The sequence below is a fragment of the Eretmochelys imbricata genome, chromosome 24, assembly GCF_965152235.1.
Source record: "Eretmochelys imbricata isolate rEreImb1 chromosome 24, rEreImb1.hap1, whole genome shotgun sequence".
Lineage (NCBI taxonomy): Eukaryota > Metazoa > Chordata > Testudines > Cheloniidae > Eretmochelys > Eretmochelys imbricata.
In genome coordinates, this window is record NC_135595.1 from 10,477,712 (window position 1) to 10,546,195 (window position 68,484).

Sequence of the window (68,484 nt, forward strand, 5' to 3'; positions counted from 1 at the left end):
TAATGGGATAGAAGTCCTGCTAGGCGCATGTACACTATATGGCTCAGCTTTGTCTCTTCAGGTGATTTGTACTGGATTTCCTTTCAGAAGTCCAAGTTCACCAAATATTCCATTGAATTCTTCCACCTTTCTCACTAGACACCATCATGGCTGCCACACTGCGACTCAGAACGTTGTTGGTCTGTGATCCTTTGATCACATACACTCTGAATGCATAGCTTTTGCTTTTGTAAGTTGTTTCTGTGGTGAACTGGCCCATGAAGTTCAGAATCCCTTCAGGGCTAGTCCGGGCTAGACTTCAGCTCTGGGAGGGGTTGAAGGTGATTGTAAGGCCCTTCTGAGGTGACTGTGATGTCAGCTCCTGAGTCAATTTTAAAGTCAATAGTCTTGCGAGGAATATTCAGTTTCACTTTCCAGGCAGGCTCTGTGTCATCATAAGTGTTAGATCCCGGAAACAATGGCTCTTGATGGTCTGTAATATGAATCAAATCCCTGACTAGTTTGGTGCAGCAAAGAGGGGCAAAATGTCCATATTTCATGCATTTATTACACCATGCATCTCTGGCGGGACATGCATCATCTCTTGGGATATGACTTTTTCTACACCTTGTGCGTGTAGGCTGGAATTCGTCCCTCTTGGTCTGGGAGTTCTCTCTCCTTGCTTCAGGTCTTATAGGAATGACTTAGCACTCATACTGCATTTATTAACAGCTTCTAAGCTAATTTCTTGTTTTTCAGGTTTGGCAAGTTGCTCTTGGTTTGCTGTGTCACCTGCTCAGACAGCTTTGCTATTTGAATAGCTGTGGCTAGAGTAAAATCTCTCTTCAGCTGTAGCTGCCGAGAAAGGTTTTTATCTGTTAACCCAATAACCAACCTGTCTCTAATATTTTCATGTTTTGCATTCTCAGAATGACAGCCAATGTCTGCAGAGCTCTTATAAAACATTCAACATCTCCCCCTGGCCCTTGAATTCTCTGGTGAAAACATGTTCTTTCATAAACCACATTTTTCTGAGGTGTAAAGTATGCATCAAAAATAGCCAGAGCCCTTTCATTTGTGACTGCCTTCATTACAGTCAAAGGCATAAATTACAGATGATACCTGCATGTCTCCAGTTTCTTATACAGCTTTGTAGCAATGCAAAATCTTGTCAAGTACGGCTTCCAGTCTGTCCATAGTGAAGGTTTGTCAAAGCTGAAGTTCTCTGGGGCACTGAAGAGCGGCGTGTTGATGAGATCCTGCAACCTTTGTTGATGTTTTCCTTCTGGTTTTTTCATAGTTTACTCCTGACATCATGTCATGTTCCTCTGTACCAGATCTGGCCTGGCTACAGAGCTTGCTTATCCACCCCAGATGTATTCATCATAAGATCCCTTAATGCTCTGCCCAGTCTGGCTGAGGTCTGGTTAAATAAGGTGCCACCTCACCTCTGAACAGTCTATACAGCGTAGCATTCCACTGCATGGGGGCCACCGTCTCCCCTCCCCAGAGCATCAGGGCAGGAGGCACCTCCTACCATGGGCTGCTCATGGACATCTCTGGCTGTGAGGCGGGGGCTGTGTATAATACTCTCCTGGCAATGTGGGGGGGGAGCACATCTGCAGTGGGCCAGCCCTGCCATTCACATGCCATTGGCCCCCTGCCTATTGCATTCTACCAGCCCCACCCATCACATGCCTTTAGGCCCCTGCCAAGGGCCTGGGCTGGGCTCTTGGTAGGTGTTCAGCAATCACTGGAGGGATGGGGGGTAAACATGAGGGGGATTGGGCAGGAGGACTGGGGGGCAGGGGTTTGGAAGGGCGGAGGAGGAAGAAGTTGTGGAATGGAAGATGTGGGAGGGACGGGCAAGGTGAGGGAGGCAAAGGCAGTTCAGAGAGAAGGCGGATGCTGGATGGGGATGGGGTGTTGGGACTGACCGGTGGGGCTGGTAGGTAGATTGGGGATAGGAGCAGGTGGGTGGGGTGAAGGCTGGCAAGAATGGGGGAGAGGTATGGTGGGGGATGGGGGTGAGGGCTGGCAGGGAAGTGGAGGGTAGAAGTAAGGGTGAGGACTCGTGGGGGATGGGGTAGGGGTAGGGGTGAGGGTTGGTGGGGGATGTGGGGGATGTGGGTGATGGGGTAGGGGTGGTGGATGACGGGGGGGGGCTCTCCCTGCCAAAGTGTTGTTCTTGAGCCCTTCTGCTCCCATTCTCTCCCTCCAGCACCTCCTCCCCTGAGAGCAGCCCCGCCCCTGCCCCTGCCATAAAGTGCAAACGCTGGGGGCTGTGTGCCCATCAGGCTCTGCAATGCAGCTCCCACTCTTCGCCCCATGGCTCCAGCAGCATGGATCCCACCCTGGCAATGGCGCCCCCCATTGGCCAGCAGGTGATGCCGCTGCCCGAGCACTCGTGCTGGTAAGAGGAGCTGGGCTGTCGATGTAAAAATAAGCCTCTGGGTCAGCAGAAAGAGCCGAAACCCCTCGCGCCCGCTGCCAGGGCCCAGGCATTTCGCACTGATTAAAATAAGAGCAGCTGTTGGGCTATAAATAGAGCCAGGGCATAGCTTGCCTTAAAGACCAGCGCTCCCAACAGCGAGAGGTTCGCGACCTGCCCCACGCCACCTGTCCACAGGCAGTCACAGTGGGGCACCTGACATTCCCTTCCCCCGACTCACGTTGCCCCAGAGCCCTGGGGGGGTTCGAGGCTCCTGCGGGGTCTGCAAAGCCAGAAGTACTGCACATGGGTGCTAAATCGTGCCAGTGGCTGAGATCAATTTACACATTGCAAAGCCATGGCCAGTGCATGGAAGGATTCACTTAGGCCAATAACAGGGCCCTCTCAGAGAGAAATCCACCCTTTGCCAGGCTCGCCTTTCTGCCCGCAGAGGGGCTGGTCTCACCAGAGCAGCCCAGAAGTTCTCACGGTTTGCGTCATGGCCCCAATGAGGATGGGGGCCCCGTTGTGCTGGGCGCTGCGCACACACAAGGAAAACTTGTGCTCTGCCCCAGAGAGCTTCCAAAGCAAGGATGAGACAAGAGGCCACAGGGCAGTTTGTTTATGGCACTTTCTACCTCTTTGTTTTTTTGACACCACAAACTGTTCCCGCCACGTCGCATGTGCCTCGTAGGGGAAAGATGTGCGGGTTGAAGACGCCCACGTTCTCGCCGCAGATGCTTGGGGTCCAGAAACAGCCCCACAGCAAGCCACAGACGTCACCCTCCTACACCGAAGGCCTCGTGCTAATGTTGGCATCGCAGACTGAGCGGTGGAGGGGGCTTGTGGCGAAGGCACCAGGCTGGCACCCAGGAGATCAGGGTTCAATTGCTGGCTCTGCCATAGATTCTCTGTGTGATCTTCCCACTGGAGCTAAGCGTGTGGCCTCTGCCTTTGCCGAGGGCTGTGGTCATCCCTGTTGGGAGGGGGCAGCTGTAGGAACCGAAGTGCCTCATTAGACTGGAGGGAATTGAGCTGGGAAAGCAGCATGAGCAATAGCCCCAAAGCGAGTGCGAGGAAGCAGAGTTGCTGCGTTACCCTTACAGTGACCCTTCGGAATAGCAGCGTTATCTCCTTTAACCCAGGGGGGATTAGATCCACCTTGGTCCCATTGTCACTTTGATCCCAGTGCTCCAGGATGTGAGAGCCCTGGCGGAACAGCTCCACCAGGAGAGCTCAAGAGCCCAGCCCCCAGATGTCCCATAGTGAGGGCTGTCCTCTGGGAGAGCCAAGTTCAGTCTTGGCTCTTCCATCTTCACATGAGGCAAAGGGGGGATTTGAACTGCTCCCAATCCTGGCTGGGTGCTTCATGCACTGAACTAAAGGATATAAGATCAGGGCGGGGAGCGGGGGCAGGTGTCATCTCCACTTGTGGCTCTTCTGTGGGGTTTCAACGTGCTCAGAGCATGTCTAGTAGATCCCCCCATGGGCTGCCTAGTTTGTGAATCCCACTGGGGCTCGAAAGCGAGTTAGGTGCTTGCGGGGGGGGAGGGGGTGTCAGGATCTCTATGTTGGTCCAACCACCCAAATTTAGGTGCCTCAGGGACTTTAACGGTGGAAATTCAGGCGCCGAGGAACTTTCGGCCCCTATAGGGTCAGGAAGCAGCTGAGCAGGGAGTTGTCAATGCCAGTGGTGCCTAAATGTTGGAATGAAGCATTAGGCGCCTACATCCCCCTTGCGAATCCCACCCCTCGGCGCTTTACAAACTCCCATGAGGCGCCCATCTGCATCTGTAGGCACCTAAACCCCTCTGACATCTAGCCAGAGTTACCAGTTCTGAGTGATTTATTTTCTTGAATATCCTTAAAGGCAACACAAGCAACATGAAGCTGGGAAATTAAAAGCAGAGTCCCCTCATCTCTGTGTGCAGGGAAGAAAAAATTGGCGATCGTCTTTAATGGACCCCAATTTCCCGGGATGACTTAGGCTCTTTGATTACTGTTGGCCTTTTCACACAATGACAGGCCGGTCAGTTTCATTCCCTGGTTCTCAGCCAAAGGCTGTTGTGTTTGGGTCCTTGAAAATCCACACTAAATTTCCTCTCCACATTTTGGCTTTATACCTCCCCCTGCCCCCTTCACAAATAAAAACCTGACCGTTTGGCAGGCTTGCACCTAAATGATCATTTAACCCTTTCAGTGCTTTTAAAAAGAGCACGGGAAAATGGTTGGGCATGCAAGCTGCAGTGGAAAGAATCCCTGGGCCCTTTGAAATCTGCCAGAAACACCTACCCTTTTCCGCTCCCCATGAGGACAGTAATAACACATTGCATTTCTATTGCAGCTTCGGCCTTAGTGGAGTCCAAATCAGTCACTTCTCTGATCACTGAAATGCAGCCACCTTTGGGGTGGGAACGCAACAGTGCTGCACATCATCTTAGGACAGGGAGGGAAGAAGAAACCACCTGTATCCAGCTGAAACTGCAGGGGGCGCTAGGGAGACAGAATGGAATTATTCCAGGTAGATTTGGAGTCAATGCCACAGCTCTTGGGAAAAGTGCTTTGAGATCTCTAGAGACCACAACAGATTGGAACAACCAGACACAGCCCTCAATCTGCTCCCTGCAGCACAGCACCCCATAGTGCGGCACTGGGACATTGGAGTCACTGCTGACTGTGAGGGGAGAGCTCCCCCTACTGACCTTCCTGCCCCCTGGGTCATTGGGTCAGCACTGACTGAGAGTGGATAGTTCTCTGAAGACGTCCATGCAGTGTGCAGCAGCAGTCAAAAAAGCAAACGGGATGTTAGGAATCATTAAAAAAGAGATAGAAAATATGATGGAGAATATCTTATTGCCCTTATATAAATCCATGGTACACCCACATCCTGAATACTGGGTACAGATGTGGTCCCCTCAACTCAAAAAAGATATACTGGCATTAGAAAAGGTTCAGAAAAGGGCAACTAAAATGATTAGGGGTTTGGAACAGGTCCCATATGAGAAGAGATTAAAGAGGCTAGGACTTTTCAGCTTGGAAAAGAGGAGACTAAGGGGGGATATGATAGAGGTCTATAAAATCATGAGTGGTGTGGAGAAATTGAATAAGGAAAAGTTATTTACTTGTTCCCATAATATAAGAACTAGGGGCCACCAAATGAAATTAATGGGCAGCAGGTTTAAAACAAATAAAAGGAAGTTCTTCTGCACTCAGTGCAGTCAAACTGTGGAACTCCTTGCCTGAGGAGGTTGTGAAGGCTAGGACTATAACAGGGTTTAAAAGAGAACTGGATAAATTCATGGAGGTTAAGTCCATTAATGGCTATTAGCCAGGATAGGTAAGGAATGGTGTCCCTAGCCTCTGTTTGTCAGAGGGTGGAGATGGATGGCAGGAGAGAGATCACTTGATCATTACCTGTTAGGTTCACTCCCTCTGGGGCATCTGGCATTGGCCACTGTCGGTAGACAGGATGCTGGGCTGGATGGACCTTTGGTCTGACCTAGTATGGCCATTCTTATGTTCTTAGGGGAGAAAACCTCCTCCTGAGCCCTTACCCCATGCCTTGCAGCACAGCGTCCCCTAGCACCTTACTGGGGCATTGGGCCCAGGCCTGACTCAGAAGGGATACAGCATTGCCAACCCCAAAAGTTCAAAAGGTATGAATCTGACTTCAAAAAGTAGAGATTGGCCCCGAAAACATGAGTTTAAAAAAGATTAAATTGTGAGTATTGGTCTGTTCTCTGACCCTGAACTTTCCCTAATTCTAACCCCCAAGAGCCGCATAGCAATTCTGTGCCCCACATCAATTAATTTTGTGCCTCAGGCTCATCTCTCTGCCCCTTGCCCCTGTTCCTACTGCAGCTGTGAGGCTCTTTGCTGTGGGGAAGGGGGCAGCTCCAGCAGGGGATGCTATCGCCCCGGTAGGGGGGCAGGGCTGAGCTTCTGAGCTCTTTTGGCTCCTTCTGGCCCCTTCTCCACTCATATTTTTATATCAGTCCGTGGGGTGGGAGAGCTCCAGCTGCCTTCAGCAGCAGCTGTTTGGTGTGTGTATGTGATCTATGTTCTATTAAATGTCAAAAAATGTTGTGAACACAGAGTTAAGGTTGCCTGGGAGTAGCTCATGCCCTTCCAGACTGGCAAGATCAGCAAAACTCAAACTTCAGAAAGCCAGGATTTGGAAATATAGTGCGAAGGTAACAGCCATATCACCTTAACTCTGCCCCTTGGAGCTGGCAAAAATTAGCTGCACACACTCCAGCTGCAATCAGTGAGTCAGGGGCAGCTGTACTGAATGGTGGAGGAATAAACTGGAGCAGCATGGAAGGACTGTGACTGTGAAATGAGAAGATGGGGGGGTTAGTTTGAGGAGCGGCACAGAGCTGTGACTGTGTCAAAGGAAAGAGATGTGTGTGTACCTTCAGGTTCCAGTCTGCATCATTCAGTACAGAATTATGTAGGTTGCATCAGTAGCAGCTACTTCTTTTAAAAAAATAATTAGATAAGTTCCTGGAGGCTAGGCCCATCGATGGCTATTAACCAAGATGGTCGGGGTGCAACACCAGGCTCTGGGTGTCCCTAAGCCTCTGACTGCCAGAAGCTGGGAGTGGACAAGAGGGGATGGATCACTTGATGATCACCTGTTGTGTTAATTTCCTCTGAAGCACCTAGCATTGACCACGGTCGGAAGAGAGGATATTGGGCTAGATGGACCATTGGTCTGACCCAGTACAGCCATTCTTATATTCTTAGCAGGGCAGTAGGCTGTCGGTATCAGTAGTGATGTGCAATATGAGGGTGTCTGTGGATTAAATGATGGGCAGGGGAAGGTAGAGGTGTAGGTGGTATACTGTATGCTTGTGTGAAGGGGTTGTAAAAGAGGATGAAGAGGTTGTTAAATGCTACAAGGGTGGAGCTCTGTCAGGGGAATAGGCTCAGTGTTCAATTGCAGGGCATGTACAGGTAGCAGCTGCCCATTACAGTGACAAGGAGAGGGGGAATATGTGCTATGGGTGTATTTGAGCTTCTTTCAAAGAGGGAACAGTTACAGTTATGTGGGCTTTTACCTTCATGCTGTATTTCCTGATTCTTGGGAGTCTGAGTTTTGCTGCATGTGCCATTCAGGAAGGCCACGAGCTATCTCCAGGAACCCTTAACTCTGCGTTAACAAAGTTTATGACATTTAATTCCCTACTTCTTTAAACAGAAAAAGAAATGTTTGTTGCAGGAGTTAGTGTCATTTCAACAGTTGTAGTTCTCATCCGGGTTTGCAGTTCATATGGCTTCTGTGGCTAGGTAATAATCAAAATACCTGGCTTTTATACAGTGCTTTTCATCAGTAGAAGAAATTCGCAAAGAATTTTATATCTCTATCCCCATTTTGCAGGTTGGAATCTGAGGCACAGAGAGGTGAAGAGACTTGCCCAAGATCACCCAGCCAACCAGTGGCAGAGCAAGGAATAGTCCCAGTCCCAGTTGTCTTTCCACTAGGCCACACAGTTGCTCTGTGATTCCTCAGGGCTCTCGCCACATATAACTTGTTAGAGTGGACTAAGCATAGTGGCCATGTTTTGAAATGTTTGCAGTACACAGCTGCTAACAGGGCTGATGAGAGAAATCTCATCCATGAGCCATGTCCCAAAACCTCAACAGTTTTATTACATGGTGGTTACAGTAACTTTAAGCGTGTGAGAGAAGCCTGGTTGTCTACCTCCTTCTGCACCTCCTGCCCCACCGTTCCCTGCAACATGTAGGCCCCCTCCAACATTTCCAACTCCCCCTCCCCTTCCTGTCCCGTTAAGCCATTAGCTGGCCTTGTAGAAGCCGGTAGCATGTAAGATGTTGCTCCTAACTGTCCCCAACCCCCTGCGGCTATGCACATGTCTTAAAGGCAGCAGCTTGCTGGAAGGTCGCATGCTGCTTTGGTTAATAGCCAGAGCTGCCCACTGAGCTTGGCCTCCCACTCCCATTACCCACCCTCAGCTGGAACTGCTGCCCTGCTTCAGCCAGGCTTCCCCAGCCACCCCCGAGGTCTACCCAGTCAGCTCCTCCTCCAAACCGGGCTCTTCCCCCACACTCTGGCCAGTCCCCACACCCCACAGGGATGACGTGGATCTTTGCTATTCATTTGCTGGATTTCAGTTGTTTAAATGTGCTTTACCTTTGTTCCCTCCACCCCAGATCCCAGCTCACATGGGGATCAGGGAGAGGGGCTCAGACACTCACAAGGAGCTGATCATCCCTAACTGTTCACAGTTCATCCTCAGATTCCTGCCCAATTTCACAATTGCTAGAATCTGTGAACTTAACAAAGAATGTAATGAAATGTGGTTCCCCCCACAATCATAGTGGGGGAGGCTGTAACTTAAGAACCTCCTGCCTGACAGACCCCACATTTGGATCTTGACACTAACTCCAGCCTATACTCCCATCTGGCATAGAAAAATTCAAGACAATCTATATAAGCAAGCAGATTTTAGAGCACAAAGGATACATCTACACTGCAATACAACACCCACAGAGCCCAGGCTCAGAGCCCGTGTCCATTGGCTCAGCCTTGCAGGGCTCAGGCTTTGGGGCTAATAATAACAGTGCAGACATTAGGGCTCAGCCTGAGACTTTCTGGGAGGCGTTTTGGCTTCAATTATTGTCCCCTTTCCGGTCTCCCCAATAACCTGCTATTAATGTAACAAAGCACAGTCATCCAGTGATGCCCGGGACAGCAACCAGACAGACATGGAAACGATCACAGAGCAGCCCCACGTGCTGCACAGCTGTGATTGGCTGCTCTTCCCCAGGAGGCCAGAAAGAGTTGCTGGACTGGCCTGGAAATTGATAATGACCCTTACTTAGCCCCACCCACCTACCTCCTGCAGTCAGCACCCCCTAGTGAGCCCCCACCCCTCTACCTGCTGCACAGTGCCCCCTGCTGAGCCTCCACTCCTCTACCTACAGCACAGCACCCCCTAGTGAGCCCCCACCCCTCTACCTACAGCACAGCACCCCCTACTAAGTCCCCAGCCCTCTACCTACAGCACAGAGCCCCCTGCTGAGTCCCCAGCCTGCCCCCTACAGCACAGCACCCCCGCTGAGCCCCTGCTCCGCCTCTTGAGAGCAATGCTCCCTAGCATGCCACCACCTTGCCCCCTGCACCACTGTGCTCCCTACCAAGCCTCCACCCCTCTTCCTGCATTGCAGAGACCCCTGCTGAGCTCCTACCCTGCTCCCAGCAGTACAGTGCCCCCTACAGAGCCCCATCCCTCTCCCTGCAACACAGCACCCCCTACTGAGCCCCCACCCCACTCCTTGGAGCACAGCACCCCCTGCTGAGCCCCAGCCCCACTCCCCACAGCACAGCGCCTCCTGCTGAATTCTCACCTACTCCCTGCAGTATAGCACCCCCTACTGAGCCCACAGCACCACTCCCTGCAGCACAGCACTCCTACCATATACCCACCCTGCCCCCTGTGGCACAGTACTACTGAACCCCAGCAGTACCACGCCCCCTCCAGCATTCCCACCCTGCACAGCACCCCCTGCTGAACCACCCGCACCACTCCTTGCTGCACACGGCTTCCCGATGAGTTCCCACCCCACTCCCTGCCACACAGCACCCCCTATTCCTCCCTGCCCCACAGCACATCCTCGCACCATGCTGGGGCATGTGGGGTCAGTACTGACTGTGAGGGGAAAGCACCCCCTTCTGGTTCACACACTGCCTGCATCACCCAGACGCTCCTTGGGGGCCCGAATCTGTTTGTCCCAGGTGGTCAGAGAGGATCCCAGCGCAGGGCAACCCAGCCCCAGAATCAGTGAGGTGGGGACCCCAGAGATCACAGCTGTGACTCCCACTTGAACCTGACCTGTGGCCATGGGGGATGGAGGTGGGCCGACACACTCAGTCCCAGCTGATGTTTCCTGGCCACGGAGCCACCTGGGATGACTCCACCTGGCAGCCAACTGGCTCCTTTGCATAGAGCTGAGCGGTGAGTGAGCTCAGAGCTGCCATACATGACCTGCGACCAGCCAGCAGGGGGGGAGGGGGTCTGAGTTTGGGTGGGGGCTGCACCCTCCTTCATCAGTCACCTAACAGACCAGGGGTGAAGGCAAATGGCAGAGCCACCCACCTGGCTGGTGGGGGTAGGGGGCTGGGCAGGGGATCAGGATTATAACTCCCCGTGGGGGTGGGAGGAAGAGGCAGATGCCACCAGCTCCCCTCCCTGCTGCACATCTCCTTCCCTACTAAGTATATATGTGTGTGTGGTGATGGTGGTGGGGGGGGGGGTCATGGCAAAATAACTGGGGGCCTTTAGGAGTGAGATCATGCCTGGCTCAGGAGAAACAGCTGTGTCTAATGGTTATTGCAGAGGGCCGGGAGCCAGGATGCTTGGGTTCTGTTTCTGGCTCTGGGTGTGAAGTGAGGTCTTCGGGGGCGGGGGGGTGTTGGAAGCTGGGAGTCAGGGCTCCTGGATTCTATTTCCAGGCTGTGAGGGGCCTGACAAGTTGCTCACAGACCCTCTGGCTTCTGCCTCCAGCTGGGATTGAGGGCTGCACAGTGAAGGAAATTCTCTCGCTTGGGGGGAGCTATGCAACCCCCCTGCAGTAGACAGGTTGCTTGGTTCTGGTTCCTTCCCCTCCCAGCATTCCAGCTGCGCAGACTGGGGGTGCTGACTCCAGCAAACCCAAAATAGAGAGTCGGAGAGAGAGGGAGGCGGGGGAGGGCCTCCTAAGGAGGCTGAGAGATTTTGGGCACTGCTCGGGTTTCACTTGCAGGGGAGGGGAGGTGGTTAAATATCCACCATGGTTTAAAAATAAGGAGGCCCAGGCTCAGGGTCATTCGAAACTGGGGCCAGCACCTCAGAGCTGGGCGGTGGGGTGGGGGTGCTGCCAGGGGCCTGGGAGGAAGGAGAGAGATGTTAAGGAGCAGCTGCCAGGCTGGAAGGAGCAAGAGGGGCACACCCCATCCCTCTCTCTGGGGGACCCCGTCTGGCTTCAACGCATTAAATGCTCATCCCCAAACAGACTTCTTCCACTCCCGATGCGCCCCACCCCCACCCCAATTCCTTGTGACTCTCCCCATCCAGCACACCAACCCTCCCCCAATCGCCTGTGGCTCCCCACATCCCTCCTGATTCCTCTGGCCACCTCCAAAACAAAGTTCATTTGTCACACATGTGGTTCTGGCCATGCGTGGCCTTGGTGTGGACCACAGGTGATTTTTACAGCTTGGCTCACACAATCTCAGAGCAACATGTGCTGACTGCATGCATCCCAACGTCATGCATGTAATCGCATGCAATGGCATGTAAATGACGTGAGGCACCGATGAACCACATGCAACCCTTGCTGAGGTCACGTATCCCATCAACGGCACAAACATGCGTCAAGAGCCATGTACGTGAATCCACATGAGACACATCAGTGCCACATTTCAGAACTGTCACTGACCCATCAGACATGTCCCAACTGCAGGAAGCTCACATATGGCACATCATTGCCATGCATCGGGCACATGAACCACACGTGAATCCCGGAGGAGCCACACCAAGGCAGGCTGACCCATGGGGTCCAAATGTTAAACAACAAGGTGGCTGCAAAACACGTCCAAGCAACACTGAGGTCATACATGTGACGTCAGGAGCCTCATCTTCATCGCTTCACAGAGGCTAAAGCAGAAGGGACATTAGATCATCCAGCCTGGCCTCCTGCATCACACAGGCCAGAAAACCTCAGGTATGTCTGGAAGGAACCCAGTAAACTCTGTCTGGCTACAGCATCTCCCAGAACAGCCTCCAGGTGGGACAGGAAGCCATCAAGCCATGGGGATCCACCACTTACTTCCTGGGGGCATCTGTTGCTGTGGTTACCCACCTTCACCGTTCTATATTTGGGCCTAATTTCCAACTGGAATTTGTCCAGCTTCAGCTTCCAGCTATTGGGTTCTGTTCTTCTGCCTTTCTCCATTCAAAGAGCCCCTCAGGACCCGCTGGTTTCTCCCCATAAGGATGCCTTATATACGGCGATCAAGTCCCCCCTCAATCTGCTGTTGGATGGGCCAGTGCTTCTCAACCAGCAGTACGTGTAACTTTGGGGGTACACAGAGGTCTTCCAGGGGTGCAGCAACTCCTCTCGCTTTTACAACAGGATGCATAAAAAGCTCTCGCGAGGTCAGGACAAACCACAGTTTCATACAGACAAAATGAGAACGTCAGCAATTGTTCAGTAACCGTGCGGCTGTGACACTTGTGTACTTTCATGTCTGATTTTGAAAGCAAGCCATTTTAAGTGATCTGAAACTTGGGGGTACGCGAGACAAATCAGCGTCCTGAAAGGGGTACAGTAGTCTGGAAAGGTGGAGAGCCACTGAGCTTGACCAGTGATACTCAGACCTCAGTGGTTCAGGAGCCAAATTAACGATCAGCATTACCCAACAGAGCCACAGGAGTGTGAATTCATGGTTTCCTTTAATATATATATTTTAAAAGCATCCTGATTGGTTAATAACTTAGACTGGTTAATAGTCACATCACAGAGAGTTTTTATATCCTGTGCTGGAAAGAGCCGTAGGAGCCGCATGAAAGAGCCACGTGTGGCTCATGACCCTCCAGCCAAGTCCCACGGATCTGTACGGATGGAGTCCCCCGAGATGGGGAGAAGGGCAGGAGCCCTGGGCAGTTCTGTGCCCTGGGATCTCAGGTCGCCCGACCACCTCAGGCCGTCTTCCTCTTCCTGGGAAAGAGATTAGACTGGGGAGCTTCCAGAGGGGGAAACCCAGAGCAGGCTGGGGTGGCCAGCAGGAGCTGCGGGAGCCAGGGCAGGCAGGGGTTAAAGTAAGGGGCTGCAGGGGGGATGCAGCTGAGAGAGGGCGAGGCGGGGTGGGAAAGCAGCCCATTCACCCTCCCACCTCCTCCTACCAGGTGGTGCTGTGCACGTTCCCGCTTTTGCTTCACCCCTGGTTTGCCCCACAGAGCAGAACATCCAGGGCACATTGGGGGAGGGGAGGAACCTGCCTCAATGAAGCAGGCCCAGGAATTTCCCACTAGAGGGCAAGAGCAGCCCCCTCCCCACAGGCCCTGGCTCTGTCCAGGCACCTCCATCTACCCCAAACTGGCACTGACCCTGCCTTTCCCTGCCGGCCTGCCCCTCACCTACATACCCATGCACCCCGCCTGCTAGCGTGGCAGAGGAAGGAGGCAGGACTGGCTTTGCCGAGGCATTGAAATGACTCCTCTTCCCAGCCATACGCTACAAGCAAAATCACACTGTGACTCAGTGGCAGAGCTGGGGATAGAACTACTCCTGAGGGTATTCTGTGCCACAGAAATAAAAAAAATCTGCGCACAATATTTTAAGATTCTGCAAAATTCTGCAAATTTTATTTGTCAAATAAATGTGGAGGCTCCAGCATGGCACTGGGGAGCACAAGCCACTGGCTGCACTGAGGTGGGAGATCCCCCCAAGCTCCACCCCACCAAGACATGGACTCAGCAGTAAGGCTGAACCCAACCCTGACAGCCCAAGGACCGGGCCTGCCCCAGAAACGCCCTATGGCCCTGCCCCTCTGTGCCAGGTGCACCAGGTGTGGGGCAGGCAGGCTCAGCAAGGCAGGATCCAAGCGTGGAGGGCCTTCGTGTGGAGGGATCCAGGTGTGGGTTGAGGGGGTTCTGTGTGGGGCAATCTGGGTACGGGTGGCTCAGTGGGGAATATGAGTTCGGAGAGGATCTGGATGCCTGTTGTGGGTTCTAGGTGCTCTAGGTGCAATGGTAATGAGACTCTGCAGGGAGGTTCAGGTGAAGGTGGTAGGGGCTCAGTGGGGGAGGGGGTCTGGGTGTGGGGGGATAGAGCTCGGCAGGAGGATCTAGGTGTAGAAGGTTCAGTGGGGGGTCCCAGATTCTGTGGGAGTAGGGCTCAGTGGGGTGGGGATCCAGGTGCAGGTGGTTCGTTGCGGTGGTCCAGGTGTAGGGAGAGTGGGGCTCTACAGGGAGGTTCTGGGTGCAGGGAGGGGGGGGTGAGGCTTGGTGGGAGAGTCTAGGTATGAGGGGGTCTGGGTGCACGGGGGTTAGGCAGACAGAGGAGCAGCTCCCCATACAGTGATTCCTTCCCCTGCACCTGAGGAGCGATGGGTGCAGGAAGCAGGCAGGGAGGGGGGAGTTTTCAGAGCTTCCTTCAGCCTGGGGAGAAATCTGGGGGTGGGTCTGACCCAGCCCCGGATTCTGTGCAGGGGAAGAGGAAGCCCGTCCTCCCCAGCCCAGCCAGGACTATTAGCTGAGCCCGGGGCTGGGTAGGAGCCACCAGCTGGATCTTCCCTAGTCCTGCCTCCTGCCCCACAGTGATTTACCTCTCTGCCAGCTGCCCTGAGCACACAAAACATACTGCTGGAGAGAGTCGTATGACCACTCTTGTGGCTTCCCTTTGCTTCCCCGTCAGAAAGTCATTTTTCTGCAGGGAAGCAAATAAATCTGCGGAGGACATGAATTCTGCGCATCTGCAGTGGCGCAGAATTCCCTCAGGAGTATAGAACCCAGGAGTCCTGACTTCCAGCCCCCCCACCACCTGCTGTAATCACTAGACCCCACTTCCCTCCCAGAGCCAAAACTCAGGAGTCCTGATTCCCCACCCCCTGTTCCTCTAATGGTTTAAACAGTACAGACTCAGTTGGACAGCAGGAGTACCCTGCTCCAGGAGACAAAAATCTTCATAAAACCCTGAGCAATAAAAATGAGAATCTAAGACTGTTCAGCCTTGGCCCCATACAATAGTCACTGCCCCTCTGTCTCTGCTCTGTTCATGGGGAGGGAGGCAGGCCAGCACAGCGCCTGAGAGGCAGGGGCCTGGAGCACATAGCAGCACTGTCAGCACATGGCACAGCCTCGGCTCTCAGCACCTGCGAGATGCGGGCTGGTCATACAGCAGGAGGCACGGGCTGGTCCTTGGGGAGCAGACCTGGGTCCCCGAGACTGGGTCTGGTGCCTCACTTCACCGGGGCATGCTCACCTTCACAGCTCATCCTGGGGGCAAAGCCACAGACAGACAGATAAAGGGGTGTGTATGGGGATATGGGACACGTAATCCCCTTGGGAGTCTGCCAGCTCTTGGAAAGCTTGGGCCATTCCATAGGGGAGGGTGCAACAGATAGCTAGATTGATGCATACTAGAGATGGGTGGATGGATGGATGGATAGAGGGTCAGACAGGGATACCAAGAGTGGATGGATGGATGGATGGATGGATGGATGGCGAGACAGGAATACCAGGGGTGGATGGATGGATGGCTAGTCAGGGGTGGTGTTAGATGTTCGGCTGCGTCTGTGTGTTCTCCCTGTGTGCTGCCTCAGCTCTGCGCAGACAGCCAGCACAGCAGACCTCGAGTGAAACACCCAATGACCACAAGATCCATTAAGGTACAAAGGCACCAGGCCAGGTTTATTGTTGACGGAGCACATCCTCTACGAGGATACTAAGACATATATGCCCATGACAATGGACACAGTTCAGCGAATGGTGGGACTTTCCATTTGCCCCTCAGCTGGACAAAGATACTTTCTCTGAGACACTTCTTTATACCCTGATACAAACAAGTCCGTACGGCCTCAGACATAGCACTGCCCTCTGGACATGGCTAGTTATCACCCATCTCTTGGTTTGATCAAAACATCTCTATTTATTACACTGTCATCCTGACCTTATCTTTTAGGAGGTGTCAGCATGTTCCTGTTATCCCTGGGAAATGTTTTTGTACCATTCTTAATATTGGGATGTTCTGGTACCACACTTCAGAAATGTGTTTGTGTGAGTGCTCTGTGCCTAGCACATCTTAGGAATGTGTGTTTCTGCAAGACCGGCCCTGCGCTTGCCAGATTCTGTGAATTTGCAGGCAGGCAGAACCTGACGGTTCCTCACGGCCTGACTTTGCTAACTTTGCTTTACATCAGCAAAGCCTGCCCACTACTTTAGCTCAGGCCTCACACCAGGCCTCTGATACAAGGACTTATATCTCAGGCTCTCTTCCAACTACAAGGGGTGCGATTGATGGATGGCCAGACAGGGATACTAGGGGTGAATGGATGGATGGCCAGTTTGCACTTGGAGACGGGCTTGGGATCTTGTCTGCACTGGTCTTTGCTAGAAATCTGCTGTGACTGTTCTTGCCTAGGGCCAGCTCCTCAGTGCTAGCAATGGCAGGAGCTCTCGGAGCGGTTTGGGCTGGGGTCTATTCCTGGCTCTGTCCCTGCGGCAAGTTCCTTCCCTATTCTGTACCTCAGTTTCCCCTCTCACCCTGTGTCTATTTACATGTGAGCTCTATGGGGGCAGGGCCTGTGTGTCTGTGCAGGGCCCTGGGGCCTCTGGGTGCTACCGTAATACACCTAATAATCACAGTAACAGAGACAGCCCCACCAGGTCAGGGTGACTCCAGTGCCCAGTGCTGCATTTCTATTGGGCTTCTTCAGTTGTGGGATCCAATCACATGCCTCCCAGTGCTACCCAGCAGGACTCTGCCCAGCCGCAAGGACTCAGCAGTGCTACTCCACCCCGCACGTGTCTTGACGCCTCTGGGCCTCCTCACACTTCGGGTTTCTCTAGCAGTGGGGATCCCAAAGTGCCTCGCAGACATCAATGAGCAAAATAAGTAGCCACCAGCCCTTCCACCCCTAGTTCTCTGAATGTTTTACAGGAGGGGGTGAGTGTGATCAACCCCCTAAAATGCACATCCCTGCTCCCCAATAGGAAGTGATTGGCCTAAGATCCTGCACCCAATTAGGGAAAAGAACCCAGGAGTCCTGATGTGCGGCCCACCCTCGTTCTAACCACTAGGCCACAGTCCCTCCTGGACCTTTGAATAAAACCTACAAATTGTGACTCCCTCTCCCTGCCCCCAAACCTGGAAACAGAACCCCGAAGTCCTGACTCCTCCTCCAACTCCTAGACCTCACTCCTTCCACATGCCTCCCTATCCTGCATCCAAGATGGGCTGCTTGTGGCTGAGTGGGAGGGTCCCCCTGGGGTCTCCCCTCCCTCGGGTGGTCTGTCTGCTGCCCATTTGACCCCTGAGGTGTCCCTCCCCTGGCTGGCCTGGCAGCCAGACGATGGCGGCTGAGGCTTAGCCAAGTTCCTGCATTAGGCCTGTGATTTATGGCCTCTCTCCTGGCTGCGGGGCTGCTGCCGCTGTGGGGATGAAGCCAGCAGGGCTGCGTCACCAGCCTGGCTGTCACGGCAGGGCCCACCGCCCATCACACGCACCGCACAGCCTCTGCCAGGGGATGGCAACTGGGGCGGGAGCAGGCGGAATAGCTCAGTGACGCCCTGCGCCTCCAGCCAGAGGGCAGAGCTAACACCTGTGGGGCCCAGGGAGACGCAGATCAGCCCTGCTTCGGAACCCAGCCACCAGCCCCTCTCTCCTCCCCAGGGAAGTGGGGGCAGGGATGAGACAGCTTCAGCCAGGTTTCCTCTGGGGGAAACTTCTGGACCCCTCTCCAAAGGCTATCCTCCCCCCCACCCCCCGCAAGAAACAATGACTCTAATAATCATCAAAGGTCACAGCGGCTTCCATCCCTCTGCCCTTGGCAAATGGAACATTAGCATGGCTTAGCCCAGCATTGAAATGCAGCCACTTCTGGGGTGGAGCACAGCAGCTGTTTAACAGCCATGCTGCACAATGGTTTGGGAGACTACTGACGGGTCTTGGAGGGGGAGTTTGGCCAGGACATTAGCGTGAACAGTCCTCACTCTTGGGAAAAGAACCATGGGATCGTCACTGAACCCTAGGAGGCTGGCTCTCACATTCCTAGCTCGTGTGGAAGTTGGTAGCACAGCCCCCACCCCCGCAAGGGCTCTGAGTCTGTGCTCAGGTGGAAAGGCATCACCCTGGGACAGCCTACAGCATCCCAACTGTCTATTGTCCTTGGACCTGGCCCATGCAGCCCATAGCCCCACCTGGGCCTGCATAGCTCAGTGCCCAGCACCTGGTGCCAGGGCAGTGGAACCTGATCCAAGGCAGGACTGTGCCCCAGCTGGGCCTCTCAGGTCAGGATCTCAAAGCACATGGCAGACGTTCTCCTGCCTCCCCCGCCAGAGTGACCCCATGGCCCTGACACCAGAAGAGTCGGGCTTCCACCTCCAAGCTGGTCCTGCCTCCTTTTGTGGGAGGAGGCACCATGCCCGTGCAGGGGCACAGGGATACCGCACCCACCCAGCTGGGGAACAAAGCCCTGTAACGCCGAGGGAACAAGTGGGGCCTCCCCACACCGGAGCACACCCACGAGATCTCTGCACTGCAAGTCCCTGCAGTTCCTCTCGGAATGCCTGGCCACCGATCCCCATCTAATCTGCGGGGCGATCCGGTTACTCCCTCCCTCTGGCATGTGCTGACCTCCTCATAATCAGAGTAGATTTCCACCGACTCCCCGGCACTTTTCCAAGGGGCAGGAGAGTCCAAGAAACCTTCCCAGGCCCCTGGCCAGCCACAAGCAGCCCAGCCTTGATAAGGCTTCAGCACTGTCGTGGGGAGGGAGGGGAATGAGGGCCAGTGGTTAGAACAAAGGAGCTGAGAGTCAGGATTCCTGCATCCTATCTGCAGCTTTGGTCCTTTCCTAGGGCCAGATCCTTGACTGGTGTAAATCGGTGTCACCCTGCTGACTTCAATAAAGCCGCCCTGGCTGACGCCAGCTTAATGTCTGTTGATATGCCAGCTTAATATCTGTTGGTATGGAGACATCCTGCTTCCCAGGAAGTGCAAACCACAGCAGGATTCTTGCTCCCCTATGATCCCCATGGGGCAGGCCTTCTCCCAGGAGGGCCAGAGCCCCTACGAGTCCTGCTGAAGTCAGTGGAGTCCTGGGCCATGAGCCGTTCCTGGGATCAGACAGGACCGGAGAGTTCAGAGAAGCATCCAAATCTCTGGGTGCTCCCACCCACCAGAGCTTCTGAGATTGCCCATGTCTCTCGGCTGGGCCAGCAGCCCAGAGGGGATGGGGATGGGTGCTCTAGGATGCCCTGGGATGGACAGGTGGCCTGGTGGTCTCATGAAATCTGTGGATCCCTGGGTGCAGTCTGCTACTAGCGCGTCAGCCCTGCCCTGGAGGGACCCCTGGGGCAGGAGCTCAGTGTCCGTGGCACACTCGGTCTCTGGCCTCTCTATCCACAATTACACTTTGAAAAACACAGACCCACCCGGAGGCCTGAGATCTGCCCAACTCATGACACTCCAGCTCCCAAGCAGCCATCAAGCGGAAACCATGGTTGGTCCCCACCCTGGAGCTGTATCCAGGTAGTGCCAGGCTTCATCTCCCATTACTCATCCCGTGAGCAATACTGTGCCAGCTGCCCCCTGCCTTGCCCCCCAGCGATGGCCTGGTTTGAGTTACATGAACCACTTTGCCTTTGACCCTGATTCCTTTTTTTTGGTCAGCAATCCCAGCTGTTACACGATACGGATGGGGAAGTATGTGTCAAAATCGTCTAACCCCCATCCCGAAACACACACCTCGCTCCTTCCCTTCCCACCCCAGCCCCATTCTTGCTGGCTCTGCAAGGACACAGCTCCGTGGCTGGCCTCAGAGCGAGGACAGGGGGTGTTTGAAGTGCCCAGGCTCATCAGTCAATCGTACAGAGAAGTGGCCCGAGCTTTTCCACTCAGAACTAGCCCCTGCCCCAGAGGCACATGCAGGCAGCCTGGAGTGGCTGCTGCTGGCTGTCCCCAGGCCACGGGGTCACCTTGTCAAACTTGGGGCATCAGATTGGGACAGTAGATGCTCAGAACCCTGGTGCCAGGTGGGCTGCGCTGGACACTTAACCATTTTAAAGAAGGTGGGTACTTTCCGATCTTGTTTAACCGGGGTCAATTTGGAGACACCCACTGACTGCAATGGGGTCAGGGCCGGATTCTGATCTCAGTTACACCAGGGACAATCTGGTATCACCTCAGAGCTGACCAGAGCTGGGCCTGGTGAATTAGTCAGCTTCCCACCCCCTGCTTTCCTTGGTGGGCAGTGCCTCAACCGTTGTTCTGCCTTCCTCCCCCACAAGACACCAACCCCCTTAGGTTTCTTTGCCACCATCCTATGGGCCTCTTCTGAGGTTGGGGGTGGGGGGGGGTTGCTGTTGACTTTAGTGGAAACAGGACTTGCCCACAAGCGCCCCCCCCACCCCACCCCGGCCGCTCCTCTTGCTCCCTCTGCTATAACTCCGCAATTGGCCGCACTCTCCAAGCTTCGGATTCTTTGCACACGGGTTTCTAGGCCCCATTGCAGACTGGGGGCTGGCTCCAATGTTCAGATCCAATTCTGAACATCCCCAGAGGGTGAAACCCTCCCCTTGGGGCTGAGCGTGCTGAAGCATCTCTTTAAGCGGCATGAAAAATGCATATTGTACCATACACATCCAAAATGGGAAATGAATGCCTAGGAAGGAGTACTGCAGAAAGGGATCTGGGGGTCATAGTGGATCACAAGCTAAATATGAGTCAACACTGTAACACTTGCAAAAAAAGCAAACATCATTCTGGGCTGTATTAGCAGGAGTGTTGTAAGCAAGACACAAGAAGTAATTCTTCCACTCTATTCCGCACTGATTAGGCCTCAACTGGAGTATTGTGTCCAGTTCTGGGCGCCACATTTCAGGAAAGATGTGGACAAACTGGAGAAAGTCCAGAGAAGAGCAACAAAATGATGAAAGTCTAGAAAACATGACCCATGAGGGACGATTGAAAAAATTGGTCTTGTTTAGTCCAGAGAAGAGAAGACTGAGAGGGGACATGATAACAGTTTTCAAGTACATAAAAGGTTGTTACAAGGAAGAGGGAGAAAAATTGTTCTTCTTATCCCCTGAGGTTAGGACAAGAGGCAATGGGCTTAAATTGCAGCAAGGACGGTTTAGGTTGAACATTAGGAAAAACTTCCTAACTGTTAGGGTGGTCAGCACTGGAATAAATTAACTATGGATGTTGTGGAATCTCCATCATTGGAGATTTTAAGAGCAGGTTAGACAAACACCTGTCAGGGATGGTCTAGATAATACTTAGTCCTGCCATGAGTGCAGGGCACTGGACTGGATGACCTCTCGAGGTCCCCTCCAGTCCTATGATTCTATGAACTGGGGTGTGTTCCTAATTAGGGTTATTTCTCTGGCACAGACCAACTCCAGTGGATGTGCGCCAGGACTATGGTGCAAGAGGCCCCTAGGCAGTGGGTGCAGAACCAATGTCGCCCTCAAATCCCCCAGCGATTCCTACCACTAAATGGGAGGGGCTGCGTGTTGTGGTGGTGGGTTGAGAGACCTAGTTGCAGCTGCTGTACATATTCCATTCAAAGCTAAAAGAGCATCCAGGTGCCAAAGTCAAGCACTCCAAAGTTAGAGAATTCATGAAGGTGGCCCATGCGACCTGAATTCAGCCCCCTTGTGCAAATGCATTATGAGACAGTCATTCATTACAGGATCACCTGCTATTTTGGCCACAGGACCCCTGCCTAGTTCAGTGTGCTGCATGGAAGGTGCTCATTGAATGGGTAGCTGTTCAATTGTTCTTTTTAACTTCCCCCTGCCGTGTGGCTCAAGATATTCTTTCCCATCCCAACCCTGCTCTGAATCCAGACTCATTCAGACTCAGTTTGCACATGCTCAGTAGAGCTTGGTTAGAGTTTGGCAGCTGAAATTGCTGAAAATTCCAGCCTCACTGAGCATGCTCCAGCCCCTCTCAGCTCCAAGCTGTGCACGTGCCATCCCCACAAAGGACTTTCCCTGCCATTGCTCCTCCCAGGTGTTAGTGGAGGCAGGTTGAATGGAGAGCATGGAGCCTGTCTCTCCTGTGCTCTCAATGCCTCCCTGCTGGCCCAAACAGTGTGGAGGGGAGGGAGGGAGAATGTAACTGGAATGATTGAGAGGGGTGAAGATCAGGAGGGGGAAGGGAGAAGAGATGCAAAGTGGGGAGAGGGGCTGGTGTGTAACCACTAGAGCACGCTCCCCTGGAAACACCTTTGGGTTCATTTTAAACTGTCACAGTGTCACAATACTGTGCAGCAGAGGCCTATTCTAAATTCTCTGACCTCTTCTGTCCTGGTTCAGTTCCCCTGCCCATCACCATGGAATCTGGCCACCTATACTGTGAGCATCCAAGCTCGCTGAGGGACCAGGATTGCTGGGATCTTTCCAAGTAAAGCAATTTTTTTACCTGGCAAAATGGCTTTCAAAACAGCTTCGAAAATGGATCCCCAAATGTATATGGTGTTTGTATACAGAGGTCTCCCCTGGCAACCAGTCCTCCTGTCCTGCTTCCTCTAGCGCTTCTTGCTGGGAGACGCTGGGGCTGGAGTAGCCAGGAGCTTCCCCCCATAGCCAGTGCTCCTGCCCCGCTCCCCACAGTGCCCCCTGCTGGGAGAGGCTGGGGCTGGAGTAGCTGGGAGCTCCCCCTATAGCCAGGGCTCCACCCCACTTCCCACTGTGCCCCCTGCTGGGAGAGGCTGGCCGAATAGTGACCTGACCTCCCTTCCATACAGATCCTAGCTAGAGCTGGCTGCCATTCAGTGGGGTCTGAACTCTACTGTGGTCTATCCCACACGGATGCCGCCCATGCAGTCAATCCGCGGGCTGGCAGGCTCATTTGAAAGCCTCATGCTCTTGAATGAGCAGAATCCCTTTCCAGCGCCCATGGCCTGGGAATCTGGCAGCGACGGCTCAGTGTCTCCGTTACCACCGCCTGGATGTCACACGCAGCAAGGATGAGGGGCCCCTGTGGGCGCTGGAGACAATGAACGGAAATGATCAGAGCCCAATCCCCACCCACGTCCACCCCACCCTCTGCCACCTCTCCCCCATGTCACTCAAGAGCCCCCGAGATTCTCCAGACTGGGCCATGTAGCATTTCCCCCCTCCTTGGCCCCCCCCACCCACCGCTCTCTCTAATTACCCACCATCCGCACAAGCCCCATCTTCATTTACCTCCGACTCATCTCATCTTATTTTTAGCCTCCCCTTCTTCCCTCACCCCCCCCCCCCCGCCAGCCTCCCTGTCTTGTCTCCTTTTTCCTTTCTTAATATGGTGATCAAGATACCATCAAGTTGGACTGGAGGAGGAAAGGGGGCTGGGAGAAGAGGGGGGAGAGAGAGACAGAGAGGGGAGAGAAGGATCAAAAGGAGAAACTCTATCCACCCCACCCCACCCTCATTTTTTTTCTGCGTTAACGTGGGTCTTGGTGGGGGGTTGGCGAGGGGGTAGGGGTAGCCAGCTGGCGGCATGAAGGCATGAAACTGTTGCCTGTATATAAGGCTGTACGTCTGCCATATACATATATAGTCAGGGAGTGAAGGGGTGGGCTGCTGCAGGTGGGGCCAGGTTGCATGGGATATGACAGCCCTCCCCCCTGGACCCTCCCCCTCCACAAGCCTTTTTTATACCCTCCCTGTCTCTTTTCTTCTTTGCTTTTGAGACTCCCTGCCCCTCGTCTCAGCTGTCACCACCCCAGTGCTGCCCCCTCGGACGCCACCAGCCTGTGCCAGCTGAGAGCCACGGCAGCCTCCCACCCTGGTTCCCCGCCCACCTCCCGCCATAAAGAGAGCCGGACAGCAGGCCAGAGGAGCAAGGGGACAAGACAGGAGGGAAAGAAAGAGAGAGGGGAGCTTCAGGGCCACTTTTTTTTTCCTGCGCAGGGGGAGGGGGCAGGAAAGACGACCATTTCCCCCACTGGGAACTGCCATCCGGAGCATCTTTAATTCTCCGCCGGACCTGCCCCGCATCGGGATGAAGTGGTTCGGGCTGCTGCTGGTGCTGCTGCTGGCTGCGGTGAGCCATGGGGGCCAGGGCCAGGAAGGGCTGGATTTCCCCGAGTACGATGGCATCGACCGCGTTGTCGACGTCAATGCCAAGAACTACAAGTCGGTGCTGAAGAAGTTCAGCGTGCTAGCTCTGCTCTACCATGAGCCGGTGGGCGACGACAAGGCCTCGCAGAAGCAGTTCGAGCTGGAGGAGCTGATTTTAGAGGTAATGTTGGGGGATCGGTGGGGCGGGGAGAGAGGAGGGGTGGGGAGAAAGAACGAAAGAATGAACGGTTGATGCTTTCCAGGCTGGAGCCCTTTGAAATGGACCCAGCACCTTTGATCCATAACTGGATCAAGCTCTGGATTATACATGCGTGAGCCAATCCTGCCCTGGCTGCATATATAGGATCTGATGGGCTTTTTCTATATGTAGACCACTCTGCCTGCCTCTGAAACACAGCTGCCTCTGGGGTGGAAGGTGGCAACTGGAAGCAGGGCAGGGGGGTGAAGCTGCTGGAGCTGGGGGTGGAATTTAGGGAGGCCAATGAAAGTAATTGTTCCCCTGGCTGGAATGTGGCCCCGGGCTCTTGTGTCTTGTCTGCACTTGGGAGAAAGAGCCATGGGATTGTTAATGGCCAGCTGGCATTAGGTTCAAATACTGGGGGTGAGAGTGTTTCATACGCGTTCCAAGGCACAGGGAAAGTGACACCTACCAGTTAACAAAGCTACCAAAGAGGGTAATTATAAGTGAGCTTCTCTGTCTAGAACCCCTTGAAATACATGTCATGATGTGAAGTTTCCACCCCAGAAGTGCCTCTGTCTATACTATAAAGGGGCACGCCCCCACACACAAACACACAAACAATTGCACCTGTAGCTGGCCCAGGACCCCGGCTCAGCTGGCAGACCCGGCCTATGGCGCGTGTCCTCAGTTAGCAGACTGTATGTCTGTATTTGTGCCTGGCTTTTCTTCAAGCACAAGTCTTGTGCTCTCTGGGGGCACTGAGATTCACTTTAACCCAGTGACATTTATTTCCCTTTTGAATTGATTGATGCTGACCGGGCAAGCGATTTGGAAAGAAATGTGAAAGGATGTAAGACCCCGGATTCTGAAACATCTGGAGAGAGTAGAAATGTCTGGTGCAGTCAAGTTGTGCGTCACCCTTACAAAGTATTTGAAAGCAAGGCCTGAAATGCTACAGTGTTACTGCAATGTGACAGCAGGGGTACGACTGTTTTATTACAATATTATCGCAGTGCCGCTATAACAGTGCAGTAGTCTGCATTCGACAAGAAAGGAACAGTACTGCAGTGTCATTAGAATGTTGTGACACTGTTATTACAGTGTTATTACTGTGTTATTACAGTGTTATTACAGTGTTATTACAGGGCTTAGCAAGTATTACTACAGTGTTACTCCAGTGTTCTTTGTTACCATATTATTGCAGAGTTACTACAATGTCATTGTAATGTCACTGCAGCGTAACTAGTTTTATTACAGTATTATTGAAGTGTTGCTATGGCGTCACTATTGCATTATTACAGTGTTAGTCATGTCACTGTAATATCACTGCAAGGCTATTACAGTGCTTTGGAGACCTTTACTGTCGTATTTTTATAGGGGCGAATAGGGACATGAGGAGCCCAGTGCATGTGCATGTGGAAGGACAGCAGTCTCTGTACATTATGCACTGAACTAGGAGGGGGCGTTCTCCTAGGGAGGGTTGGGTTTCACCAGCTGGCGCTCAGCCGTGGGTGCCTCTCTGGGTCTATGAACCATTCCCAGAAGAAGGCTCTACATGTGCAGCTTCCAAACTTGGGATGGGTGCAGGAATGAGGTGCAGCCTGGCCCACCCCTCGCCCCCCCCCCCCGCACACACACACACCCCTGCCCTGGAAGGCTTGCCTCCTGGAATAGTGTCCCACTGGATCCTCAGTCTGCAGCAAGAGCGCTGGGAGGATGTGTGACTGCTGTCGCCTCAGGCCAGCAGCCCACCCTGAAACAGAATCAACGGCAAGAGTTGGTTCAAGAGATGGTGCACAGTTTGGTGCAATTTTTTTGTGCTTTCCTCTCATGCATCCTGCATCTGCCGTGTTGTAGATGGGTCTAAATGAGCCATGCGTCTGAGCCACTAAGACAGGAGTCAGCTTATGGATTGCTAGGCTGTTAGAGTGTATGGCATGAGACACAATATCAGACAAGATGGACCATTGGCGTCTTCCAATAGGCCAAGAGCCAGGATGCTTTACTAAATGGACCACTGATGCATTTCAGTATGGCAGGAGTGGGGCTACAAGGCTAAGAGGGGCCACTGTTCTCCGCAGATGTGGCCAGTGCAATGTGCTTGTGAATGGTCTGTTCCATCACGGTCTGTTGGTGTTACAGATAGATAGATAGAGGGGTGTATGAGGATAGATAGATGTGTTCAGGGGAGAGTCATGTACAAAGTGGATTTTGTAGCCCAGGGCCTTCTCCATGAGGAAGGGGTGATCAGAAGAGCTTGAGGTTTCTGCATCCAGCCTTGCACCCAACCAGAGGAAACTGCCTTCAGCTGGGGCCCAGAAGGGCAGGTGATGGGTGACCTGGGGAGGGAGGAGACAAAAGGTGGTGCTGGCCCCCTCCAGAGTCTGTTCTCTGCTTGCTGTGCTGAGGGGAGTTTGTTCCACTGCCTTCCTGCGATGTGTGTCTGCGAGGAGAACACACTGGGGCCGCTGGACACACACAGAGACTCTCAGGTCTCTCAGGCTTCCCAGCCTGTGCTGCCTACATCGCTGCGAAGTCCGGGACTGGATTAAGCAGCCAGGGGAAGTGGTTGATGACCACACTACAGAGCCTAGCTCAGCGTGGCCCCAGCTGGCTGAGCTGAGTTGGGACACGGCTCCGTGGGGGTCGAGTCTGAGCGATGTTTATCGCCCTCTGGTCTGGTAGAGGGTTTGAATGCAGACCCCTCTCCCCGGACCTCAGTTCTGAGCAAGCCCATCCGCTGGGCTGGGCCAGATCCTGAGTCCATCACTGCAGCGCGGGTCCATCTCTGGTCCACAGAAGGACAGGACAGCTTGAGGGACTCATTATGGGGCCTGGAGCCTTTCACCTCTAGGTCACTCAGCCCAGGGTGGCACTGACTGAATGGAGCTTCTTGGTGGCCTTTTGGCTGGTGTGAAATGGGACTCTTTTCAGATGCCCACAGCACAAAATCCCTCCCACAGTGGCCCCAGCCCAGCAGAGAGGTGGGGTGCACTAGTGAACAGGGCACAAGGCTGGGAGCTGCAAAACCTGGGCGCTATTCCTGTGTGATGTCACACACACACCCCTCTCTTTTCACTCCCTCCCTTTGCCAGTCTGTGAGCTCTGTGGGGCAGGGACTGTATCTCACTCTGTCGATGGGCACCGCCCCGCACACTGGGGCACTGACCTTCGCTGGCAGCTCTAGATGCTACCATAATGGCCCTATATATTGGACTCCTCCAAGTCAGGGGCAGGGTCCTGTGGCAGAGCCATAGGGGCAAAGCTGCCCATACGGCCCTTGACGTGTGGGGAGACACAGGCCTCGGCACCCCACAGCTGCCAATCTAACACCTTCCATGAGCACCCTCTTCTGCCTAGTCTTGCATCAACTGTGCAATGTATTTATATCTCTGAACTTACCACAGGTCTAATTATATCCTGCTCTTTAACTGCACGAGTCCCAGGAGGAGTAGGTTGCAGCATGTTTGGTGAGCCGAGTGGTTTCCTATGAAGCCCTGTGGCCGGAGGGTAATTAGCTCAGTGGTTGTTCGCTCTGAGAGGGAGGGGTGTTGTACAGTTTGCAGGCTGTTGCCAGGTTTTGGAGGTGTGTTATGGAGGTATTGTGTCAGGTGGAGAGGCTCTGTGGGAGAATCAGCTCTTGCCATGGGCTTAACAAGGGTCCCTTGGGTCTTGCAGGACCAGGCCAACAAGACACTTGCCCGCGGGAGCAGCTTTCAGCCAGGAATGGGAGATCATGATTGAGTTAGTGCCTGGGACCTGCTGCAGAGATGTCACATTGCCCAGGGCCACCACAGGGAGGAGGGACCACTCCGGGGACAGGCAATAGCAATGGCTGCTGGATGGGGAGCCCAAGAATGGCAGAGAAGGGAGCTGAGTCCTGGCCATCCATCTCCAGGGTGCACTTCTGTCCTGCACAGCTCTCACTGGAGCTACTTTGGCTACGTGCCCTCCCCTCTGGAGGGATCCAGCTGACCCCTTGGTGCTCAGCTTTCCTGGCTCTCTCTGAATGATCCTAGCTACGAGTGGGACCAGAGAATGCTTGGAAGATCCAGCTGAGATGAGAACCTGATGCTGCTTATGTGCCATCCAAATGTCTCCAGCTGCAAACCTCTCACCAGTGCAGGGTCTCTCACAGGATCTTCAGTGCCTCCTGCTTCTGGCCCGCACTAAGGACTGACTAGGCCACAGAGACCCAACTCCCCTGCCATCCCTCCAGGGCAGGGCTGAGGCAGAAGGTATGGCTCGGAGCTTAGCTATCAGACCTTTCCCTCTGACTACGCCCCAGCCATGGGGCCTTGCTCCTGCTTCTGGGTCAAAGTTCTGTGAGGCAGCGGCACAGTGCAAAAGACATCAGCCCTACCCCCCTTCACTGTCCCCAGGGCCTGCCGCTCAGGGCTGTTCTCCTTCACCTGTCACCGAGACTCGAATTCATGGGGCATAATTAATGTTTGCGAAGGGCTGCATGGCTGCTTGGATTGGGGCACTGGAGGCAGGCAGGGTGGATTTTCCAGGAACACTCAGTATTCTCCTAATGCTGCTTCCATTGACGTAAGCAGGGAGATTTACCAATGGGACATTAAGGGAGAAGGGTTGGGCCGACGCCATGGACGTCACTGGGAGCAGGGTCAGGCCAACACTGAGGGCTTCTGAAAATCCCCCCCATAAATGATACTGTACAGATGGGCCTGGCTCTCCTAGTTCAGCTCCAGAGCCCCTTTGTGTCTGGACGAGTTACTGGTTCGATCCTTGATTTTGGTCCAGCCCATTCTATTGTTACAGACAAACCGTAGAATCAGGATTCCAATCCGGGCTCAGATTCCAGCTCCTCCCTCCCCTCACCATGTTTGGACCACTTGGACTCAGGCATCCGGTGGCAGCATCCCACTGGTGCTGAGCCTTGAAAATCCTGCCTCACCTCCAGCAATACGGGCCGGATTCAGTGACAGCACAGGGAAGGCCCTTTGGTTCAACAGGCTTTGGGCCAGGCCTCAAATTAGCAGGCTGAGCAAAAGAACTTCTAAGAAAATGACGGAGCCATTCTTGAAATGCAGCTGTAGCCTTCCCCTCTCGGACACCCAGAAGCAGGGAGTACCAAAGATTATCTCCATAGAATCATAGAATCATAGAATATCAGGGTTGGAAGGGACCTCAGGAGGTCATCTAGTCCAACCTCCTGCTCAAAGCAGGACCAATCCCCAATTAAATCATCCCAGCCAGGGCTTTGTCAAGCCTGACCTTAAAAACTTCTAAGGAAGGAGATTCTACCACCTCCCTAGGTAACGCATTCTAGTGTTTCACCATCCTCCTAGTGAAAAAGTTTTTCCTAATATCCAACCTAAACCTCCCCCACTTCAACTTGAGACCATTACTCCTTGTCCTGTCCTCTTCTACCACTGAGAATAGTCTAGAACCATCCTCTCTGGAACCACCTCTCAGGTAGTTGAAAACAGCTATCAAATCCCCCCTCATTCTTCTCTTCTGCAGACTAAACAATCCCAGTTCCCTCATCCTCTCCTCATAAGTCATGTGTTCCAGACCCCTAATCATTTTTATTGCCCTTCGCTGGACTCTCTCCAATTTCTCCACATCCTTCTTGTAGTGTGGGGCCCAAAACTGGACACAGTACTCCAGATGAGGCCTCACCAATGTCGAATAGAGGGGGACGATCATGTCCCTCGATTTGCTCGCTATGCCCCTACTTATACATCCCAAAATGCCATTGGCCTTCTTGGCAACAAGGGCACACTGCTGACTCATATCCAGCTTCTCGTCCACTGTCACCCCTAGGTCCTTTTCCGCAGAACTGCTGCCTAGCCATTCGGTCCCTAGTCTGTAGCTGTGCGTTGGGTTCTTCCGTCCTAAGTGCAGGACTCTGCACTTATCCTTATTGAACCTCATCAGATTTCTTTTGGCCCAATCCTCCAATTTGTCTAGGTCCCTCTGTATCCTATCCCTACCTGCCACCATATCTACCACTCCTCCTAGTTTAGTATCATCCGAGAGTATTATACTCTTCCCTGGTCATATGTCCAACCTTCCACTTCTTGTAAGCTTCTTTTTTATGTTTAAGATCCGCTAGGATTTCACTGTTAAGCCAAGCTGGTCGCCTGCCATATTTACTATTCTTTCGACACATCGGGATGGTTTGTCCCTGTAACCTCAACAGGGAGTCCTTGAAATACAGCCAGCTCTCCTGGACTCCTTTCCCCTTCATGTTAGTCCCCCAGGGGATCCTACCCATCTGTTCCCTGAGGGAGTCGAAGTCTGCTTTCCTGAAGTCCAGGGTCCGTATCCTGCTGCTTACCTTTCTTCCCTGTGTCAGGATCCTGAACTTGACCATCTCATGGTCACTGCCTCCCAGATTCCCATCCACTTTTGCTTCCCCCACTAATTCTTCCCGGTTTGTGAGCAGCAGGTCAAGAAAAGCTGCCCCCCTAGTTGGCTCCTCTAGCACTTGCACCAGGAAATTGTCCCCTACGCTTTCCAGAAACTTCCAGGATTGTCTATGCACTGCTGTATTGCTCTCCCAGCAGATATCAGGAAAATTAAAGTCACCCCATGAGAACCAGGGCGTGTCAAGTTCTGCAGGCTGCCCTCCACCAGCCTTTTCATTTCCTGACGCGTCCTGCTCGGTCTCCTATCATGGGACATTTTAAACGGATCATTCGTCACTACGCTCTGTATGACAGTACGCTCGCTTTATTGGCTAGAAGTAGCGTAGGCACCAGAGCTGTGGAAATTATTGTGTCAGCAGACTGGAAACTTTGTCATATTTCACCGGGTTTCCTCGCTGCGGCTGTTTTGTCTTCAAAAGCACGTGGGGGGTTCTGAACAGGATCAAATGGTTTTTTTTGTCAAAATATGAGAAACTGTCATTTCCAAATTTCAGTGGGTTGTTTTTTGGCACAGGAGTAGCACCAGTTTTGACTGAAATGTTTGTATCTGTGTGTGTTGGTGTGTGTCTTGTGTCTATGTAAGTATGAGTGGACTCAAGTGTCAATGGACATGTGTGTCTATGTGCGTTGTGTGTCTATGTGTTTGTGTTGTGTGTGGTGGGGTGAATGTATAGTGTGTTTGTGTGGATGACCATGTGTTGTGTGTCTGTGTGGGTGAGCGTGTGTTGTGTGTCCGTGTGTATTGTGTGTTTGTGTGGTGAACGTGTGTTCTGTATCTATGTGCATGTTGTGTGTCTGTGTGTCGGGGAGTGCGTTGTTTGTGTGGGTGAGCATGTGTTGTAGTTCTCTGTGTGTGTTGTGCATCTGTGGGCACAAGTGTAGTGTGTGCCTGTGTGAGCGGGTGTTGTGTGTCTCTGTGTGTGTCTGTGTATTGTGTGTTTGTGTGGGTGAGCATGTGTTGTGTGTGTTGTGTGTTAGTGAGCGTGTTGTGTGTTTGTGTGGGTGAGTATGTATTGTATGTCTATGTGTGTGTTGTGTGTTTGTGTGGGTGAGCACGTGCTGTGTGCCTATGTGTATGTTGTGTGTCTGTAAGGGGGGGTGAGCATGAGTCAGTGAGTGTATTGTGTGTTTGTGTGGGTCACCATGTCTTGTGTTTCTATGTGCAGGTGGCGGGTGCGCTAGGAGGCGCTCTCCCCTCTGGGTCTGTCCTAGCCCCAGTTCCCTAGCGCAGTGCTAGGGGGCGCTCTCCCCCTCTGGCTCCATCCTGGCCCCAGTTCCCTAGCGCAGTGCTAGGGGGCGCTCTCCCCCTCTGGCTCCATCCTGGCCCCAGTTCCCTAGCGCAGTGCTAGGGGGCGCTCTCCCCCTCTGGCTCCATCCTGGCCCCAGTTTCCTGGCACAGTGCTAGGGGGCGCTCTCCCCCTCTGGCTCCATCCTGGCCCCAGTTCCCTAGCGCAGTGCTAGGGGGCGCTCTCCCCCTCTGGCTCCATCCTGGCCCCAGTTTCCTGGCACAGTGCTAGGGGGCGCTCTCCCCCTCTGGCTCCATCCTGGCCCCAGTTCCCTAGCGCAGTGCTAGGGGGCGCTCTCCCCCTCTGGCTCCATCCTGGCCCCAGTTTCCTGGCACAGTGCTACGGGTATTGTGCTGCACGGAGAAGAGTGGGTGACTCAGCAGGGAGCACATAGACTCAGTAATGACCAATGTGCCCATGCCATGCTAGTGGGCGCTGCACTGCAGGGAGACCCCAGCTTTGGGATGAGACAGAACCACAGTGCTCAGTACAGAGCCCGTGGCACTGATCCCTGGAGTCAGAGTGTTAGCCCTAGTGTCCTGGCCAAAGAAACACAGTCCACCTCTGTAAAATTACCCTCCAGTTTCGGCAGGATAGGCATTTTTCTTCCCTTCCCATCCCTGACAGCTGGGTAAGTCTGTGCCGTGCTGCTGTTAAACAGCAGTTCTGTCGCTCCCCCCGCCACACCGGTAGCTGTATTTCAGTGCGGGTGAAATGACACAGTTCTAGAGCCCTTTAGAAAAAAGCAAAGGAGGACTTGTGTCACCTTCGAGACTAACAAATTTATTTGAGCATGAGCTTTCGTGAGCTACCGCTCACTTCATCGGAGGTTTGTTTCAACATCAAAGTAGGCTAACAAGTCTCTGCTTCCCCCAGCTATCCCCCCATCCATGAGCACGCCAGTGAGTGTAGCTGAAGCTGCTGAACATTTGCATGTTGTTGCTTTTTCCGAACACTGTGTGTGGCCCAGATTGTGGAGTCGATTCTGACAGTACAATCAAACCACTAGCAGGAGCGAGGAAGGGTTTAAAAAGAAAAGGAGGACTTGTGGCACCTTAGAGATTAACAAATTTATTTGAGCGTAAGCTTTCATGAGCTACAGCTCACTTCATCGGATACATGCAGTGGAAAATACAGTGGGGAGATTTATATATATACAGGGTTTAAAGTGGGTGAAACGTTCAGTGGTGGCTAAGTTGGGCTGTCACCACTAGAGGGCACTGTGATCTCTCTCGCACGAACACACACTGACTAGCAGGCTAATAGCCTGCCCCACACATTTGCACTGCTGGACCCCTTGGCTCCCTTCTTCTTTTGGCCTCTGAGTTCATAAGCAGAAGATGCAGTTGTTGCTCCCTATTCTAGTTGTCCTCTAGCCACCTTGTTCCCCCTTGCCCAGCGTAGCCCCTTCACTTGGAGTTCTGGTTCCCAGCAAAGATTGGGGGCCGCACTAGTTTCTGGGTTAAAAATGGAACCCTTCTGCCAGGCGTAGTCGGCAGTGCCAAGGGCTGGGTTCACTATCTAGGGGTTCCTTTGTAACAATACAACACACAACTGGCTCAAGCCCCCACCCACTTCACCTCCCACCCTTGGGGGGAACAGGCACCTCAGCTGCTTGCTGAACCATCAGCGGCTCACTCTGCCCCTGCCTTCGCCACTGTAACCTCTGGGATGTCTTGGGGTCCCATCACTTAGCACAGCTCTCAGTGATTTCAGGTGGTAGCAGGGGAGCCTCGCTGCAGGCTGGGCAGTCTCTTTCACCAGAAACAATGGCCCATAGCGGGTCTAATGCTTAGACCTGATTATAAGGGATTTCAGCTGCAGTGATCCACAGCAAAAAGACTCTTCATTGAGTCTTAATCAGCTCGCTCATTACACAGTGGAGAGGAAGAGAGTTACAGGATGTCTAGAGCCTTCAGACAAAGCCCAACACAACCACCAAGTAGAAACACCTTACCTCACTGGGCTTACGTACCCCTACGCCCTGCTGAACGAGTGCAGTTTAGTTGAGGGTGAACCCCTCAATCAGGGCAGGCCATGCACAGTTCTGCTCCCCTTGGTTCACACAACCAGAATAATACTTTAAGACGACTAAGGGGGGATATGATAGACTGGTGCGGAGAAAGTGAATAAGGAAGTGTTATTTACTCCTTCTCATAACACAAGAACAAGGGTCACCCAATGAAATTAATAGGCAGCAGATTGAAAACAAACAAAAGGAAGTATTTTTTCACACAGCGCATAGTCAACTTGTGGAACTTCAATTGCCAGAGGATGTTGTGAAGGCCAAGACTATAACAGGGTTCAAAAAAGAGCTAGATACATTCATGGAGGATAGGTCCATCAATGGCTATTTGCCAGAAGCTGGGGATGGATCACTTGATGATTACCTGTCTTGTTCATTCCCTCTGGAGCACCTGTCATTGGCCACTGTCAGAAGACAGGATACTGGGCTAGATGGACCTTTGGTCTGACCCAGTATGGCCGTTCTTATGGTCTTATGTTCTTATGTCCCTATTACCCCTGCACCCAATACCAAAGTGACTTGCAGTCCAACCCCAGCCAAAAGTGATCATTTGGGCAAAGCAGCTCCGTCATGCTGCGTACCTAGCAGAGTGGGTGTGTCTATGCAAATAAGGTCAGTTCTGAAGTCTTCTCCCCCAGCTCCTCATGAGTGGTCAGGGAAGAGCTCATTTAGATCCTGCTTACAGTTATTATTAGCAGTATTATGGTCGGGCCTTAGGGTCCTTGTCATAGATGAAGAGCCCATGGTGCTAGGCCCTGTACAAACACAGAATCAAATGATGGTCCCTGTGCCCATGTGTTTACAATCTCAATGCAAGAGTCAACAGATGGTGACAGGCAAATAGATGGGGGCACAAGGAAACGATGAGACAGTGCTGCTCAGCATAAGGGACAGTGCTCTGAGATCCCAATCAACCACAGGCGCCGACTTTCCAAAGTGCCAGGGGGTGCTCGACCCTCAGCTCTGCCCCCGGCCCCGCCCCCCACTCTACCCCTTCCCCCAAGGCCCCACCCCACCTCTTCCAGCCCCCACTCCACCCCCACCCCACCTCTTCCTACCCAGTTCTACCCCCTCCCCCGAGCACGCAGCGTCCTCGCTTCTCCCCCCAGAGCCTCCTGAACACTGCAGAACAGATGATCGCGGCAGGCAGGAGGCGCAGGGAAGAAGGTGGAGGCACTGATCCGCTGGGCCCGCCAGCGGGCGGGAGGTGTTGTAGAGATGGGGAGGGAGCTGATGGCAGGCTGATGCTGGGTGCTCAGCACCCACCATTTTCCCCCCGTGTGTGCTCCAGCCCCAGAGCACCCATGGGGTCTGTGTCTATGCAATCGATGGTCTAGGAATGGGTTCTAGGCTGTAGGTCAGGGCAAGGTTCTAGCTTTGAGTTTGGGGTGATGGCTCTCGGTGCAAAATCTAGATGAAGGTTCATTGGGCTCTAGTTCCAGGTGAAGTTCTGGGGCATCTTCAGTCTGAATTCTAGATGATGGTTCTGGAATTTCTGGTGGTACTGGGTTTGGGGCTTTGGCCACAGTTCTGGCGGTCCTGGCTTTCGGTTGGCAGTGGTTCTGGTCTGGGTTTGGATTGTTAGTGTCGGTTCTGGTGATGCTGAGTTTTAGTTGTTGGTATTGGTTCTGGCAGTTCTGAGTTCAAGTTGTCAGCACTGGTTCAGGTTTTGGTTGCTGGTGCTGGTTGTGGGGGGGTGGGGGGGGTGGCTCCTGTCACTTGTTCCTGTCTCACCCGCAGCTGGGTAATGACCCCACAGCCAGACTCTGTTTGCAACCTCAGAAATGCCCCCCCGCCCTTTGCCCCTCCAGCCAGACAAGCTTGCTGGGGCTGATGTCTTTACAGCCAGGGCTCCCTGGTCCTCATTCCTGACCCTAAGCACTGGGAGACTTCACTGGGTGGGGGATGGAAAATCCAGGGCATGGCCTGGCCCCCCGAAGCCCTGGCATAGGGTGGGCATAGAAATATCCACTAGCTGATCTCCAGTGGCAAAGGGCCCAGTTGCAAGCGCCTTGAGGGGAGCTGGGGGCTCCTACAGGCCCCTCCAGGCTCTTGCAAAGGCATCAACTGCCTATTATGCCTTTTCACGCCCCCCTCCCAGATCTGACCCCATTCTTACCCAGCCTGGGGGGAAGTGGGTGAGAAAGACCAGCCCTGATCCCCAAGCCCAGAGTCCCCAGTCTGGCTGCCCCACCCCTGACCTTACCCCTCTCTGAAAGCCTCTCCCTCTCTCTCTTCTCTGTCCCTGCTCTTCTTCCTAGTTAGCAGCCCAAGTCCTGGAGGAGAAGGGAGTGGGATTTGGCCTGGTGGATTCGGAGAAGGATGCAGTGGTGGCCAAGAAGCTAGGTAAGGACTGAGCGGGGACCCCTGGGGACGGGAGGGGCTCCCCGTGCTGCAGCCCCTGCACCAGCCCCAGTCCGTGTTGGTCTCAGTGGGGAGAGAACCCAGGGCCCACAACTCAGCACCTCCTGATGGCCTCCGAGCCCATCCCAACCCTGGCTCATGTCAGGGCAGATCTGGTAGCTCCCTGTGCCTGCCCCCACCCCTGCAGCCCCAGGCATGAAGCAGCTGGATACACACCCAGGGAGGCAGAGAAAGGGTCTCTCCCTCTCCCACTGCTCGGCCCTGTCTCCCACTATGGCCTAGGTCCCTGAGCTCCAGGTTTTGAGAAGGTGAAACCCCCTTGAAGTTTTGCCTCTTGCTGGAAACCCAGAGAGCCTAGCTCAGCAGTGGGACGTTTGGCTGCAGATCACCCTGTCTCTGGTTCAGATCAACACATCCCGAGTTGTTGCTTTTTCAGCCACAAGCCACTGGGCAGCTGCAGCAATCCCTGGGGGAGAATCTGCAGTTCGGACCGGATGGGACCAGTCCCTTGTGCCCTTAACATCATGGGAAGGTCCTGGGGAACATGCAGGGCCAGGAGCCTTCATTCAGTCCCACAGAAGGGCTCAAAACTCTCCTCTGTTCAGTTCTGGGAACCTGCTGGCTTCCTCTCTGTTAGATTGGGGGGTGGGGGGACTTTTCCAGGCTAGCCCTGGCCTCTGCTGGCGCCTCTGTGTAGGCTTCAGTGAAGTTCGGAGGGTTCCCCAAAGTCTGGGTGCACGTCTGAACTGGACCCAAGTCCCCACCAGCTGGGAAAACTCAGGGGGGAGCTGTGGGCTGTGTTCCCCTGACCCAGCAGCTGCTCCCTGGGGTGCAGCGGGCACTTGCCGAAGGGCCAGTGTGATGGGTATTCAGGCCAGGGGAAGCAGGGGGCGCGTCTGGGCAGTGACTGCGCAGGGCCTGACTGTGGCTCCAGGCTCAGCCCGACAGCGCCCCATGGAGGCAGGGTGACCTGGCGGGCCAAGGTTCCTGCGGGGACGTTTGCGTCCAATGAGACCAGCTGTCCACCAAGGAGGAGCGTGCAGTGCGGGGAGAGGGAGCCCAGAGTCCGGCCTGCGCTGAGGGGGCTCCACGGCCTCTTTGATATGATCCCCCGTTCCCCTGGAGAGCCCCCTCAGGGCGCAGGGGGCCAGAACCTGCCAGGAGGCAAAGGGGTTGAGGCTGCTTGCGGCTCTGCTCAGCAGCCACCAGAGGGCGCCGGGAGCTCACTGATGGGCGCCGAGCGGGTGACGCTACAGAAGCCCCTGAAGCGCGGCGGGGAGCATCAGTGGGGGCTACTCGGGCCTCTGGCTCCCCCTGCCCCCGCCCTCGAGAGGGGCAAACCCCAGAACCCCCCTGTTCCTCCTGCCCCCACCCCACAGACCCCCTTCTCCCCGACCCCGACACACTGACCCCCCAACCCCACAGACACCCCTTGTTCCTCCTGCCCTCACCCCACAGTCCCCCTTCTCCCCGACCCCGACACACAGACACCCCCAACCCCACAGACACCCCTTGTTCCTCCTGCCCTCACCCACAGAGCCCCATCTCCCCTGACCCCGACACACTGACCCCCCAACCCCACAGACACCCCCTGTTCCTCCTGCCCTCACCCCACAGACCCCCTTCTCCCCCGACCCCCCCACAGACCCCTCCAACACCACAGACACCCTCTGTTCCTCCTGCCCCCACCCCACAGACCCCCTTCTCCCCGACCCCCCCCACAGACCCCTCCAACACCACAGACACCCCCTGTTCCTCCTGCCCTCACCCCACAGTCCCCTTTCTCCCCTGACCCCCCCCCACAGACCCCTCCAACCCCACAGACACCCCCTGTTCCTCCTGCCCTCACCCCACAGACCCCCTTCTCCCCGACCCCGACACACAGACACCCCCAACCCCACAGACACCCCCTGTTCCTCCTGCCCTCACCCACAGAGCCCCATCTCCCCTGACCCCGACACACTGACCCCCCAACCCCACAGACACCCCCTGTTCCTCCTGCCCTCACCCCACAGACCCCCTTCTCCCCGACCCCGACACACAGACACCCCCAACCCCACAGACACCCCCTGTTCCTCCTGCCCTCACCCACAAAGCCCCATCTCCCCTGACCCCGACACACTGACCCCCCAACCCCACAGACAACCCTGTTCCTCCTGCCCTCACCCCACAGACCCCTTTCTCCCCTGACCCCCCCACAGACCCCTCCAACCCCACAGACACCCCCTGTTCCTCCTTCCCTCACCCCACAGACCCCCTTCTCCCTGACCCCGACACACAGACACCCCCAATCCCACAGACACCCCCTGTTCCTCCTGCCCTCACCCACAGAGCCCCATCTCCCCTGACCCTGACACACTGACCCCCCAACCCCACAGACACCCCCTGTTCCTCCTGCCCTCACCCCACAGACCCCTTTCTCCCCCGACCCCCCCACAGACCCCTCCAACCCCACAGACACCCCCTGTTCCTCCTTCCTTCACCCCACAGACCCCCTTCTCCCCGACCCCGACACACAGACACCCCCAACCCCACAGACACCCCCTGTTCCTCCTGCCCTCACCCACAGAGCCCCATCTCCCCTGACCCCGACACACTGACCCCCCCAACCCCACAGACACCCCCTGTTCCTCCTGCCCTCACCCCACAGACCCCTTTCTCCCCCGACCCCCCCCACAGACCCCTCCAACCCCACAGACACCCCCTGTTCCTCCTGCCCTCACCCACAGAGCCCCATCTCCCCTGACCCCAACACACTGACCCCCCAACCCCACAGACACCCCCTGTTCCTCCTGCCCTCACCCCACAGACCCCCTTCTCCCCGACCCCGACACACTGACCCCCCAACGCCACAGACACCCCCTGTTCCTCCTGCCCTCACCCCACAGAGCCCCATCTCCCCTGACCCCGACACACTAACCCCCCAACCCCACAGACGCCCCCTGTTCCCCCTGCCCTCACCCCACAGTCCCCTTTCTCCCCCGACCCCCCCCACAGACCCCTCCAACACCACAGACACCCCCTGTTCCTCCTGCCCTCACCCCACAGTCCCCTTTCTCCCCCGAACCCCCCACACAGACCCCTCCAACACCACAGACACCCCCTGTTCCTCCTGCCCTCACCCCACAGACCCCCTTCTCCCTGACCCCGACACACAGACACCCCCAACCCCACAGACACCCCCTGTTCCTCCTGCCCTCACCCACAGAGCCCCATCTCCCCTGACCCCGACACACTGACCCCCCAACCCCACAGACACCCCCTGTTCCTCCTGCCCTCACCCCACAGACCCCCTTCTCCCCTGACCCCGACACATTGACCCCCCAACCCCACAGACACCCCCTGTTCCTCCTGCCCTCACCCCACAGACCCCCTTCTCCCCTGACCCTGACACACAGACACCCCCAACCACACAGACACCCCCTGTTCTTCCTGCCCTCACCCCACAGACCCCCTTCTTTCCTGACTCCCCCCACACACAGCCCCCCAACCCCACAGACACCCCTGTTCCTCCTGCCCTCACACCACAGACCCCATCTCCCCTGACCCCGACACACAGAGCCCCCCAACGCCACAGACACCCCCTGTTCTTCCTGCCCTCACCCCACAGACCCCCTTCTTTCCTGACCCCCCCCCACACAGCCCCCCAACCCCACAGACACCCCTGTTCCTCCTGCCCTCACACCACAGACCCCATCTCCCCTGACCCCAACACACTGACCCCTCCAACCCCACAGACACCCCCTGTTCCTCCTGCCCTCACCCCACAGACCCCTTTCTGCCCTGACCCCGACACCAGAGACCCGCCTGCTCTCCCAACCCCATAGACACCCGCCCACTCCCCTGACCCTGATTAACAGACCCCACTGCTCCCCCGACACTGACACCACAGTCCCCCCTCACCCAACCTCACAGACACTCCCCTGTTCCTCCTGCCCTCACCCCACAGACCCCCTTCTCCTTTAACCCCGACACACAGAACCCCCGTCCCCAACCCCACAGACACGCCCCTGTTCCTCCTGCCCTCACCCCACAGACCCCTTTCTCCCCTGACCCCCCCACAGACCCCTCCAACCCCACAGACACCCCCTGTTCCTCCTTCCCTCACCCCACAGACCCCCTTCTCCCTGACCCCGACACACAGACACCCCCAATCCCACAGACACCCCCTGTTCCTCCTGCCCTCACCCACAGAGCCCCATCTCCCCTGACCCTGACACACTGACCCCCCAACCCCACAGACACCCCCTGTTCCTCCTGCCCTCACCCCACAGACCCCTTTCTCCCCCGACCCCCCCACAGACCCCTCCAACCCCACAGACACCCCCTGTTCCTCCTTCCTTCACCCCACAGACCCCCTTCTCCCCGACCCCGACACACAGACACCCCCAACCCCACAGACACCCCCTGTTCCTCCTGCCCTCACCCACAGAGCCCCATCTCCCCTGACCCCGACACACTGACCCCCCCAACCCCACAGACACCCCCTGTTCCTCCTGCCCTCACCCCACAGACCCCTTTCTCCCCCGACCCCCCCCACAGACCCCTCCAACCCCACAGACACCCCCTGTTCCTCCTGCCCTCACCCACAGAGCCCCATCTCCCCTGACCCCAACACACTGACCCCCCAACCCCACAGACACCCCCTGTTCCTCCTGCCCTCACCCCACAGACCCCCTTCTCCCCGACCCCGACACACTGACCCCCCAACGCCACAGACACCCCCTGTTCCTCCTGCCCTCACCCCACAGAGCCCCATCTCCCCTGACCCCGACACACTAACCCCCCAACCCCACAGACGCCCCCTGTTCCCCCTGCCCTCACCCCACAGTCCCCTTTCTCCCCCGACCCCCCCCACAGACCCCTCCAACACCACAGACACCCCCTGTTCCTCCTGCCCTCACCCCACAGTCCCCTTTCTCCCCCGAACCCCCCACACAGACCCCTCCAACACCACAGACACCCCCTGTTCCTCCTGCCCTCACCCCACAGACCCCCTTCTCCCTGACCCCGACACACAGACACCCCCAACCCCACAGACACCCCCTGTTCCTCCTGCCCTCACCCACAGAGCCCCATCTCCCCTGACCCCGACACACTGACCCCCCAACCCCACAGACACCCCCTGTTCCTCCTGCCCTCACCCCACAGACCCCCTTCTCCCCTGACCCCGACACATTGACCCCCCAACCCCACAGACACCCCCTGTTCCTCCTGCCCTCACCCCACAGACCCCCTTCTCCCCTGACCCTGACACACAGACACCCCCAACCACACAGACACCCCCTGTTCTTCCTGCCCTCACCCCACAGACCCCCTTCTTTCCTGACTCCCCCCACACACAGCCCCCCAACCCCACAGACACCCCTGTTCCTCCTGCCCTCACACCACAGACCCCATCTCCCCTGACCCCGACACACAGAGCCCCCCAACGCCACAGACACCCCCTGTTCTTCCTGCCCTCACCCCACAGACCCCCTTCTTTCCTGACCCCCCCCCACACAGCCCCCCAACCCCACAGACACCCCTGTTCCTCCTGCCCTCACACCACAGACCCCATCTCCCCTGACCCCAACACACTGACCCCTCCAACCCCACAGACACCCCCTGTTCCTCCTGCCCTCACCCCACAGACCCCTTTCTGCCCTGACCCCGACACCAGAGACCCGCCTGCTCTCCCAACCCCATAGACACCCGCCCACTCCCCTGACCCTGATTAACAGACCCCACTGCTCCCCCGACACTGACACCACAGTCCCCCCTCACCCAACCTCACAGACACTCCCCTGTTCCTCCTGCCCTCACCCCACAGACCCCCTTCTCCTTTAACCCCGACACACAGAACCCCCGTCCCCAACCCCACAGACACGCCCCTGTTCCTCCTGCCCTCACCCCACAGACCCCCTTCTCCCCTGATCCCGACGCCGCAAACCCCCCCTGCTCCCCCAACACCACAGACACCTCCCCATTCCCCTGCCCTGACACCCCAGCTCCCCTGACACTGACACCACCGAGATGCTCTCCTCCTGCCCCAGGGAGAGGCCCTGGGCTGAGGCTCTGCAGCGGGTGTTGGGGACTTTCCTTGTGTCCTCGCTGGGGGTCAGGAAGGGTATTTTCCACAGCAGCTGCCCCAGCCTATCGGGACCTGGCCTTCAGATCAGTGTCACTAACCCCAGCCGTTGAGCAATGACTGAGCACCTGCCTGGCTGGAGGGTGCAGCATACGCACTGCACATACGAGTCCCCGTCACACTATAGGGCCTATGGCACACGGCCGGGCACCTTGAGTCTGTCCTGTCGTGGGGTCAGCACACACACACACACACACGTTGCAGTGCCCCGGCCCTGGGGTGATTCCCCAGAGGCTCAGGGGGGCGGGGAGCTGTAATGCCCCCGCATCCGTGGCCCGTCTCACGCGCTGTTTCCCCTGGCAGGGTTGACAGAGGAGGACAGCGTGTATGTGTTCAAGGAGGATGAGATGATCGAGTACGATGGGGAATTTTCGGCTGACACCCTGGTGGAGTTTCTCCTGGATGTGAGTGGCGTCCCCCGGTCCCTCGCCCAGCCCCCCTTCACTGACTGGCTCAGAGACACTGATGGGGGGTGGGGGGGAGGGGGCTGGGGGAGACACAGCTCCCTGCCTCTGGTGGTGCTGTCCAGGTGCTTTGTCCTTACCCTGCATATCACAGCCAGCACGCTCAGGGCCCCTCGCCAGCCTGACTAAGCCCTCCCACCCCCGACACACTGACCCCCCCAACCCCACAGACACCCCCTGTTCCTCCTGCTCTCACCCCACAGACCCCCTTCTCCATTTACAGGGGAGAAACTGAGGCAGGGTCACATGGCAAGTGAATGGTGGAGCTGGGAATAGAACCCAGGAGTCCTGGCTCCATGTCCTCTGCTCCAGCCACTAGACCCCACTCCCTTCCCAGAGCTGAGAATAGAACCCAGGAGTCCTGATTCCCAGCCCCGTCTCCCCTCAGCCACGCACACTCCAACCACTAGCCACCACTCCCTCCCAGTGCTGTAGCTAGAACCCAGGAGTCCTGACTCCTATGCCTGGGCCTTCCCCACTAGCGCATGCTGTGTCCCCTCGTTTGGCCTGGATGGCAGAAGAATGCAGGCTCTGCGTGACCCACACACCTTGTCCCTTGTTCCCATAGGTGGGACTTGCCAAGCCCCTTGGGTTGCCCCGGTGCACTGAGACTCACAGGCCAGGTGCAAAGACGCATTGAAATGACTCCAAGCGAGGGCTGCGGCTGAGTCCTGGTGCCTTGGACAGCCCAGGGGTGATGCCGCTCCCCACCCTCCTGCAGAGCCAGCTCCCTGGGTGTGGGGATGGGGTTTCCCAAGGTTGGGTGCTGAGCTCCTGCTGCCCCCCTTGCAGGTGCTGGAAGACCCGGTGGAGTTTATCGAGGGAGACCGTGAGCTCCAGGCCTTTGATAACATTGAAGACAAGCCCAAGCTCATCGGCTACTTCAAGAACGAGGAATCAGAACGTACGTAGGTGGCGACTGGGGTCCCTGCGCTGGTGGGACCCCACCCTCCCTGGGCCTAGCCCCCCAGCCCAGGCTGCACTGCTGCTATTGGCTGCAGAGAGCTGTGAGCTTCCTCCAAGCAGTGCCGGGGGAGTGATTAGCAGGCTGTCTAAGGGCTGCTGGAGAAGTGTGAGTGGTTGGATAAAGGCACCCCAATGGCAAACCTCCACGGCAGAGCGGCAAGAGCCACAGCAGGGCTGGGAGTTTCTGGCAGGGAAGGGATCTGGTCCCTGTGCTCCCAGTGTCAGCTACAGGAAAATCTCTCGTCTCTGCCAGGGTCAGGGCTTGCACCCTCTGCAGGCTGCAGCCACTAGGAGGTGACATAACCAAACACAGCCGCTGAGGAGGTGGGGCTGACAATACAGTAAGAGGCACTGTCCTCTCTGACTCAGTGCTGTCCTCAGTGCCCCAGTGAGTGGCTAGGGGGCGCTGTGCAGCTGGGAGTGGTGTGGGTGACTCAGTAGGGGGTGCTCTCTCCTCTGATGCTCACTCCAATGCCCCAGCTGGGCTGTACTGATGGAGGTGTTGCGTGATGCCAAATACAAACTGAGGGCCTGACCACTTGCACGTCATTTAAGATCCCCTGGGACTTTTTGTAAAAGCTGAGCTGTCATTCCTGGTGTCCAGGCCAAACCCCAGCTCAGATGATTCCACGGTCCCGCCTCCATCACCCCAATCTCCTGCAGCTTCACTTCCTGCACTGAACTGTTGTGTAGCATTTTGTGTGGCTGTTAAACAGCTGCCACATCCCACCCCGGAGGTGGCTGCATTGCAGTGCTGGGTGAACGATCCTTGTGCAGCATTGCAGTGTGCCGTTAAACAGATGCCATGCTCCAGCCCTGAAGCAGGAACTCACCGTTCTTTGTAAGCTCCTTGTGAACTTTCTGGAGACAAAATGCTACGGAAAAGTCTCCCCTGTTGGGGCCAGCCCCTGAGCCCTTCCTGGTGCAGCCCCAGTACCGTGACAGCAGGGCCAATTTCATCCCATCCAACAACCCAGCCAGGAGGTGACCGAGAGCAAATTCTCATTGCTGCTGTTTTGAATTCAGACATGATATGAGCTAACAGCCCAGCAGCCTCTTGCCAAGCCCCGATTAGGGCCTGCTGTCTCGCCAGCATTAAGTGAGCTTAACCCGTCAGATCCCCTCACCTGGCGCAGAGTGAGTTGACCGGCCCCGGAGCCATTCCAGGCACAGTTCCCCTCCTGGTAGGATACGCTGTATCCCCGAGGATGAGGGGATCCGCCTGCCCACTCTAGATTAACCCTCGCTTCAGATCCTGCACCCCCACCCTGCCAGCCTTAGCAATTCCACTGCTTTCCACACCACATGCTCCTCTCTCTCCCCTACGGGATCCCAGCCCAATTCCCCCCATCCCCTCCAGAGGCCCAGGCCCAGTCTTCCTTATGGCTAGTTTTGCCGCTGCTCAGCTAAGAACTGAGCCAGATGTTCACCCCAAATCTACCGAGTGTGAAAGAGTCGACACATTTAAAACAGAGGAAACTCAGGTCATGACTGGACACGGCGCATGGTTCACCCGTGGAACTCATTGCCACATGGTTTCATTGAGGTCAGTGATTGTCAGGATTGAAATAAAGGGTTGGGCATTGATATGGGTGACTCAGAGTCATGTGAGATGGGAAGAAAATGAAAAGGGGATCGACAATAAACTCGCCCGCTTCACTGATGGTGCTAAGGCGAAGGTAAGTTACTCCATAAATTGTCCACTGGGTGGAGTCTCTTACTCCTTCCTGCAAGGCAGCTGGGACCGTCCACTGCTGCAGATTGGGGTGTCCCGTGGTTGGGGTGCTCCGAGCTGTGGCATGGGGGCTGTAATGACGACGAGCGCTCAGGGCCTCGTTAGACTGTCCCACCCTGACTGAGGGGGGGATAACGCCTCCTCCTGCCATTGCCGCCACTTCCCATCCAGCCCTGGCTGCTTCTCTGGGCATCTCCCAGGCACGAGGGGCCCAGCGCCAGGCCCTGAGCAGAATCCCATCCCCCGTACTGGTGCCTCTTCAGGGGGGCTCTTGCAGGGTGAGCAGAACGCACACATGTAGCCAGCTAATAAGGCCAGGGGAGGCTAAACCCAGCCACACCATCATCCAGACAGCAGAGCAACGGGCCACCCAGCTTCCCTAACTGAGGCAACCCAGCAGCTAGGGTGTGAGCCCAGCAGGGGGAACCCCAGAGTGCCCAAGGTCGGACAGATTTCCCCCGTCGGTGCCTCAGAGGGCTGGAGGCAATGGGTGAGCAGAGATCTGTCCCAGGCAGCCAGGGAGACCCTTCGAATTAGGCATCAGGAAAGTGGTGCAGGGGCTAGAAACACTCAGAAATTTACCAGTCAGCCACTCTGGGCAGGACAGGGGTCTAGCCAGAGTCTGGCCTCCTGCGTTCTCTGTGCAGAGTGTGAATTGGTGGCTAGTGTCGGGATGGGGGAGGCAAGGCTGGTGGGTTCTGTCCCCATTTCTGGGAGGAAAGTGTGTCCATAAAAGTGGAACCGGGTGCTCCTGGGTTCCTTCCCTTCTGTGTGACCTTGGACAAGTCCCTGCCCAGATCTGTGCCTCAGTTTTCTTTTGGGTGAGGTATCAGTGGAGGATGTGGGAGTCAGGAGTACTGCGTGATTCGGAAGCAGTTTTACTGATGAATTCATGGGTTGATTTTTGAGACATGTAGGTGGGAGCCGCAGCAGAAGTAGGTGTTATTATGTTTAATAATAAGTAACTAATTAATTGGCTGATCAATCAACACATGCAAAGCATGTCAGTCCTGAGAGGAGAGGAGGCATAGAGAGGGGAAGGGATGTTATGACTGCAGTGCCCCTCACATTAGGAATCAACAGGCCTTTGTCCCCTCTAGTGGCTGACCTATGGCAGGAGATAAGAGTCTACTACAGCTGCTTGTTAAGAGTTGCTGGATGCTCACATTGTTAGTACAGAAGGTCCTGAGTTCAGTCCTGGTTGATGACCCTAGTTGGGGCAGTTGCTGGTCCAGCCCTGACTGTGGGCATTCACAGCCCTATACCCATGACCCCATGGCTCTGTCTCTTTCAGATTTCAAGGCCTTTGTGGATGCAGCTGAGGAGTTCCATCCATACATCCCCTTCTTTGCAACCTTTGACGGCAAGGTAGGCGCAAGGGGGAGCATCCAGCTAGTGATGGGGCAGGGCCAAGGGATGTCGAATGGGGAAGAGGAAGCGTGTGTAAACTCCAGGAAGCAAAAGACCCTTATCTGGGGGGAGGGGATCCTTCCCTCTCCCTCTTCCTATGTCTGAGCTCTATGAGCATCTGCTGCCAAAGCGAATGGGCCTGGAATAACCCTGTTGGCTACTAGAGTGAGGCAGGGCAGGGTCAGGCATAATTCCCCTGCTGCCAAGCACAAACTGCTCCGGCTGCAGTCGGGGGGAGCTGCCTGGGATGTGGGGGAATCAGGGCCAACAGACCCATCCCACGCCAGCTCCTTGGCAGCACAGCATACAGATCAGGATCAGGCCCCATCGCTCCCGCCCCTTCCACAGCAGCAAGGGAAGGAGCCCGTGGGACTGAGGCAACTGCTGAGGGTGTGGGGAGGTTTCCTGTGGTTCACAGTAACCAGGCCACGGACACCCTCGCTCACTGGCCACCTGCCTTCCCATTGCAGGTGGCCAAGAAGCTGACCCTGAAGCTGAACGAGATCGATTACTACGAGCCGTTCATGGACAAGCCCGTCACCATCCCCGACAAGCCCAACAGCGAGGAGGAGATCGTGCAATTCATCGAGGAGCACAAGAGGTAGGGGGCTGCCAGCCACGGGATGGGTCAGAGCCCCGGTAGGGCAGGAGGGTGGCCTAGTGCTTCAAACGCTGGGCTGAGACTCCAGATGCCTGGCTTCCATTCTGACTCCCTGTCTGATCTTGGGAGAGCCACCCGGGCCTACGTTTTCCGATGTGACTGGTGATATGGGGGATCTCATCTGCTGCTAGGCACCCGCCCCCCTGGAAACCAGACCCCATTATGGTGTCCAAAGGTGGGTGCCTGAATTCACCAGGATTTAGGAAACGGCCATCTTAAGCACTTCATGCCTCCTTTTCCCCACCTGTTGCCTGGGGAAACTTTGCCTGAAGGGCAAAGAGGCCAGAAGGTCCCCTACACCGGGGCTCCTGTAGGCAGCCAGGGCTGGGGAAGGTGGACAGAGTTGGCTGAAGGGGCGCACAGCTAGGGAGACATAATCATTAAACTTCCCAGCTGGGCAGCGAAGGAAATGATGTGCGGGCTCGGAGAGGGGGCAGCACGTCTCCAGGGGTGAATGCCAGCCTGGGCTGTGAGGACTTTGCTGCTGGGTGTGGCAGGTTACGTAGACAGAGAACACAGGGTGTCCCCCTCAGCCCCTTGGGCCTGCAGCACTGGTCTGGAACAGGCTGCCTGCTGGGATTTGAACCCTCCGAGAAGCATCTCGGGGGGACTGGCCTGGAACCAGGAAGCAAAGCAATGAGCAAAAAAATAACTGAAAGCGCGGGCCAGAATTTCCCAATTCTGCCAGCTGGGCTGGGCTGGGTAGGTGGGGCTTACAGGAGGGGGAAGGGGTATAGGTCAGCACCTGGTGATGGGGGGAGCTTTTGATGGGGGACAGCTCTCAGAGGGGCCAGGTTCCACATGACAGAGAGAGAGAGTAGTGATTGGGTGTGGAAGGGCACAGTTGATCGTGCCATGGAGCCAGTCAGTCACTAGGGGGTGTTACAGTCGGGCACAGTAAGGAGCTGCAGGTTTCAGAGTAGCAGCCGGGTTAGTCTGTATCCTCAGAAAGAACAGGAGGACTTGTGGCACCTTAGAGACAAACACATTTATTAGAGCATAAGCTTTCGTGGGCTACAGCTCACTTCATCGGATGAATAGAAAGGAACATATAGTAAGATATATAGATATACATACAGAGAAGTTGGAAATTACCAAACAAACTGTGAGAGGCTCATTGGTTAAGATGAGCTATTACCAGCAGGAGACAAAAAAAAACTTTTGTAGTGATAATCAAGATGGCCCATTTAGACAGTTGACAAGAAGGTGTGAGGATACTGAACATGGGGAAATAGATTCAATATGTGTAATGACCCAGCCACTCCCAGGCTCTATTCAAACCCAAGTTAATGGGATCTAGTTTGCATATTAATTCAAGCTCAGCAGTTTCTCGTTGGAGTCTGTTTTTGAAGCTTTTCTGCTCCAAAATTGCCACCCTTAAGTCTTTTACTGAGTGGCCAGAGAGGTTGAAGTGTTCTCCTACCGGTTTTTGAATGTTATGATTCCTGATGTCTGATTTGTGTCCATTTATCCTTTTCCGGTTTGGCAAACGTACCTGGGAGAGGGGCATTGCTGGCACATGATGGCATATATCACATTGGTAGACGTGCAGGTGAACGAGCCCCTGATGGAGTGGCTGATGTGATTAGGTCCTATGATGGTGTCACTTGAATAAATATGTGGACAGAGTTGGCATCGGGCTTTGTTGCAAGGAGAGGTTCCTGGGTTAGTGTTTTTGTTGTGTGGTGTGTGGTTGCTGGTGAGTATTTGCTTCAGGTTGGGGGGCTGTCTGTAAGTGAGGACTGGCCTGTCTCCCAAGATCTGTGAGAGTGAGGGATCATTTTTTAGGTTAGGTTGTAAGTGGCTCATGACAGGGAGCTACAGTTCATTTTGACCTACAGCTACAGTCGGTCACCTTGGGGAGCTCCAGTCAGTTGTAACAGGGAGCTACAGTTGGTCATGAGGGTCACCATGAGGAGCTACAGTTTCGATTTCGAGCTGCAGTTGAACTTGATGAGGAGGGAGCTACCACTGGCTGCCATGGGGCAATAGGCAGCTGCCACGAGAAGTCAGCTGCCACAAGGAATCAGTTGCCATGGGGAGTTAGTTGCCATGGAGAATTAGTTGCCGTGGGGAGTTAGGGTTGATGGTGCGAGGGAACAATCCCCATGGGGAGATACCGTGGCTGGCTCGCCATGGGGAGCAGGACTGCCCGGCACAGCTGCCCGGCACATCCCGGCACAGACACTGGTTTCCCCATTGGATGCCTGTGGCTAGGGCTGCGATACACTTTTGCCCAGCCTGACAACAGCTCCGTTTCTATGGCTGCGGCAGAGCAAGGAAATTCTCCTGCTGCCATAGAAACATGGCCCTGGTTTGGCGCAGAGTCTGGCTCCCAGGAGGGGGCTGGGCACCTGGTTACTTCTGGGGGCTCCATGGAGCAAAAGCCCCTTCCTCCCCCTAAGGGACCCTCCTCCCGCAAAGGCAGTGATGTGATCCACACCCAGCCGCTAGCCCGTCATAACCAGATCCACTCCTGCTGGGGGATTTGCCCAGAGAGACCTCCTACCCCTGCCCTCCACTAGGGGGAGCTGCTGTGATTTCCAGGGTGCGGGACCATTGGAGCTTAATTTTTGTCTCCCCCTAGCTGCGCAAGCCACGCCCTCTCCTCCGACAGCTCTGCCCACTTTTTCCCAGCCCAGGCTGCCCCTGGGGTCCCGGTGGGAGAGGGGGTTTCAGCTGCTTTGTCCTTCTGTGGCCTCCCCCATGACAGACTTTCCTGGAGCCAGCCCTATTGTCCTTCTCCTCCATGTCCCCTCTAGAGCCCTCCCAGCTGAGATTCAATTCCAAGGCTCCGACCACTTGTCACTAAATATCCTGTGGCACTTACGCAAGGAGTGGGGATGTTACTCTAGGGTCCTGACCTAATTCCCACTTGGATCATTACGGCCGCTACACGCAGTCAGTTAGAGACAGGATTGCCCTTCATTTCCTGCCCTAAATTGCTGTGCTGTGTGCCTGTGACACAGCAGCTATGTCCCACCCCAGAGATGGCTGCATTTTCAGCAGTGGGTGAGTGATCCCTCTGCAACATTGCTGTGTGGCTGTTAAATGACAATACTGCCTCACCCCAGAGGTGGCTGCATTTCAGCAGCAACCAAAGCATAACCTCGGCACGCAGGGCATAGAAAGCACAGTGGATGGGAGTAGCTTGCCTGGCTTCTGCCCATGCTGTCTGAGGATAAAGGGATTCCAACACCCAGGACTATGGAACCAGCACTAACCTCCCTACGGAAGGGAGGGGAGTTGCTATGGGATTTATCCAGCCTGATTCTCACTTATGCTGTCAAGCCTCCCCCTGCCCCGCCTACAATGGGTCTCTCCAGAGGGCATTGAGCAGGCACAAGGGTCCTGTTCCCAGGGTAGCAGGTGGAGCAGGGCATGCTGCACTGTGGCTATTCCCTGCTTCTTGGGGAGCAGAGTGTAGATTAGAGCAGCCCTGAGGCTGCTCTAACTGACACTGGAGCTGAAAGCCAAATTAATTCCCCCTGCCCCGGCGTAGGAACTGAGGAGCTGAGAATCAGGGCCCTACATTTTCAGGCCAGAAGGAGCCCCCCATGCTTGTCTAGCGTGACCTGGGCCACACAGGCCAGAGCACTTCACCTTGTGACTCCAAGGGTCTGTCATACTTGCTGTTCCCCCCGCCCCTGGGCACTGGGAGCCAAGGGGTTAACAGCCCAGCGCTGCACCCCCGAGCAGATTGCATTTCTGGACAGGGATGTTCCCGACACATTGTCCTGGCTGCCTGTTCACTCTAATCCCCTCGGATCAAACTGCCGCTCCCCTCCCTCCCCCACCCAGCGACCTCAATACAGAGCAGCCCGGAGAAGGGAAAGGCAAGGGGATGGGAGTGATTCAGGGGTGATGTTCCCCCGGCACAGAGGCCTAGGAGCACAGGGCATGGCTCTGCGAAGGGCGGTAGATGCCCAGGGCCAGATCTCTGCTTTTGTTCATTTTACTGCCATGGTGCGTGAGGCCCTGCCCCTCCCTGACTCACGCTAAAAGCTGGCAGATCAGGGACTATGGTTGCCATGGCAGCTGCTTTTTATTCCATCAAATAGCTCGGCAGTTACTTCCCGACTGGATTGTGTTAGATTTTGTGCTGCTTTGTTCCCTTTTGTATCTCTCCATCCGCCTTTGTCTCTCTCACTGTCTCTACCCTACTTGTTGCAAAATTTGGCTCACGGTTTCAAATGCCCAAAGTTTAGCACCACACAGACCCAGCAGCTGTGTTCTTCCACCACAGGGTAGAAGAACTGAACCTTAGGAGCCCTGTTCTCTAACCACTAGACCACACTCCCACCTAGAGCTGGCAATACAACCTAGGAGTCCTGCTTCCAGCTCCCTTTCGCTAACCACTACCCCACATTTCCACCCCACATGGGGCATAGAACCCAGTAGTCTTGACTTTCATGCTCCCTGCTTTAACCATTATACAACTCTCCCTTTCAAAGCTAGGAGCAGAATCCAGGCACCATGACTTCCAGTCCCTTGCTCTGCCCAAGAGAAATTGAACTCTGAGGACCACTCTTGCCCCATGGAGGAGCATGGACTTAGCAGATGCCACCTGACTACCTGGGGCATGCCTGATGAGTGCTGGGTTTATGCAGGCCTCCATCCCTCACACACTCCCTCAAAGAAGCCTCTGTTGTTATCTTGCAGGTCAACACTGAGGAAGCTCAAGCCAGACAGCATGTATGAGACCTGGGTAAGTCCAGAGAGTGCCTGGCATCACGTGAGGTTAGTGCTGTGGCATGGCCAGTCAGGGGCCCAGCTCCTTGCCAGCCAGCCATCTAACCCACCCAAGCATGGCACTGAACCTGCACCATGAGCCTCTAGGGTCCCTCCAGCCTGCCCCCCACCTCCAAATGACATGCTGTTAGTAGCATAGCTGGGGTGCCTAAAAGCATACTGCATTGAACCCTGGAGAATGTCCTCAGGGCGCAATCCTGGATTGGCCCCCCAGGATGAACTAGACGGGATTGAATAGCTCTTTTCCTATCTCTGATTTCTTTCAACTCCTGAAGTTCATGCTAGTTTCTCCCATGATCCTTAATTCGGGCAAATCTCCAGTGGAAGGCACCAGGCCCAATCCTTGATGAACTCTTCGGGCCTGATTCTCCCATGCCCTGTATCTTGTACCATCCTTTACATCTATGCCATGGGGTATGGAATGTTACCAGATCAGAATGGCAGCACTTTGCACCCATTTTGCGCTGATGTATATGTCTGCACAAAAGGCAGGGGAAACAGAGAATCAGACCCAATGCGTTAAGGACTCGGCTGAGATTGGGTCTATTCTTTATTCAGTTCCTTAAATGCACCACACACATATTTGTGACCAGATTCTTAGCTGACGTAGAGCAGAATAGTTCCAGAGACATAAATGCTGCTACACTGATTTACACCAGCTGAGGATCTGGCTCTTAAAACCTTTATGAAAAATATATGAAAAAAATCCCACGAAACTGGACACATTTATGCCTTTAGTTAAAGCATACAGCTGACTCGTTAAATAGTCAGTGGAAGTTAGGTGCCTAAATACCTTAGGGTCTGGGCCTCAGTGTCCAGCTGTTTGGGCCCACAATTATACATTGGTTGGTGGAAGGGTGCGGGGAGGTATGTTAAGGATTTTAGAAAACTAATATTAATAGAAATGATGTCACCGATTTTTTCCTCATTTCCATCAAAACACTTTTCTGTTTAGATTTAGACACTTTTCTGTTTCTTCAGCAGCTAAAAGGCATCAGCTTTGAGCTGGTGCAGGAAAAGAAGAAAGTGAAATTGGCTAGACAATGAGTAGAAAGTGAAATTGGCTAGACAATGAGTAGAAAGTGAAATTGGCTAGACAATGAGTAGAAAGTGAAATTGACTAGAACGGGAAACTGACATGAAATTGACAAGAAAGTGAAAAAGAAGGGAACCTGACAGACCAAATTAAATGTTTTACATGCTTTCTGTTTTAACAACCTGCCATGGTGTCATTAGCACCGGGAATAATTGGTTTGATTTCCCAGAAGTTCTGAACCTAACTTCACTAGCAGTTCTGCACGCTCAGGAAAATCAAAGCACCCAAGATTGAAAATGTGGGCTCTCATTTTTAGCCCAGCCATGCCCCATTATGTATTTGACATTTTTTTAAATCACAAAGATGGGGGTGATTTTGTAAGATATTTTTCCCCTTTAAAAATCTATTGTCACCTCTGTCTTTCATATGTGTGCCTATTGCCAATATGGTTTATAGTCCATATAACAAATAGCTAGGAAATAGACGCTGTACATTTCCTGCATGTGACAACATCCGGTAATAAACACTAACCCTAAGATATCACTGGGCCTGTTACATTCTAAGCTGCATTATTCTTTGGTTTGTAGGTGTTCTCTCTGTGTGTCTATTGGAGGGAGAGGTTAATGCTATGGGGTATATGTATGTGTGTGTGGTGTATCCAATATGTGTGTCTGCGCACATGTAATTGTGCTTCTGCATCTGTGTATATGTGTGTGCACATACGCTGTGTGTGTGTCTGGTTTGTGCAGAATGTGTGCACCTGTGATTTGCATATGTGTGGTGTGTTTGCATATCTGAGACAATGCCAATACATGCCTCTTTCTTTGGGTGGGCCATGTGTTCCTGTAGTTATCTGCACGTATTGCTCATGTGTGAGAGATCTGTGTGTGTCTGTGTACACTTGAGTGCATGTGTGTGTACATACATCCTCTAATGTGTGTATGCACAACAAAGTAGGGCCACTTCCATAAAGGCCTGTGTGTGTGTTTGTGTGTGTGTTTGTGTGTGTGTTTTGACACGTGCATGTAGATTTTTGTGCATGTAAATCTTTGCCTGCACCTGGGCATGTAGGTGTATTTTCACAGGGGGCTTTGAGCATATGGTGCACATATGTTACTAGTGAATGCACGTGAGTATGGTGGTGTGGGGGTAGGCACGTGGATGTGGGCAGGGAGTGTCCTTGGGAGCTTTGATATGACTATATATGGATGTGTCTGTACCGGCGTGTGAATGGGCTGTGTACATTTGCATTCAGGTGTGTACTGGGCTGTGAATGTCTGTGTTGGGGTGAATGAGGTGTGTGAGCTTGCACTAAGGTTTGCATTGGGGCACTGATAAATGTGCACGGGGTGTGAATAGGGGTGTGAGCTTGCACTAGGGTTTGCATTGGGGCATTAATGATTGTGCATGGGTTTGTGAATGGGGGGTGAGTTTGCACTAGGGTTTGCATTGGGGCACTGATGGGTGTGAATGGGGGTGTGAGCTTGCACTAGGGTTTGCATCAGGGCATTAATGAATGTGCATGGGGGTGGGAATGGGGGGTGGTCTTGCACTAGGGTTTGCATTGGGGCATTAATGAATGTGCATGGGGGTGTGAATGGGGTGAGATTGCACTAGGGCTTGCATTGGGGCACTGATGGGCATGAATGGGGGTGTGAATGGGGTGTGCACACCTGCATTCACGTGCGAGCAGGGCTGTGGGTGAATGTGCAGATCTGTCCATCTCCCAGCTGATCCTCTGACCTGAACACACTCTGCACCCCACTCCTCCCTATTTGCAAGGGGGGTCTGACACCCCCCACACAACAGGAAGGTGGATGCACCTGGTGACCGGTGACTCTCTCTGCTCCGCTCCCCAGGAAGATGACATGGACGGAATCCACATTGTGGCCTTTGCAGAGGAGGATGACCCTGGTAAGAGCTGCCGCTGATCACTGCGCAGAGACCCAGAGTGGCTGAGCAGAGCTCCAGGGGCGCTGCCCCACCCCAGGGGGCACTCTATTGGCCCGGGGCGCAGCATCCTCCAATGTGGGGTGCTTGACGGTCCCAGGAGGGGCCCTCTATGCTCTGAGGGGCACTGCTCCATTAGGGGGCCGGGGGGGATGCAGAAGTCTGGCTGCTGGGAAGGGCGCACAGCAGGGGAAGGGGCAGCGGGAGCAGGTGGGGCTGGTACCACCCAAAGGTCAGGCAGGTGAAATAGACACATGAAGGTGGCACCAGGGCAAAGGGGCGGCAGCAAGTGGGTATCAGCCTGTGTCTGATTCATTGCAGGGTGGGCACAGCCCCTCCCTCTCCTCCCCAACCTGCCTCTGAGCTGGAATGCTCAGCTATTGAGGGAGGAGGAGGCAGGAGCTGGAGCAGGTTGCATGGGAGGTGTTCATAAGCTGGGAGGGAGCTGGAGTTGGGGGTGTTACTATGTAGGGAGAGGGGGTTTAGGCTGGGGTGCTTGGCATGCAGTGGGAGGGCGGCCGGTGAGAGGGAGGTTGGGAGGGGAGGTGGCCTAACCCCTGGAGCTCTCAGTGCTCAGCCTGGCTCCCCGGGGCAGTGGCCTCTTGCCCTTGCCTGGTCCCTCACCCCCCTGCTCTCTCCGGGCGCAGACGGTTACGAATTCCTGGAGATCCTGAAGGACGTTGCCCAGGACAATACAGACAATCCCGACCTGAGCATCATCTGGATCGACCCAGAGGACTTTCCCCTGGTACGTGGTGCCCATGCGTTCCAGAGCTGCTGTCAGTGGCTCGCTGGTGGCCAGTGGGAGGGATAGGCGCAGCTGCAGGCTGTGGGTAGAATTGGTAAGAGATCCTCCCCCGCCCTTTCCGAGGGTCTATCTGCCCAGGAACGGAACACCCCGCCAGGGGACCCTTCCATAAGACACCTGGATCTTGCCTGCTCCGGCCTCCCCAGACCAGGTCGCAGCCACCGGCAGGGCCACAGGACAGGAGGGTAAAGAGGAAGGGCCAGATCCAGCCCTGGTATAATGGCACGGACTCCAGCAACCTTACCCCAGGGATGAAGTCGGCCCCAGAGCTGTAACAAAATCCCCCATGCTGTGAGGACAGGGGCTGTGTAAATTCTGCCTGCAGTGGAGTTATCAAGCGGGACCTCCTCACGCACTGTAACAGCCTTCACATGGCGTCACACACCCTGATCTACCTCCCCAGCCAGGTGAGCTCACCTCTGTGATAGCCGGCCCCATGCACCAAGAATCACAGTGATAGTCAAGTTATGCCCAGTCCCAAAGGACCAGTCACTTGCCCCAGGTCATTTGTACCTTAGATCTCACACCAAAGACAATGCTTGTAGCACTGTAGCCAATCCAGTAATAAACAATATGAAGATATATATTAAACGGGAAAAGGAAACAAGAGAGATATTTACAGGGTTAGTCCAGATGAACAAAGATACACAAATGAGTTACAATCGTAAGTGTCAAATGTAATAGAAGCTTCTGTAATCAGCAAGCTCTATGTGTCCTTAAGGGCTAACCTAGGTTAAGCAGCTGGGGATCTCTTGCTTGTGCCTAGAACACCTTGCCCCCCAGAGTCCGAGCAGCACAGAGATCCAGTTCCTTCTTGTTAGGGGCTTTTATCCCTTAGCTGAAAACTCAGCTAAAGGGTGGAATCCACTTGCATGACTCGTCTTCACGGGGGGAGAGCAGAACAACCAGTGTCTTTTGTCCTCTTTAACATCCCACAATCTGGTGTCAATGGACCTTTCCTTTTGGGCAGAATGTGACACCTTCTGCTGCAGATCAGCACGTCACACTGGTTCATGTCTCTCTCCTGTCTGGTGATTTACACAGTCACAGAGACTCACAATACCGCCGCTCAGATATTACCTTAGAATGTAGGATACAGATGTTATAAGGGAGATTAATGCTGGCAGCATCTCACCAGGATTCAATAACATCTAAAGACTGAACACATTCTTCTAATCCCATTTTAATAATACTAACACACAGGTGAGCCAGACTGATTCAAGCTGGGTATTTGGCATTGGGGACGTTGGCATGAGCTGGCACCTGGTCTGCCAGTGTCAAAATAGATAGATAAACAGACAGACTCCCTGCCTCTAAGCATCATTAATGCCCAGTTCTGGCTGGCTGGCAGGGCCTCATTCCTTTCCAGAATACTGACTGCACGGCACCTCTTCTGTGACAGCCAGGAAATACAGCGTTAAGGTACATGCCAGCCCCACCAGCCTTAACCCTGGCAGACAGGATAGTGCTCTCTCATCCCAGGTTCTTTGGGGCTCGTGGGGATGCAGCCCTTGGGACAGTAGGAGAAATGGTCAGACCTTGTCCTCACTAAGGTAAAAGTCTCATTCAGGGCAGACTTGGTGAACTGCCCAGCCAACACCCCAGAGCTGCCAGATGTTACCACCCCGTGGGGGAAGGGATAGCTCAGTGGTTTGAGCATTGGCCTGCTAAACCCAGGGTTGTGAGTTCAATCCTTGAGGGGCCACTTAGGGATCTGGGGCAAAAATTGGGGATTGGTCCTGCTTTGAGCAGGGGGTTGGACTAGATGACCTCCTGAGGTCCCTTCCAACCCTGATATTCTGTGTTTCTGTGATCCTTGTCCCAAGGGTCCCTCGGGGACATCCCCTGCACTTCCCTCTGCCCAGTAGGGACCTATCACCTCTGCCCCAGATCTCCGCAGCAGGAACACCCCATTGCGCTGCTGTACTCACACAGCCCACAGGGCTCAGCCCAGAAACGAGGGGTCCCACTGGGTGCGGATGCCCCTTTCCACATATCACAGCCTGAGTTGTGGTGACCTGCTGCCAGAAGTCATTTCCCCAGTCAAACCAGCTGTCCCTGGCCCAGCCACTCCAGATGTCCCTCCCCCAGCCAATCCAGCCGTCCCTCTGGGGCACCTGGCACTGGCCACTGTTGGCAGACAGGATACTGGGCTAGATGGATCTTTGGTCTGACTCAGTCTGGCCATGTTATGTTCATCTATTCCAGCCACCCCTAACGCAGTGAGGATCAGTTGTGGTGCACGCAGACCAATGAGAGAGTCCAGGGCTGTGGGATGCACCAGGCCACATAAAAATAGCAGATGTACTTAGTCATTTCTGCCATCTGCTTATCACAGGGCAGCCCTGTCTGAGATACACTGACAGCACATCCCAGGGGCTCTTGCCCGGTCCAGGAGGCACAGTTAAGGTTGTGAGGCAGGGCTGGTGTTAACTCTGCATTTCCTGGTTTTTCGGTGGATTAAATGGAGCAAAACTCGATGTTCTGAAAGGGCAAGAAGCCCTTAACTCTGGATTAACAACATTTTGGGCAGTGGATGGATAGATGGAGAGTGACAGAGAGATGAGTGTGTATGGAGATAGATAGATAGATAGATAGATAGATAATCCTATTTTCACAGGTGATAGTGAACTGTGTGGGAGCCCCAGCTGCTCTGTAGAGCTGTTCTTTGCCAGCAGACCCTCCCGAGAGAGCAGGTGTTCCCAACTCCACCTCCTGCCCCTCGGGGTGACTCTGCCTTGGGTGCGGGGAGGCTAGCTGGGGGCATTCCGGTGTGCTCAGCCCACTCTGTAAATGGCACTGGGCAGCACAGGCTGGGAGCTGGAGCCAGAGGGAACCACAGGGTCTGTCTGTGCCTGGCAGCTTCCATAACAAATCCCCTTTCTTATTTCATCTACTTCCCTTTGCCCGTCTCAAGGGAGTTTCCGTCCAGGTACCCAACATTCTTGCATTCAGCCTTGGGGCTGTGCCAAGCTGGTCAGTGTCTGGGTGCAGATGGTGCTTTTAGAAAGTGGAATAAAATGAATAGGGGTGTGTCACCGCTGCCCTCTGCTGGATGAAACCTGAACAGTTTGATGGTGTGTCATAAGCCCTATCATGCTAACAACTAATGGGGAGTCTCCATTAGCTCAGGTGGTGGGTGCCATGGTGCAGAGCAGGCATGGCTTTGTTGCAGTACTCATGCACCTTTGCTCTTCTTCTCCTGCTCCAGCTGATCCCATACTGGGAGAAGACGTTCGATATCGACCTGTCACAGCCCCAGATTGGTGTGGTCAACGTCACAGATGTGAGTATACAGACACGCAGGGGCCGCCTGTGTGTCGGAGCCAGGCTGGCTGGGAGTCAGCCTCTTTGCAATCCCTGAGGATGTGAACCCTGCTGGGTCGAGGGAGCTCAGTGCCCCGCCTCCCCGCAGCCTGTGTTTCAAACGTGTGCTGGAGCTATGCCACGGCCCTGGGAAAATCAGCACTGCTGTAGCCCAGCTTGGGGACACGCTTCCAACATGCTTTGGTCCTGTATGTTCTGCACGGATTGGTCTGTGTCAGAAATGTCCCGGCACTGGCTCCACTCAGCATCGCGGCCTCCTCTGTGCAGCTGCTGATCTCTGTGCCCTGTGGCACGCACGGGGCCACAGAGGATCCAGCCTGGAGCCTGAATGAATTACGGGCCAGGTCTGGAGGCCCCTGTTTATGCCCAGAGCTGGGGAACATCCCAGGCTACCCCAGGCCAGCTTCCCCGCGGCACCCGGTCAGTTTGCCCTGGGGGTCACAGGGACCAGGAGAGCTCAGGCCAGGGCCTGATCCTTGGATAGCAATGGGGACAGGGCAGCTGTACAGTACAGACACTGGGATCCGAGACCTGAGCCGCCCGTCACACAGAGAGTCTAGCCACGCTGGATCCAGCACCAGGGGTGACCCAGTCTCCAGCCTCCTGGGCCATCCTGCCCACCCCCACACACATTCACTCCTTCTCTCCCCTGCAAATCACTGCTCCCCCTTCCTCCTCAGGCTGACAGCATCTGGATGCAGATGGACAACGAGGAGGACCTGCCATCCGCGGAGGAGCTGGAGGACTGGCTTGAGGACGTGCTGGAGGGGGAAATCAACACGGAGGACGACGACGATGATGACGATGACGATGATGATGATGATGATTAGCTGCCTCTCTGAGGGCGTCCCCAGCCTGCCTGACACACAAGACCAGGCCCCGCCCGGGTCGCACCCCACAGGGGGCTCAGGCGTGGGAGTGATGGGCCCGCGGCCGTGCCGGGGCAAAGAATGCCACCAGACTGTAACGACAATGCCTTTTTATATGGATCTGACCGCAGCTGATGTCCCCCGGCCCCACGCTACCCCCTGCAGGACACTGACTCCAGGGGGAAGATTGGGCTCACTGGGGACGAATCCCCTTCAATAGAGTTCATCTTCCCCCTCTCCCTCCCTCTCTTTCTCTGCAGCCACCCATCTGGATTTTGATCTCAACACCTGTGAGTTGGGAGCTGTCAGGTCCCCTGCCATGAGTGTCCCACTCCGCCCCCTGTGTGTCACAAGCACCTCCTGGCTGGTCCCTTCCCCCTGGTAGAGCCGGGAGAGTTTGCTCTTTCCCTGCTGAGGGGCAAGTGTTCACCCAGCCTGAGCCAAACATCGAAGCGGGAGAGTTTCAAAAGCACCGGAAGAGCCCAAGTCCCATCAGCTTTCATTGTGCTCTTAAATCTCTCCCCTGAATTTTAAGAGGGGAAGTTACAGCCCAACTGGAACATTGTGGGTTAGAACTCAGTCCCTCCCCTCATAAAAGCCAAATGCCCTGAGTTAGAGGAGAATCTCCTTTCTCTCTCAGCATTATAGGGCTCATGACACACAGTAGAGCAGCTCCTATTCCAACCACTAGAGGGCAACTGTGTCCTGTACAGACATAGTCAGTCCATTACAAAGCATAAATAAGCCTGCAGGCAAACTGAAGGCCAAATCAGAGGAAATCTGTCCCTTAAAATCACAGTTTGCCAACCTGAGATTAAAATCCACTCTGCATGTCTCTCCTACTGCACAGGCAGCTCATCCCTTCCCCAGTGTCCCTGTGTGGACTTTTAATCAGCGATCTCCGCTGGTTCCATCGCAGCACAATGAACCCTTACCTCCTCCCACGGAACAACACGCCCTCCCTTGCAGGGGAGCAGTCAATGTACAATTTGTATATTTTTAAACAACTTTGTACAGATCAATATTGTAACAACCAACGTGAATAAAAACGAACAGTGAGAACCACCAGGGGCGTCCGGATTGTTTTGTTTATTTGGTTCAAATAATGAGGTGGGTTTATTCCGGGACCTTGGCTGAAGATGCCAGGACTGGACTCTCATGCCACGAAGGACTAGTCCATCGGGCACTGGATGAGAAGGAAGCACCGAGCCCACGTCTGGAGGACGTAGGACCCAGCCGCTTCCGAGAAGGACTGAACTGGGGTCTGCACTAAGACAGTCCTGTGCGTGAGATGGCAGAGGGCTCCCCTCCAGATAATCAATAACTGAGCTCATTCATGGGTTTGCTTGTCATTATTAAGAGTTTGTCTAACCAAGTCAGGAGGGGAGCTGTGGTGACTGCGTTTTCCTGCAGTGGGCTTTGAAGGGCACCGCACCCTGTCTATCAGCCAGCTCCCTGCTCCTGGGGCTAGGGGCCAAGGGCCAAGTGCAAAACACGGTGGTGGCAGGAGCTACCCAAGCCCAGGGTGTAGGAAACCCAGGGGCGCGACCATTTGAATGTGGCAATTAAGGACGTGCTGGGGAAAATTTAGAACGGCGTTAACCACTTTCCTGGGGTTACAGATATTTTTTTCGTGGGAATGTTTGGGTTGTTTTGACAGAGTCAAAATGAAAAATTTTCAGTCTCCTGTTTCCATCCCTCCCACCCCCTTTGCACCCCTGGGAAAACAAGGAGGAAAAAAAAAACAAAAAAGAGAATGGATTTTTATTTGGAATCTAAATGATACAATTTTTCATTTCGCTTCGTTTCAGCACCAACATGTCCAATCTGAGCAGGTCACGCTTCTGTTTTCACGTCATTCAAAAAGTCGTTTTCCTGCCCAAACAACGGGTCAATGAAGGAAGTTTGACTGGCTCTAACCCACCGCTGAACGTGCCACTCGATTCTGGGTGTGGAATAAAACACAGGAATTGTGCCAGCAACACCCATCGGTGGCAGCACATTGCTTTGCTGAGCCGGCTGGGCCTAGGATCCAGCCCTTGTCCTGCTCGGTGCTGACACCGCCCAGGCCCGGTTCGGGCCCGGAGCCTTCGGCCTCGTTGGGCCCCCTGGCAGCCCCTGCATTGAGGAGGGGGAGGGGCACGCTGCACCCTGCTGCCCGTGCCAAGGCTCCAGCGAAGTGGCGGGTGGGAGAACCTGAGCGACTCCTCACTGTTCCCACGTGGCTGGCGTTGCCAAGGAGACCAGGTCCACGCTACATTAGCTGCAGGCTGCAAGCGATGGCCCAGCTGGGGAGCTCAGACAGACCAGCACGATGGGCCTGGGAAGCGGGGAGGGGGCTGTCTGTGCCAGGGGAGGGGGGGTTGCACATATGTTCGTGCATGTGCATGCATCCATGCATGTACCTGTACAGGTGTGTGTGTGGTCATGTGTGCACGTGTATAGGGGCATGAGGCCAGGAGGGGCAAGTGACATACGTGGTGCTAATGTGGGACCCATAGGAGCCTTGAATAACTGAACCCAGGTCCTACCTGTATCCTCAACCCAAAGGTGACCTGGATTGACGGCATCAGCCCCTCTCCTGAAAGAGGATCCAAATCGCCTTGTCCCACGCTGGCTTCGTGTCTGCACATGGCCGCTCGCTTCAGGGTGGAATCAGGACGACTCCAGGATGCACCCTAGTCCCTGCGCTGGGCACTGCAATTCTGCTCCCGCGCACGTGGGCTCTTAGAGCACGAGGATCCAGGTTCTGTCTTCGTGCCGCTGCCATGAAGCTCTGAGCAGCTTCTCATGCGCTGCTGGGGGCGATTCAAGGACACGGCTTGGAGCCGCTGCAGCCTGCTCAGGTTGTGGCGTTTGGTCCCAGACAGCCCCAGCCGTGCCCCATGCCGACAGCGTCTCACCTCTAGACCGAGGGCTGCAGGCTGGGCTGGGCCCAATGATGCCCCTCCCGCTGGCAAACCTTGTGTGCCCCCTGGCTGCAGGGCAATGGCTCTCTCACCAGCCCAGCATTGGCTTGACCTCAGGCTGGGGTGATGGAGGGTTTCGTTGTCCCATCTTGTGGGCCGAGGTGACCTGTATTGATGCTAACCGTGAGCTGGGCCCGCCCTGCATGTACTTCATGTCGCCAGACGCCACAGCAAGGCTGGTGCAGGACAAATGGGAGCATCCGTCCCTGGGTGACTCCTCCCTCCCCTGCATCCGTGAGCAGGAGGCCCAGGGCAGTCAGTGCCAGAGATGCATTGGGCAGGGGTGAGCACCAATGGGGTCAGGAGGGGTTTTCCCCCATGGGCAGGTCCTCCCACCACCCCAGGGACTCCTGCACCTTCCTCTGAAGCATCTGGCCGTGGCCACTGTCAGACCCAGAGCACCTGGTCAGAGGTGGAGTCTGTCCTAGGCCTAGACTATTTCACCTGCCGTGCCTCGTTCGCCTTCCATTGCTCCCGCTCCAGCCCAAAGCGCTCGCTGCGGTCGGCTTCCCAGCACCAAGGCAGGGTTTACACTTAAATAAATAAATACATACATAAAAACCCTCGATTATAGAAAAGGATTTTAAAATTAAAAATTCATGAACCCATCTCTGCTGTATTAACCTCAGGCTCTGTAAAGCCTTTTCGGTGTTGAGCCAGCTGGTTACAGCAGGGAACTGGCAGACGACATTTGTGGGTCCTGTGCCCAGCTCGGGAAGGGAGTGGTGTCTAGTAGTTAGAGTGAAGGGGGACTGGGGGGAACAGGGGCAGGACTCTCATAGACTTTGAAGTCAGAAGGGACCATTGTGATCATGGAGCAGGTCCTCAAGGAATCAATTCTGAAGCACTTAGAGGAGAGGAAAGAATCAGGAACAGTCAGCATGGATTCACTAAGGGCAAGTCATGCTGACTAATCTAATTGCCTTCTAGGACGAGATAACTGGCTCTGTGGATGAGGGGAAAGCACTGGAGTTCCTTCACTTTAGCAAAGCTTTTGACACTGTCTCCCACAGTATTCTTGCCAGCAAGTATGGACTGGATGAATGGACTATAAGGTGGATGGAAAGCTGGCTAGATTGTCGGGCTCAACGGGTAGTGATCAATGGCTCCCTGTCTAGTTGGCAGCCGGTATCAAGTGGAGTGGTCCAAGGGTCGGTCGTGGGGCAGGTTTTGTTCAATATCTTAATTAACAATCTGGAGGATGGCGTGGATTGCACCCTCAGCAAGTTTGCAGATGACACTAAACTGGGAGGAGAGGTAGATACGCTGGAGGGTAGGGATAGGATACAAATGGACCTAGACAAATTAGAGGACTGGGCCAAAAGAAATCTGATGAGGTTCAACAAGGATAAGTGCAGAGTCCTGCACTTAGGACGGAAGAATCCAATGCACCGCTACAGACTAGGGACCGAATGGCTCGGCAGCAGTTCTGCAGAAAAGGACCTAGGGGTTACAGTGGACGAGAAGCTGGATATGAGTCAGCAGTGTGCCCTTGTTGCCAAGAAGGCCAATGGCATTTTGGGATGTATAAGTAGGGGCATTGCCAGCAGATCGAGGGACGTGATCGTTCCCCTCTATTCAATTTATTTGAGCATAAGCTTTTGTGAGCTACAGCTCAGCTGTAGCTCACGAAAGCTTATGCTCAAATAAATTGGTCAGTCTCTAAGGTGCCACAAGTACTCCTTTTCTTTTTGCGAATACAGACTAACACGGCTGTTACTCTGAAACCCCTTTATTCGACATTGGTGAGGCCTCATCTGGAGTACTGTGTCCAGTTTTGGGCCCCACACTACAAGAAGGATGTGAAAAAATTGGAAAATGTCCAGCGGAGGGCAACAAAAATGATTAGGGGACTGGAACACATGACTTATAAGGAGAGGCTGAGGGAACTGGGATTGTTTAGTCTGCGGAAGAGCAGAATGAGGGGGGATTTGATAGCTGCTTTCAACTACCTGAAAGGGGTTTCCAAAGAGGATGGATCTAGACTGTTCTCAGTAGTAGCAGATGACAGAACGAGGAGTTATGGTCTCAAGTTGCAGTGGGGGAGGTTTAGGTTGGATATTAGGAAAAACTTTTTCACTAGGAGGGTGGTAAAGCACTGGAATGGGTTACTTAGGGAGGTGGTGGAATCTCCTTCCTTTGACGTTTTTAAGGTCAGACTTAACAAAGCCCTGGCTGGCATGATTTAGTTGGGGATTTGTCCTGCTTTGAGCAGAGGGTTGGACTCGATGGCCTCCTGAGGTCCCTTCCAACTCTGATATTCTATGATTCTATGATTCTGTGATCATCTAGTCAGACCTCACTCACACCTGAGGCCACAGAACCTCACCCATCCACTCCTGAAATCGACCCCTAACCTCTGGCTGAGTTACTGACGTCCTCAAATCATGGTTTAAAGGCTTCAAGTGACAGAGAATCCACCATTTACACTTGTTTAAACCTGCAAGTGACCCGTGCCCCATGCTGCAGAGGAAGGCAAAAAATCCCAGGGTCTCTGCCAATCTGACCCGTGGGACAATTCCTTCCCGACCCCAATATGTTGATCAGCTAGACCCTGAGTGTGTGGGCAAGACCCACCAGCCAGACACCTGGGAAAGAATTCGCTGTAGTAACTCAGAGCCCTCCCCATCAAGTGTCCCTTCACCGGCCGTTGGAGATATTTGCTGCCAGCACCCGCAGATCAGCTATATGTCACTGTAGGCAGCATCATCCCCTCCAGAAGTGTCTCAAGCTCAGACTTGAAGCTAGGTTTTCAGCCCCACTGCTCTCCTGGGGAGGCTGTTTCAGAACCTTACTCCTCGGATGGCTAGAAACCTTCACCTAATTTCAAGCCTAAACTTGTTGATCACCAGTTTATATCCATTTGTTCTTGTGTCCACACTGGCGCTTAACCTAAATAACTCCTCTCCCGCCCTGGTATTTATCCCTCTGATATATTTACAGAGAGCAATCACATCTCCCCTCAGCCTTCTTTTGGTTAGGCTAAACAAGCCAAGCTCCTTAAGTCTCCTCTCATGAGGTGGGTTTTCCATTCCTCAGATCATCCTAGTAGCCCTTCTTTGCCCCTGTTCCAGTTCGAATTCATCTTTCTTAAACAGGGGAGACCAGAACTGCACACCGTATTCCAGGTGAGATTCATAGATATTTAGGTCAGAAGGGACCATTAGGATCATCTAGTCTGACCTCCTGCACAACACAGGCCATGCACCAGTGCCTTGTATAATGGTACTAACACTACCATGTTTCTACTGGAAATACCTCGCCTGATCACATTAGCCTTTTTCACACAGTCTTAGTCATCCTGTGATCAAGCTATACATCCAGGTCCTTCTCCTCCTCTGCTGTACCCAACAGATACATCCCCAGTTTATAGCAAAAATTCTTGTTGTTAGTCCCTGAGTGCATGATCTATTAAATTTCATCCCATTTCTATTACTCCAGTTTTCAAGGTCACCCTCCAGATCTTCTTGTATGAAGCATACAAGCATAGGACTCGAAGGGACCTCGAGAGGTCATCTAGGCCAGTCCCCTTCACTCACGGCAGGACTAAGTATTATCTAGGATTACCCATCCCTGACAGGTTTCAGAGTAGCAGCCGTGTTAGTCTGTATCCGCAAAAAAAAAAAGGAGGACTTGTGGCACTTTAGAGACGAACAAATTTATTTGAGCATAAGCTTTCGTGAGCTACAGCTCGCTTGTTTGTCTAACGTGCTCTTAAAAATCCCCAATGATGGAGATTCCACAATCTCCCTAGACAATTTATTCCAGTGCTTATGTAACGGGATTGAACCGGGGACCCTCTGGAGCTTAGTGCGTGAGCCTCTACCGCATGAGCTAAAAGCCAGCTGGCTGTTAGCTAAGGCTGTCGAGCAGACTCATTTTATATCTCTGGTCTTGGTGCCACTAGATGGGACAGAGCACCATACCCAGGCGGTGTGCAGGTTACACTTAACCACCTTAATAGGAAGTTATTCCGAATGTCCAACCTAAACCGCCCTTGCTGCAATTTAAGCCCATTGCCTCTTGTCCTCTCCTCAGAGGTTAAGAAAAACAATTCTTCTCCCTCCTCCTTGTAACAGCCTTTTATGTACTTGAAAACTGTTCTCATGTCCCGCCACAAACCTGCTTGTTTCCAGACTGAAGATGTTCTGCTCCTCCTCCGTATTGGCCATACAGCCCAACTTTGTGTCATCTGCAAACTTTATTAGCACACTCCCACTTATTGTGCCAAGGTCCTGAATGAAAATGGTAAATGAGATTGGCCCCCGAGAGGGGAGGGGAATGGTGTCCACAGGTTGTAATTGTGGGGGGAGTGGGAGTCAGGACGCCTGAATTTTACTGAAGCTTGAGGCCAAACTCCGAGGATCAGGCCCAGTTGGTATAGAATTGGGACCAAAGGGAGCATAACTGGGCCAAACAGGAATCATGGGGCCTTTAGAAAACTCCTATTGGCCACATTTGCTACAGGTCCCCAATCCCCTCCCCTGTTTGCTGCCCCCTGGTGGCTGCTGTGCTAATTCACCCGGAGAACCACACAGCCTTGGCCGATACGCAATAGTGGTGCTTCCTAGTGTCTCCCGCTGCTGATCCCCAGTCCCTGGCAGCTGTCTCCCCCTTGGAGTCTGCGTCCACAGCTTCCACAATCCGCTTCTTGCAAACCATTCATCCAGGGAGCGCAGGGTAAAGAGGACAGCATGTGCATCGGCGACTAGGAAATGCCCTAGATCTCGCTCTGCCCTGGGGCAGGATGTGGGCAAGGCGGATGGCAGCACACAAGAGTGACTGATCTCATGATCCTCCAGCAGTCACAGTGGTGGAAAGCGGGTGACAGTGATGTTCACTTGGAAGGAAAGATCGCAATGAAGCAGCATGTGAAATTTTGGTGCCATCAGACCCAAAACCTGGGCTGGGCGGTGGAGTTGAGATGGCAGAGCTGTGT

General features: G+C 54.5%; 1 protein-coding gene across 1 annotated transcript; it reads left to right on the top strand.

The window, feature by feature from the left end:
- The first annotated feature begins 24,133 nt into the window (after positions 1-24,133).
- CASQ1 (calsequestrin 1) lies at positions 24,134-60,537 on the top strand. Its single transcript, XM_077841118.1, has 11 exons — positions 24,134-24,373; positions 36,366-36,450; positions 42,902-43,002; positions 43,855-43,966; positions 47,058-47,131; positions 47,644-47,774; positions 52,497-52,542; positions 55,482-55,536; positions 56,220-56,320; positions 59,592-59,666; positions 60,388-60,537. Exons 1-11 carry the CDS (start codon positions 24,134-24,136, stop codon positions 60,535-60,537), a joined length of 1,170 nt encoding a protein of 389 aa, XP_077697244.1.
- Positions 60,538-68,484: the final 7,947 nt, after the last annotated feature.

What these genes read in the sequence shown, in the direction of transcription:
- CASQ1 (XM_077841118.1), top strand. Translation starts at nt 24,134, where the DNA reads ATGAAGTGGTTCGGGCTGCTGCTGGTGCTGCTGCTGGCTGCGGTGAGC. An exon ending in TGGAGGAGCTGATTTTAGAG is followed by an intron (nt 24,374 to 36,365) that starts GTAATGTTGGGG and finishes TCTTCTTCCTAG; the next exon opens with TTAGCAGCCCAAGTCCTGGA. An exon ending in TGCAGAGGAGGATGACCCTG is followed by an intron (nt 55,537 to 56,219) that starts GTAAGAGCTGCC and finishes CTCCGGGCGCAG; the next exon opens with ACGGTTACGAATTCCTGGAG.